The sequence below is a fragment of the Grammomys surdaster genome, unplaced genomic scaffold (genome assembly GCF_004785775.1).
Source record: "Grammomys surdaster isolate TR1022 unplaced genomic scaffold, NIH_TR_1.0 125752, whole genome shotgun sequence".
Taxonomy (NCBI): domain Eukaryota; kingdom Metazoa; phylum Chordata; class Mammalia; order Rodentia; family Muridae; genus Grammomys; species Grammomys surdaster.
The window spans coordinates 1271980-1335573 of record NW_021620584.1 but is presented as its reverse complement, the minus strand read 5'-3'; the positions used below and the strand labels follow the sequence as shown (position 1 = coordinate 1335573).

General features: G+C 44.2%; 2 protein-coding genes across 5 annotated transcripts in view; both read left to right on the top strand.

Moving 5' to 3' along the window:
- The first annotated feature begins 5341 nt into the window (after window positions 1-5341).
- Window positions 5342-45010, top strand: Hmgxb4 (HMG-box containing 4). Of its 4 annotated transcripts, XM_028788587.1 has the most exons (11): window positions 5342-5411; window positions 10227-10324; window positions 10946-11094; window positions 11199-11277; window positions 12036-12970; window positions 33246-33327; window positions 35206-35270; window positions 36691-36796; window positions 37470-37639; window positions 42582-42704; window positions 43082-45010. In XM_028788587.1, the coding sequence occupies exons 2-11, from the start codon at window positions 10294-10296 to the stop codon at window positions 43124-43126; spliced, it is 1785 nt and encodes a 594-aa protein (XP_028644420.1). In that variant the 5' UTR covers window positions 5342-5411; window positions 10227-10293; the 3' UTR covers window positions 43127-45010. The 4 variants fall into 4 exon arrangements, with proteins under 4 accessions (XP_028644420.1, XP_028644424.1, XP_028644421.1 ...); XM_028788591.1 differs by lacking the exon at window positions 10227-10324 and having other exon boundaries at window positions 5370-5411; XM_028788588.1 differs by lacking the exon at window positions 5342-5411 and having other exon boundaries at window positions 9986-10324.
- Window positions 45011-46680: 1670 nt separating this feature from the next.
- The window catches only part of Tom1 (target of myb1 membrane trafficking protein), a 35358-nt gene continuing 18444 nt past the window's right edge, over window positions 46681-63594 (top strand). The window contains exons 1-3 of the mRNA XM_028788585.1: window positions 46681-46822; window positions 60675-60759; window positions 62947-63025. Of these exons, the coding sequence (XP_028644418.1) occupies window positions 46771-46822; window positions 60675-60759; window positions 62947-63025 (216 nt within the window). The 5' untranslated portion in view covers window positions 46681-46770. The remainder of the gene's footprint in view (window positions 46823-60674; window positions 60760-62946; window positions 63026-63594) is intronic.

Here is a 63594-nt window from a genome sequence, read left to right as displayed (position 1 = left end):
CTAAAAAGGATTCTATATACCCAGTATCCATAATTTTTCCCTCTACAAGTCCACTAAATAATTTCATTTTGAAGATTTATTTTTATTATTTTTAATTACATGTATCTCTATCTGAGGAAGCAGGAGGCATTAGATCTCCATGGAGCTGAAGGCACAGGAAATTATAGGCCACCCACTGTGAACACAGGGATATGAACTCCCTGGAAGTACATGCTCTTAACCACTGAGCAATGGTCACAGCCAAGACTAACTACCTTTTTTGGAGGGGCAGGGAGAGTTCAAGACAGGGTTTCTCTGTATAGCCCTGGCTGTCCTGGATCTCACTCTGTAGACCAGGCTAGACTCGAACTCAGAAATCCTCCTGCCTCTGCCTCCCAAGTGCTGGGATTAAAGGCATTTGACATCACTGCCTGATTGACTAACTACCTTTGAATGTCACAGAATTTGCTACCACAGGCCAAAAGGAAAGCAGTAGGATGGTGTAGGACCTTGAAAGGCAGCCTGGTTTCTGGTCAAGCATAGGCTAGAAACCCCCAGAGACCCCAAGTGATCCTGAGGGGCCCCAGGTGGGACCACAGGTGACCCTAGGGATGGCAGGAGTTTCGCCACGCCCCCAGACACTAGGCTCCTGACACAAGGCTGTAGCCCTGCATAGATTTGTGTTCTTCAGTCACGTAGGACAACACCCCCTAGCCCCTTCACAGGTAGAGGGTGTGACTACAGGTTATAGAGCCTCAAGACAGATCTCCATATTAATGAGGTACCTAAAGGCCAGAAGGGCTTAGCCATTTAAGCTTTCCTTCCCAGACCCTCCTCCCTGCAAAAGGGATTTAACCCCAGGACTGCCCTGAGAAAAGGGGTACAATTTCTAATCTACATTTCACCATAACAATAAAAGCCTTAAAACCATGGACTGTTTCACTTTCATCGGGATCTGCTGAGGGAACAATGGAGAAGGTCTTCACCTACAGACCCACTGTCTAATCTCACGTAGAAGACCTGTCTGCATTCCCAGCCACAACGACCACCAACCCAAACAAGCTGCCCACTACCAAGTCATGCCAAGCCAAGCTGACTGCCACAACAAGCCAAGGACTCTCCCCGTGGGACACAGATGGAGTTTCTCTCCCCCTCTCCCCTTCAGCTGCAGGCCAATCCAACCCGTGGGCCCCCACTTCGTTCTCAGCTCTTCTGTGCCCAAGAGCCTGAGAACCAGACAGTCTTCGGCCTCCCTTCAAACCTGGGGAACCTCAAGCTAGCTCCAGCTCCACCCCCCGCCCCCAGGACCTCAGACTGCACTCTCCATGAGGTCCCACAGCGGCTTCTCACAGCCCGACACCCCAACACTGGTGTGGGGTGAGTACAGTCAAACTTCCTACACCTCTGCCTCCCTGATTAGCCCTAGTTCCGTGTTGGGACAGACGCTGGACTCCCCCTCCCCCCCATTTTACCCAAGAGGATGGCAGCCCTCTGCTGTCAAGACCCATAATGGAACAAAGCTAATAACTAGCAGGTGATCATCCTGAAAAGGTCTGCCTTGGATTATTATATAATCTGCGACAGGTGTATCCTTATTCAGCAAGGCTGTAAAAGACTCATTTTTAGGAAAGATTCTTGCTACTAATATGCTTTTCATATTATTATTAAACAGACATAACAATCACTAAGCAATAGCATACTTCTTTGGATCTCTGCAGATTTACAAAGATGTATTGTCGTGTAGTGATGCTATATGGACAAATAGATGACTTCTTAAGTCTTAATGATGATCCAATTAGAATTACTAAAATTATATCAGTGATCATTAAGCTCTTTTATAACGGAACTGCTAGTAGGTCCTTTTCTGATAGTCAAAACTTCAATGAGAACTCTGCCAGTCTCCCGAGTGTCACCAGTTAATTGCTCTTAGATAGTAACCAGACTTTCTCCTACTCAGAGCACATTCCAAGAGGTTGTAAAACAATTAACCAAAGGTCATTAAAAGGGAACTAACGATTTATTATAGGTGCTTGGACAGAGATAAAATATTGCCTGGGTTTATCTATACAAAACTTCACTAACAACTTATAGTTTTAAACCTTCAGTGAACCTGTGGAGCTAGACAGGTGATGGATGTTTAGCCAGATAATGACTCTTTTTTTTTTTTTTTTTTTTTTGGTTTTTCAAGACAGGGTTTCTCTGTATATATAGCCCGGGCTATCCTGGAACTCACTCTGTAGACCAGGCTGGCCTTGAACTCAGAAATCCGCCTGCTTCTGCCTCCCAAGTGCTGGGATTAAAGGCGTGCACCACCACCGCCCAGCCTAAATGTCTTTTTTTATATTCTACTTATTTCTATTTTATGTCAGTGTATGCTTTGCCTGCATATAGACTTTTGAACCACTTGAGTGCAGTGTCTTCAGAGGCCAGAAGAGAGCATTGGATCCTCCCCCTGGAACCAAAATTACAGCTATTGTGATATTGCTAGGAACTAAACTTAGGTCCTCTGGAAGAGCAGCCCACATTCTTTTTTTTTTTGTTTTGTTTGTTTGTTTTGTTTTGTTTTTTCGAGATAGGGTTTCTCTGTGTAGCCCTGGCTGTCCTGGAACTCACTCTGTAGACCAGGCTAGCCTCTCAAACTCAGAGATCCACCTGCCTCTGCCTCCCAAGTGCTGGGATTAAAGGCGTGCACCACCACTGCCTGGCTAGCAGCCCACATTCTTAACCACTATAGCTCTCTAATTTTAACAACAACAACAATAGTAATAAAATAAAAATAAAACAATAGTAATAAAATAAAATTTCATTCTCTCTCCTTTGTCAGCTTCTCAGATTGCTTTTACCTTAGGTTCAAAGTTATCCCATAGACACTGAAACCTCATTTGAGGGCTTTTTCTCTTTATATTTCATTTAGGTGATGTCTTTGCTGGGTCTTAAAGAAACCTCCTCTTTGGCATCTTATTGGCTGCTCGTTTTATCCAGATATCCCAGGCATTATGGCTTTCATTTCTAGAAATTGGATTTGTGTCTCTCTACAACTTTTCATTGATGAACAACTGAAATATTTCAAATTGTCATGTATTAAAGTATGAGATTTGGTAGCGTTTTGATTTATGTCAACCCCAGCCAACAACTACGATCAGTATAATGAATGTCTTCTTTATGTCCTGTGAGGTCAAAGGAGAACTCTATAGGATCAGTTCTTGTCTTCTACTTTCTGTCACCAAATTCAAGAGAGCCATGCTACGATGCTCACAGCAGAGGGAAACTCACCAAACAAAACTCTGAGGAGCATAAGCTTATTCAAAGTGCCTTGATCTCCAGGATTCTACCACTGATTCCCCTTCTGGCAAAGCAAGCGCCAGCCGGCACCTAGTCACAAGAAGTACCCCAAGTCATATTTTAGAGAACAGGCCTTTCCACCCTGACCTGCATCCAGTACTGCTCTTCCCCAACCAACACACTACCACCCACTACAACATGGCTTTATTATTTTCTGCTGCCCCACGTCCAGCCAAAGTAGAATATAAGCTGCTGAGGTTCAAGTACCCTTGACTTTGTTGTCTTCTTAGTGCCCAGTGCCTGATGCAGGCTGTGCTTTCCATAAGGACTGTTTCAGTGAATAAATGAACAAATGTCTGTTCCGTGATCTGAGACTAATAGTATTGTGGTCAGGGCTATGAGCTGAAGAGACAGCTGCAAGGCTAAGTGAATACTACTCTTCTAAAGGACCTGAGCTCCGTTCCCTGCATTCACACTGTACAGTTCACGACTGGCTATAATCCAGCTCCAGGAAATCTAGTATACTTCCATGAATATGTGTGTGCAAACACAGACACACACACACACACACACACACACGAATACAGTTAATGAAATAGAGGTCATTAATTTGAGAGAAATAAATGAAAAGGGTTGAAAGGAGGGAACATGATCTAATTATATTAAAAAAAAATAGTAGTACATGTTTTTAATCTCAGTGTTGAAGAGGCAGGAGGATTTCTGTGAGTTTCATGTGAGTTTCAGGCAAGCCTTGTCTATATAATGAGTTCCAGGACAGCCAGGGCTGTCCCTTCCTCCACCCACCCAACCCCCAAAATGCCTACCTCCTGTGACTTTGACAAAGCAAAAAAGGAAAGAACTTCCTCCCTAGAGCAGTGGTGTTAATAGTACAGATGAAGGCTGGGTCTTTCCAATAACGGGGCACCAGCTTCTGGTTGCCCTGTTGGAATGTGTGTGCACTGTTCACATGGAAGGCTACTATATATTTACACTATGCTACAAAAACAGGGTCTTTATATTAAACCAGGCTCTGGACATTGTAAATGCTTATTGGTCTAAGTTCTCCTCAACAAATCAAAAGAAACTGTGTTTCCTCCTGTTTCTTTGAGAAAGAGTAACTTTTACTTATTTCCATTTTGTATGTTTTTAGGGAACATTCCTGTGGCAGTCAAACTTGCAAGAATCAGTTCTCTCTTTCCACCAAATAGGTTCCTGGTATCAAACACATACTCTGAGGTTTGGTATAAAATAGTTTAACCTACAGAACCAATTCGCCAGTCCTCTTAACACTTGAACAAAAACTGGTGTGAGCTGTGGAAATGGAATGATTTAGTGAGAAAACAGCATATCTTACACGTGTATGGTCTTCCACTTCACCGGGGTTACTATCCAGATGTAGATACTGAATTACAAATAAATACTGCTATTAATCTTCATCATTCTGAGTCCAGCAAAGAACAGACTGTCTTGAAATAAACAGCATAATATTCTGCGTTAAATACAGAAGACTTGGGGGTAAAAAGAGATCAAGAAGATGACTGGGAAGGACGGAGAATGCAGAGAAGGACCCATGAGTTTGTAAAAGAGAATACAAAGTTAATTGTTTTTCTAATTTTAAGTGTGTCGTGGAGTTTTCGGGGTTTGTATGTGTACGTCGTAGATAAGTACATAAAAAATGTAACTGACCGTGAACGTGTAAAATCCAAAACGAAGCTCCACAGCTTTGGAACGGCTGTTCTAATTGCACAGAAGTTCACGGAGCTGAAAAGACTTTGGGTTGGGGCAGGTGTTTGGCTACATCAATCTAATTGCCTGATATTTTTTATTTGCAATTTCTTTGCAGAAAAATTATTTATTTTGTTTAAGAATAATCAGAAGACTTGGGAAACTATTTGTTTATATCGAGAAGAGATTTCTAGACAAAACCTGGTACGGAGTAGTGTATTCTCAAACGGCACCACGACCGCGCTCAGCAAGCAGGTTTTATTCGATGCGCTCGACGCTCTTTCTCCGGCGCGCTAGCTCCGCTTCAGTAGGAGTCTGCGATCTGGGCTCGACTGAGGCTCCCTGGTTGCTCGCGCTTTTCTCTCCTTCTCCAAGATGGCGGCGGTCGGCGGCACTGAGGCGGGATCCGAGCGAGCCGAGTGAAGGTAGCGGCGAGCGGAGCCCCCACCAGACCCGGCCGGACCCCCACCCCGGGGCGGCAACGGCCCCGCCCGGCCTCCGCCCACCGCTCCGGCCCCCCGACACCGTCCCGGAGGCGCTTCAGGCCCGCCGCGGCCTAGCTCAGAGGCCAAGCCGGGAACTGGAGTAGCGGCTGCAGCCGCCCCGGGGAAGGGGCTGGAGCGGGCCGCAGGAGGAAGGCGGCGGGAGCTGTTCAAACGGGGAAGGCGGGAAAGCTGCGGGGCCGGGAGGGGGCGTGCGGCCGCCCCAGGGACCCGCGGCCCGCGCCGCCCCTCCCCCTGCGCCGCTGTCTGGGCGCTCCGGGGCGCCGAGGCCGACGGGACGCGGGAACACGGGTCGGGCGGAGCGCGGCTGGGGACCCGGGGCGCGGGCTACCTGGGGCTGTCAGGAGGAGAGGTCCCGGGCCGGCGGGCGGGAGGGCTGGGCGCGCGGCGAGCGGGAAAGGATGCGCGGAGCTCCCTTCGCTGCGCAGAGCTTTGTTGAACTAGCGGTTGCAGCAGACCTGCCTAGGTTATCACCACAGCGGGGACCCCGGGAACGGTGGTCTTGGGGACTGTATGGATAAACAATCTTGTATTGTGTGTGTTCTTCGCGTGCGACTCGGTTGAACATGCCTTCTTAATTGGAGTCATCTCCATACAGGCCCATTTCCCCTCCGCAGCCACTACTTACAGATTCACTTTAGTTTATATCATATAGCAGACAAGATATGTATGTCTACTACCCACCCCACTCTTGTTTGTAGTACTGGTTGATTCTATTCCCTCATAGCAAAATAAATTTTTTAAAACTGCATTCAAAGTAAAGCCTATTGATTACGAATGGCTTGTCAAAATTTGGATCGCTGGACTCTTGGAGCCGTGTGTTATCAGCCAATCTGTGTAGTGGTCGTGGTTCCACTAACTAGCATTACAATGAGAAGATTCAGTGCGCATTTCTGGCTGTGGACGTCTCTTCAAGTTCCAAAGCTGGCAGGGGCTGGAGTGCTGCATAAGTAGGTCCTTGGAAAAGGGTGTGGCAAGAACTCTTAAGAGATCCAAGAAGGAAGGAAACCCACAGAAACAAGAATTCACCTGTGCTCCCCCAGAAGTAGCAACAAACTATCAGAATCTGCCAACAGCTGGATGTGTTTCTTCCTTTGACTGCATGGACTGGTAATCTGAGTTCCTAAAAACAGCCTTGGAGGAAACTCCCGTCTGGAGGAGACAGACCTTCCTTGCCCAGTTTACTGGGTGGATTTTCTTTCTTCTTTTTCAATTCTCCGATCTGTTCTGGGATGGTAATACTGTTAGCAATTGCTGGAACTGAGATTACCTCCAAAAAAATTAGTTTCTGAAACTTTTTTTATAGCTAACACTTTGAATTTACAAAATAACAAAATTCTACCTTTGAAGATTTTAACTTTTTTCATAATTATTTAGCTATCCCAAAAGCATGTGCAGAAGATCAACCTGCAGTTTTACTTTCAAGTGGAATTAACACCCTACTTCTCCTTTCTCATACCCTGAAGAAAAGCCTTGGAAGAGCCAAGCCAACAGTGTTCACGTTTTCTAAGCATTCGCGTTCTATAATGGCATAAACAGTATTAATAAAGGAACTTTCTATACTGTCATGTGTTTGCACATTAAGACAAACACTATCTGTAAGATTATCCTGCCCCAAGAAGTTGACAAGATAGAATTTGGAAACTCCAAAATTATGGAATTCAAGAGAATGGGTTTTGGCACCTGTTTTATGTTTGCCAACATTTGATGTAGTTGTTTTCTGATGTGAAAATCAAACTTAATTTTTCATCTTCATTAACCCTCCCAATTTACTTCCTACCCCTGAGCCTTCAATTTAATTTGAGACATGGGGTTCATCTAATTTTGTGTAAATGCTCCTGAACTCTGCTTTCTTTCACACTGCTGCTTGAGACCTTTTTACCTCTGGTACTGTCTTTTTTCTTATGAGTCAGCCACCACTGAACCCTGAGCCACCATTTAGGGCCCAGCAGTCTGCCTCACCTGGGAATAGTCCATAGTATTTCTCAATTTCAGGACTGCCCTACATATTGGATTTGTGTTCAGGGCTCACTCACCTTTCCTACAAGCATCTGGTCTTTGTTTTAAGAAAGTTCCGGTAGTAGCAGGCATAATCCTAATACAAAAGCCAGCACATCCATGTTTACCTGCCTTCAGGAGCATTCCCTGATTTTACGTTTCCAACCCTTTTAAAATCTAGTTTTTCATAGCAGTCAGGAAATAACTTCATACCTAGTAAAAAGTTCAGTCAGCTCCCACCCCAATAAGACATTGCTTAATTCTATTTTATATTAGTTTTAATGTTCTCAAGGGGGGAAACCTGCTTATGAGTCTCCGGGCCTACCTTTACTTATGTTTAAAAGCGTGTTGGTGTTTGACAGAGACTGAAGGCTGTATCATGAGACTGAATAAGGATGTTGTTGGGCTGGGGAGGAAGGAGGCATTATTTCTCAGGAATTCTATGCCAAAATTCATCTGGCATGAAAAACCTGAAACTTGAGTCTAAAGTTATTTTACTTAGTGTCAGCTGTGAAGGCCAAAGTGACCTAATGGCTTTCTAATAAACTCATCAATTTTGAACTAATGAGGATATTGACATTGTTTTTGTTTGTTCAAGAGATTCTCTCTAAATAGCCTTGGGATTCATTATGTAGATCAGGCTGGCCGTGAACTCACAAGATAGCCACTTGTCTCTGCCTTCTAAGTGCTGGAATTAAAGGTGCGTGCTACCTGTCAAAAATTGTTGTCTTTAAATGAATATCATTTTCAGTGGCCCACCTTCACTCCCTTTTAAGTTAACACCAACGGGTTGGAAGCGAGGAACAGTTTTCATTTAAGAAAGTTTAGTAATTAAACACTAGAACAAGAAAAACTGGCCATGCATATCTTGTCTGCTGACCCTGCGTTCTCTTCATTTCATGAGAAAGGCCCTGTGAGCAGCCAGCGTGCCAGCTGCTTAAAGTAATCCGCTTTGTGGGTCTTCCCTCACTGCGGCTTCCCTTACCTTGAGCAAACTCCTTCATTTCACAGTTTGTATTTCTTAGACTCAAAAACCATGGCAATGCTTTTCTTTGTATTGTCAACTTTGGCCTACCTGTGCATTGTATTTATGTGGCTTTTAAACAAATAGTTTTTGTTGTTTTGTTTTGAGACAGGGTCTCACTTTGGAGCCCTGGCTAGCCTGGAACTCATGTAGACCAGACTGGGCTGGAATTGAAAGAGAACCACATGTCCCCTGCTGCCTCCTAAGTGCTGGGATTAAGGATATTCACCACCAAGCCTCTCTAAATAAAAACTTACTGGTTAAATCATGAAACTTTCCTGTTAATCCAGCTCATGCTTTCTTCCCCACAAAACCTGTGCTTCTGTTTTCTCCACACCTATCTGAAGGGCTTAAGAATGTTACAGAACTGTCCTTTAGTAATCCTAAAGCCATTTATAATAATGAAGGTAAAATTAAATTAAATTACCAGTTAGACTAACTTCTAAGCACCTGCCTGAATGAGAATTTTTCAAAAATAGTTATTTCAAATATCTGCAAAGTAGTGAGTTCCAGGCCAACCAGAGCTGCTACATTACAGTACTACATAAAACTTTATCACCTTCAAAGTCAATATGGATATCTGAACTTGAATGCCACAAAAGCTTTAAATCAGTGGTTCTCAGCCTTCCTAATGCTATGACAACCTTTAATACAGTTCCTCCTGTTGCAGTGACCCCCAACTATAAAATTATTTTTGTTGCTTCTTTATAACTGTAATTTTTCTACTATTATGACTGAATATCTGTGTTTTCTAATGGTCTTAGGCAACCCCTGTAAAAGGGTAGTTTGATACCCCCCCTTCCAAAGGAATTGCCTGACCTACAGGTTGAGGGCCACTGCTTTACACAATAAAATATTTAGAACTATGTAAGGTGATGAACATTTTTTAATCCCAGTGTTCAGGAGGCAGATGTAGGTAGATCTCTGTAAATTCTAGACCACTCTGGTTTATATAGTGAGTTTTAGGCCAGCCAGGGTTATGTAAAGAGACCCTGTCTCAAAAAACAAAATCCAATACTTAGAACTTTTAAATTATAGTACTTATAAATTAATGAAAAAAATCTTAAAATCATAAATTTTATCACCAGTGGATAAATGACAATCTTCCATATTTCTTACAAGCCTTTAAAAAGGGCTTGTTAGTGTTGGAAATTTCCATATAGCCAATATATTTGAGAAGTATGCCCATATTCATGGTTAATTTGAACAAGTTTATAAAGCCCAACAGAGTGGAAGGCTTTAAGATTATTAATACCTGTATATGTGCTGTTTAATATGTAAGTCCATCAGTCTCATCAGTAGGACTTTGTGGTCTTCCGCTATTGGTGTACTCTGTCCTCCTCTGCATCTGGCTTTATCTGTACATCCTGTGACTATGATTGAACCCATGCCTCTGACTTAATGTCAGTTTCTACCCTGTTTCAGTGTCATTGGTCCTGTTGGCATTCCAGAAATTCTCATTAATTTTGGAAGTTTTTTTTTAATTAAGAAATATTTTATATTTCTTCAAATGTCAACTTTAAGACATGAATTAACTCCAGTTAAGCTTAGCATCCTCCCTGCAAGTTCAACTCCAGTATATGCCCAGAGGGCGGAGCTGACACGGCACTCCTGTGTTCCCGTCAGCCCTTGGATTACTTGGACTTTCCACCTGGAAGGTTGCTTCTGCACAGTGATTTCACATTACAGGAAGGTTTTCCTTGTTTGTTTCTCAGACCTGCCCTGTAGACGGGAGGAACCTGGACACAGTGACACAACATCCTCAAAGCCTGCAGGACCACCATGGCTTATGATGACTCCGTGAAGAAAGAAGGTATGACCCCTTACTCAGAAGCATTCCAAAGGGCATAACCTCTTCCGCCCTGCAGTTCATGGATGTAGAGACCAAGACTGGGCACCACAGCCTAGACCAAGTGATGCTCCAGAGGACTGTGTGAGACACAGCCTCCACATCATCCCCATTCTGGGCCCGTGGACATGAAAACCAGGACAGGGGTTCCTACACAAGAGTCTGAAATAAGAGTCTTAGTTTTTTGGGGTGATCCCCACAGCACTCATAGTCCTTGCCAGCTCCAGTGTACAGGAGTTTGGGACTAGGAATCTTACACTGGACTCCCACAGAGCAGCACAGCACATGAATCCTTACCCTTTTCAGCCTTCCCTCGCAAGTCTGTATCTACCTGCCAGATCACTACTAAAAAACCATGTCTGAGGACGCACACTGAGCATTTGGATAGCATGGAACCACTGTGTTTTCAGGTTTGAGTCTTGTGTTTGCAGCCAGGTCGTCAGAAGTCTTCTTGGCCCTCTGGGTTTAGCCCTGCATTTCAGTGGACGCACTGAGACGTAACTTTAACATGGAAACAGGACTATTGGCCTTTTGTTGTTATGTACTTTTGTCATTTCCATCCCTAAATGAACCTGTGCTTCTCAGATTGCTTTGATGGTGATCACAGCTTTGAGGACATAGGACTTGCAGCTGGCCGAAGCCAACGAGAAAAGAAGCGGTCTTACAAAGATTTCTTAAGGGAAGAGGAAGAAGTTGCTGCGCAGGTCAGGAGTTCTTCCAAGAAGAAGTTAAAGGTCAGTTCCAGATGTCTGTCAAAGCCGGGATCCCAGAAGAATGGCTCCAAACCATTCCCTCGCCATCTTATTACTCGCCAATTCTTCTCCCTCTTTAACCACAGGACAGTGATTTGTTCTTCTTGGGGACGGACACACACAAGAAGAAGAGGAAGCACTCCCCTGATGATTACTACTATGGAGGTAAGCATGGGGATGGGCTACAGATGGGATATGCACATCTCTGGTTCTTGGAGTCGGGGTAGGGGAAGGGGTCCCAGATATTGCTGACTCAGTGGCCTATTTAACAGGACAGTGGTTCTTGTTCTGAGTGCCGATAAACCAGTGTGAAGGAGGAGAGAGGTGGAGGGCTGGTATTTTGGAGGATTCAGCATAGAAGAACAGTCTTCATTTGTGATACACAAGGTACCAGGTTCCTTCTCCCCCCAATCATCCACTTATCTGTGCCGTTGCTACTTAGCATCCCTTTGCCAGATGCAGCCCTTGGGCCCTCTACATATCTGTGGGGCATTTCTCAGCCAGCATATAACTACTCATTAAACCCGTTTTCTTAGCTATGCTCCATGTGTAGCTGATGAGACTAACCTCACTAGAATGAGTTTGTCCTCAGCACAAGAACCAGTGACACTCGGTCTGCAATCTAATCTAGATTGGAACTACCCTTCATCCCACAACTCTATCCTAAATATGTTCTCTGTCTCTTGTGAAGACTCAAGGAAGAGAATCAGCTCTAGGGGCAAGAATGGTCTGCAGGGCCAAAGGCTGAGTCTGCCAAGCCAAGAAATACATGGGGGTTCTCTCTGAATGTTAGGAACCAAAGTGTCTTCCCCCAAAATCACTCCTGTTAGCCTTTTCCTCATGGCAGTTGGGTTTTGGTGAGAGGGGCACTTGCTACAAGTTACTTCCTGTCCTATTGATAGTATCTTCTCAATTATTTCTAGACATTTCGACTTTGGAATCATCACAGAAGAAAAAGAAGAAATCTAGCCCACAGTCTCCTGACACAGCAATGGACCTGTTGAAAGCAATTACCTCCCCACTGGCAGCCAGTGCCAAGTCCTCTAAGAAGGCAGGGGAGAAATCCTCCAGTTCCTCAAGCCATTCAGAGAGCAGAAAGGAGCACCACAAGAAGAAGGGCAACGGCAGCAGTGGAGAGCTCTCCCTGGATGACAGCAATGCCCACAAACCCAAAAAAATGAAGCCACTCTATGTGAACACAGAGACACTGACTCTTCGTGAGCCTGATGGCTTAAAGATGAAACTTATTCTCTCACCAAAGGAGAAGGGAGGCGGCTCAGCGGAAGAGGAGGCTTTTCAGTACCCTGCCCAGCAGGCTTCCCTGAAGAAGCCCTCTAAGAAACTAGCTCGGGACGAGCAAGGTGCTTTACTCCTAGGACATGAGCTACAGAGCCTCCTGAAAACGGCCCGGAAGAAGCACAAGTCATCCTCAGACTCACACTCCTCTCCTGGCCCAGAAGGCTGTGGGTCTGATGCCTCCCAGCTTCCAGAACCCCACAGTGTCAATCTCGATATCACAGGGCTTGACCCAATTCTAGTAGAGTCAGAATCGTCCTCAGCTGGGGAGCTAGAGGCCGGGGAGCTGGTGATAGATGACTCTTACAGGGAAATCAAGAAAAAGAAAAAGTCAAAAAAGAGCAAGAAGAAGAAGGACAAGGACAGACACAAGGAGAAGCGGCACTCTCGGACCAAGAGAAGCTCTGCCAGAGAGCATGGCACTACTAGGGAGCACGTGCTGGTACCCGGCCCTGCCTCCAGTGTCCCCACCCTGCCACTTCCTGCTCTACACACAGACGGACATGGGGAGAAGAAAAAGAAAAGAGAAGAGAAGGACAGAGAGAGAGAGAGGGTAGAAAAGGTAAGGAGAAGGGGTCTTGAAACAGGTTCTTCCTGAGGAGGAAGTAGCCTTGAGCCAAGGCAGTGACAGCCACCATTGAGCTGATGGCATAGCACAGGCATAAAGTATTACCAGTGGCCAGATTTGCCTAGGGAAAAGTGACGGCAATTTAATCATTCCTGGCTTCTCTTAATCAAACTGTTCTCCTAGCCTGTTGATCAAAGGCTTAAGAATACAATGATTGTTAGAAATTATAGGAAAGGTGCCCTTTGAGTCATCTTGGAGGAGATTTTCTAAACTAGTAGTAAATAACTGATCAAGTTAATAAAATGAGCTCACAACTTTGTCTTAACTAGTGTGGGTTAAGACATTCCGTCATCTTTTTGTGTTTAATTTATCCTATCACTGTTTGAGTGCTTACTGTGTGACGAGGTACAAAGATCAACAGGGGACAGTTCCTTTTTATTTATGTGTACTTTTATGTGCCTGAAGTTTGTGTCAGAAGGAAGCATCAGCCCTCTGGAACTGAAATTACCCATGGTTGTGAGTTGCCATGTGGGTACTGGGACCTGAGCCTATGTCCTCTGTAAGAGCAGCTTGGGTTCTTAATGGCTAAGTGTCACTCCAGCCCAAAGACACAGTTCTTGACCTCAAGGAGCTCCTTGTCTATTGGAGAGATGGTAGTAAGAGATCAGTTACCTCACCGCCTGGGAAGGGCTCCAACAGATGTATTTTAGGGTCAGATAAAGACCCTGTTACCAAATCGATACCTATTTTTATTGGAAATTTATAAACTCAGAGCCCGGGGGTGGTGGCCCATTCATGACACTCCCAACACTCAGGAGTCTGAAGCAGGAGGAGGAAAAGTTCAAAACCAGTGTAGGTAAGATTCCATCTTAAAAAAACAAAAAACAAAAAATGGCCGGGCAGTGGTGGCGCATGCCTTTAATCCCAGCACTTGGGAGGCAGAGGCAGGTAGATTTCTGAGTTCGAGGCCAGCCTGGTCTACAGAGTGAGTTCCAGGACAGCCAGGACTACACAGGAAACCCTGTCTCAAAAAACAAAACAAAAAAAAACAAACAAAAACAAACAAAAACAAAAAAGGAAAATAAATGTATAAACTCAGAAATAAAACAAGGAAGTCTTATGAATGTATTCCATGAATGAATTACTAGAGTCCTAAAGGAAAAATTTATGATTTTTTCTCTCAATAACAGAAAAATACAAATAATTTTGTTGCCTAAAACCAGCCATTCCATTCTCTTCCTTTGTTTATATTTCTACAAAGTAAAATATATAAAATCTGAAAGAAAAGCTCCTAAGAAAAAGGATAACCAACTATATATAGGATTTGGGTACCACGTGTACTATAAGCCTGAAACCTTAAACTCTAGGAAGCTGAGGCAGGGGAATTAGAATTCATGCCCAGAGTTGACTACATAGTAAGACTCTGTTTCAAAAAGAAAAAGATAAAAACAGAAAAGGCAGATGTGGTAGCAGGCACTTGGAAAACAGAATCAGGAGAATCAGGTTCAAGACTAGCAAGACTCGGTCTCAAAATTTAAAATAAAATGAAAATAATTTGGAAATAAAAATTTTATCTTGGTTTATAAAGGGCAAGTTGCAAGTTATTTTGTCCACCATACAGTGTGCCTTTAAGTGTATGGATGTGGGTGTAAAAGCTATACCTTGGATATGAGTCATTGTAAGTGCAGACATTTGGATATGGCAGGTTTTCATTTGTTCAATTGCAAACTGTTTCATGAAATCCAGGTGGATACTCTGTGTGTGAGTCTATTATTATCAGCCCTGCTTATGAGAGGAGTATGATAATACCATAAACAAATCCCAGGGCTGAGCATGGAAGGGCAGGGCAATCAGAAGTTTGAAGAAGAGGACTGAGGTTAACAGAAGACATGGATGCAGTGGTGTTTAAGTACCACAGGAAGTAACCACTGCCATTCTGCTCCTGGTATTTCTCCTGGATCCCAGGGTGCCTCAGATGTGTCTTTGTGTCACTAGTTCATCTTCCAAGATCCACACCTCTTCTGTTTCGCTCTGTATTCCCAGTCAGCCCAAATTCAAAAGTAAATACTTGTTTCTCAGTGTTTTAGGAAATTCACTGGGCAAGAATTAAAGGAATTTACAGTGAGCATCATATGCCCTTGTTTCAAAGTTCTCAGTTGACATTTTGCTTTTTTGTTTTTGGTTTGGTTTGGGATTTTGAAACAGAATCTGGCTGTGTATCTATAGCTGGCCTTGTACTTGAGATGACACTTCTAACTCTCCTTCAAGAGTGCTGGGATTATAGGTGTGCACCATCATGGTCAGCTTCAACTTGGGTGTTTATTAATTTGAGTTGAACATTCATTTTTAAGGCTTGCTTGTTCCTTCTCCCCTTTTCTTCTCTCTCTCTCTCTCTCTCTCTCTCTCTCTCTCTCACTCACTCATTCTCTCTCACTCTCTTTCTTTTGCTATAATAATTTATTGAAGTGCACTGCAAGAAGGTGCCTTAATGAGATTATCACCTATGGACTGGACTTTTTGTTTGTTTATTTTCAGATAAAATTTACATAGGGCAAAATGCTCATTTGGTAAATAAGCCATCTGATGATTTTTGACAAATGCACATACCTGTGTATCACACCTTTAAGCTAGACATTACCCTTATTCTACAGAGTTCCCTTATCCCACTGTCACCGTCTTAGCCGTAGGGTTGACTTTTGCATTTCCCTCTTCTCCATTTTAAGCCTGACAGCCCTTTTTGGTGACTGTCTTTTGTCAATATGTCAGACAAGTGGGTACGGAGATGAAATCGTGTTGGAAATGTCAAATAGGGTCAGATCGTAGAGATCCTCTTTAAGTGAAAAATAAGGCACTTCACCATGGCCTCTAAGGCGCAGTGTGGTGTGCTCCAGTGGCCATCTGAAAATGGAACGACTGAGCTGTACCGGGACTGGGAGAGTATAACAGACAAGCTGGCAGGTTAGGATTGGGGTAGTGCCGAGGACACGAACAGACCCTTCGAGAAAGGGAAGGATTCAGGAGACCAAAGAAAACAAGAATAAGATCCAACAAGTGAGAAGCTGGAAATAGCTCAAGATTAAAGGGTGAAATAGTCTTATTGTGAATCTAATCATTTATTTTTTTCAATTATTATTATTATTATTTTGGTTTTTGAAACAGAGTTTCTGTGTGTAGCCCTGGCTGTCCTGGAACTCACTCTGTAGACCAGGCTGGCCTCGAACTCAGAAATCCGCCTGCCTCTGCCTCCCAAGTGCTGGGATTAAAGGCGTGTGCCACCACTGCCCGGCTAATCTAATCACTTATTCAACAGATATTCATAGTGATATATAATGCTTCTTAACCTGACCTAGACATAAAATAATTCCTTATGAAGTACAAAATGTATCTTTTCCTGAGATTTTGTATAAAAAAATGACTATTGGGACAGAATGGCTCAAAGAGTCAAGAAGGGCACTTCCCACCAAGCCTAACAACCTGAGTTTGATATCTTGATCCCACACAGTAGGAGAGAACTGACGCATGCAAGTTGTCCTGTGACCTCTTCACTGTGACACTCTCATGCACGCACGCGCACACACACACATACACGCTTAATAAGTAAACACTTTTGGTTTTTATTAAATCAGGAAGGAGGCTGGAGAGATAGCTCAGCTGTTTACCTCACTTGGATCTCTTGCAGAGAACTTGAATTTGACTCCCAGCATTCACGTATGGCTCACAGCTGCCTTTAACTCCAGCACTGAATGATCTGACACCTTCTGGTGACTTTGTGTAACTGCATAGGCACATACACATTTAAAAAAAAAAAAAGTGAAGGGAAAAGTTCATCCAGAGATAGTAAGAGTGCTTGGAGAGTACTCCCTCAGTCTGAAATGAGTGGGTCCTGACTGCATGAGCACCTGGTAGGAGGGCTAAACCTTCAGTGGCCCACTTCACCTTAGATTTTGAGATGGAGTAGAGCAGAAGTAAAGATGAGAAGGGTAGCTGTTTTGGCAAACAGTAAATTTCATTGAGATTTCTGAGAAATAGGCATCACAATGTTTGTAAGTGGGCTGAGGTTATGGGCTCAGGAGCGAGCACCACTGAGTCTGAATCCTGGTACTTCCCCCGATTAGAAGTGGGATGGAGCCAGCGGTGGCTCAGCTGGGATGGGTGCTTATGAAGGAACCGGCCAGCCTGAGTTCCCCTGAGTTGCTGGGGTTCCCATGTAGTGGAAGGAGAGAACTGACACACAGATTGTCTTCTGACTTCCACTTGCACAGCAGGACATGCACTCTCTCCCCTAACAAATAAGTGTAATTTAAAATTTCTATTTAACAAAAGCTCTGTATGTTAGACAACTTCTATAACTTGCCTAGGGTAACATCCATATTCAGCCTAGGGCTGTTGAGGATTAAATATGTGTAAACTCACTTAGGGCCTGCCTCAGCCACTGCTGCGTGTTTTAGATGTTTTAAGGGGAAACAGCCACCCCTGACAACTGTTAGGTGCCTTAGGAACTACTCTCTCAAGGCCATTTTCAGTCTCAGCAGCTCCTGCATTCCTTTCAGTCCTGCTGGTGTCTGTAAACATACAGGTTTTCTGGGGTTGCTGTGATTAAAAATCAAAACAAGTAAGTGCCACATGTTTCATTCCCAAAACTTCAGGTTCAGTCCCTAGCACCCTGAAAGACTTACACTGAGAGCTAGGTACCTTTGGGAATTTTGTTTTTGCTTTAGCTTGCAATGAATGGTAGTTGTTAAAATCATCACCTAGTCGGGGATTCTGTATAACCCAGAATTTGGGAGACTAGTTGAAACTAGAGTAAAAACTACATGATATGTGTGCAGTGAGTAAAATGTATGAGTGGGAAAGAGGGGGTGCCGTGAGCTTGCTTAGTACTTGTGTGCTGGAAGGAAGAGGGGGAATTATGGCTGACTTTGAGGCCTGCTTTCTATGAAATAGACAAATTGTATAATATCTTGCTTTCCACCTAAAGTTAATCCCATTGGGATAGAAGTTTTCCTTTTAAAAACTTTTTATTGTAGTCATTATTTGTGTGTGTGTGTCTGTGTGTGTGTGTGTGTGTGTAGGTGTGTAGGGGGTTACAGCATGCTTAGGCATTGCTTGTTGATTTACTGAAAAAGTAAACTCTATGATACAGTTAGACCTAGGACAGTGCTGTGTAAGTTCTCCCTCTGGCTAAACCAAGGCTGAATAACAAGAATAAATGGTAGGAATTAGTATCTGTTGAGTTCTTGCCTGTGTCAGGCTTCCCAAGGCATTTTATGTATCAGTCATCAATCATAATTGACAAAAGTAGGAAACTGGGAAGCAGTATGGAGCCGGACTTCAACACAGACCCTTTAACTCTGTGCCTATAATCTTCCCACTTATACATGAAGCTTTTATACATGGCTACTGAGCACCGTGTTAGTTTAAGGATTGCTTTCTGTTGTTTTCTTGTGCTGAGGAACAAAACCCAAGGCCTTGTGCATATAGGACAAATGTACTACCACTGACATACATCCCCAGTCTTTGTTTTTTGTTTGGTTTGGTTTGGTTTGGTTTGGTGGTTGGGTTGGGTTGGGTTGGGTTGGGTTGGTTGGTTGGTTGGTTTTAATATGTAGCCCAAGCTGGCCTTGAACTTATGATCCTCCTGCTTCAACCTTCAAAGTGCTACAGGCAAGCACCACTATGTCTGTTCCATAGTTCATATTTGACAAAGCTAAAAGTATTTTTTAAATCCAAGAAAACAAAATATCAGAGCTAATCCTGGTGGCACATGTCTGTAATCCTGGTACTTAGTCTGAAGCATGAAGAACACAAGTTTGAAGCCACACTGAGCTATATGAGCAAACCTTCAGTGTTGGGAAAATGAGCATCCTGGTATTACATATGTTCTGTTGAGGAGTGGAATGGTTTTTAATTTAAGAATCAAAGTATAAAGAATTGCAAAAACTAAAATCTACATGAAAACAGCTTTTAAAACTTTAGACGCTTTACAGATTAAACACAGAGACTTCAAAGATCATGTGTAACACACATATATGTATGTAGGTGCATGTGTCATGGCACACATGTGGAGGTCAGAGTACAACTTTCATGAGCTGGTTCTTTCCTTCCACCATGGTATGGAACTCCAGGTGTCTGACCTGATGAGACATCTTGCTCCCAGGGGACTACTCTTATGTATTTAATACCTTGCTTTAGAGGGAACCAAGGTCTGCCATGGGTTGCTTGGGGGGTGGGGGGGAATGGAAAGGAACTAGGGTTGCTGAGAAGCAAAAAAGTAGGTGTTACAAGCATTTCCAGGAGATCACAGGAATTCATGAGAGAGTCCTAGTCAGCAGAAGGAATGAAAGGTCCTAGGACCCTCTCCTGTTCCTACATTATTAAAGTGGACCTGGCACCTGGTCTCTTCACTTACAGAAGACTGGTGAGACACACGTGGGATAGTGGTGCTCACAGCACTCTCTGGCCTCTTCCACATACCGCTGAGACTGCTGTTCATTGAATGTATTCAATTAATACGTTCAGATGTGTTTAGCAATATCTAGAGCCAGGTACTTGCCAGATGCCAAGGAGAGAGAGGTTTCAGGTCTAGAAAGAGTTGAAAGTACTGGAAGAGTTGGATCAGAGCCTTAGTCCTGTAGTCTTCCTTTCCCTTCAGTCAATTTGAAGTCTCAGTCAAGATCAGACAAGCATCAGATTCCTGTGTGGCCCCTGCTTTCCTGTGTTCACAGTCTACCCTGCTGGCCCCTAGTGTAGTATTCTGGCTCTCAGTCTCTTCCTTTCCACCATAAACTTTACCTCAGTTCAGCAAAGCTTAAATAGGTACAACTGTTTTAAATATTTTCTTTCTAGTCTGTTATATTAATTATTAATGCTATTTATGTCACTCCACCATTGGTGGTGCATGTTCACACATGGCGCGCGCGCACACACACACACACCCTTATATTTAGTATGCCTTAAACAGCACAGTGGCTGGGCCACTCAAACTTCCACATTGCTAACACTTCACCTCCAATACTCCTGAATTATTATTTACAAAAATCTATATTCCATCTGTGCTACTCTAGACCCAAAGTAGAGGGTGAGGGCCTTTGAGGCTGCTCTACCTGGGCTCTTACATGGTTGTACACACTCATTTCTCCAGCTCTCAGACCTGATCCTTCTGCTTCCTAGGCATGGCGGTTCTAAAACCTTCTTCCCTGGGTTCCCTTGCCCAAGGAGACAGCCTCCGTCTCCCTGCCCACCCATTGGCCGCCAGCAACTTTATTTACCAATTAGAGCCCACTAGGGGTAGGGAGCCTGCAGCATCTTACTTGCAGATGTGTGAATCCTGTGTAATTTGGGAATCCTCTTAACATAATATAAACAATAAACCAAATCCACAACAGTCAGTGTCAACAGCTTTGATCATAGAGACACTGTCTACATCTTTTACTTTAGGGAAACTGAAAGGATTTGACTCCTACCTTTCCTTCCTAACAGAAGAAAGCCAACTCTGTGTCCTGTCCTTGTGTGCATGTGTTTATGTATGTGTTATGTACATGTGCATGAGAGTGTGTGCTAGACGTTGAACCCTCGCATCTCGCTTGCCAAGTCCTCTACCACTGAGCTACTCTTCAAACCTCAAACTTTAAGATTTATACTACATCTTAAATTACCATCCTGAAGAGTGGTTTTCACTGTCTTTTCGGTTCTCTGATCCAAAAAAGTTGAACAAGATTGCTTAATAAGATCATCAACAAGTTGGTTTTTTAAACATCCTATTGTAATTTACTTCATCAAAAGTGATAACCACTTCTGCCTGTAACATTGTATCCAAGCACATTTAATGAATCTACTTGTTATAAGTACTTTGTTTCTGGTAATTTAGTATTCCAAGTTTTGACAATGTTACCATTTTATAGACCCAGTCTCTGTATCCAGCTCTAATTTGTTGGCCCCCTCTTAAAGCTTGCTTTGTTAGCAACCGCTGGGAGGATTGACTGCCTTTGTATTTGGATCTCATTGAAGTCTTTTTGTTTGAGTGAATATCACCCTCCTTTCCTGCATTTCTAATTGCCTGTGCTATAGAAAACTTTCAACCCTTCACTTTGAAATCTGAACTTTTAGATCCACAGATTGGATGTTCATCTTATACAGTGGCTAGGCTCTAAGGTCAACATGTTCCTGTCAAAACCCTTTGGAAAGTCTTCACTTTGAAGAGGAACGACCCCTCCCAGAGTAGCTCCTGGTTTTTCTCTCTAGTGCATACCATTGGCATAGGCTCAGGAAGCATAGTTTGAGTTTAATTACTGTATGTGTGTGGGTAGTTTCCTGCCATTCAATTGTACCACTTGGATTCCTCCTATCTACAGGGGCCAGCCTAAGGTATCAGATACCCTGGAACTGGAGTTACAGATGATTGTGAGCTTCCATAGAGGTGCTAGGATCCTAATCGGGGTCCTCTAGCAGAGCATCCAGTGTTTTTAATGCCTAGCTATCTCTCCAGCCTCACCTCCCATAACTGTTTTTAAAAAAGGATTATGTTGCATAATCTCTTTTTCTTTAAACAGAACATGAAAATACTACTTTGCTAGTGAAAGAGACATATAGGAACTATCTAGGAAAGGCAGAGTTATAAATTTAATCCCCCTGTCACACTTACTCAAATGTATAGATTCTTAAGGTAGATGAATGAGAGGTGAGGTGTCATGAGACTCTTCTCCCCAATCCTACGTATCATATCACGTGTGTAAGTGTACTGGCACAGCTTGGGGAGGTGTTGTTCTATCTTGGCCCCTATAAAAGCGTTTGAAAAGAAGGGTCTTAGGTAAGATACATTTAGGAATGAGGCTAGAGAAATGCTCAGCAGTTAAGAACATTTACTACTCTGCAGAGGACTTGAATTCAGCTCCCAGAAGTGCCTGTAACTCCAGCTACAGGCGAGCAGACACTTCTGTCCTCCACAAGGCTTCCCATACATGCATGCACTTGTAGGCATGCTTGCTTTGAATACACGCACGCGCGCGCACACACACACACACACACATAATTTAAAACAAAAATAAGTCTTTTCCTAATTCAGGGCCATAAACCTGTTGCAGAGTAAATAAAAAAGCCACAGCTCAGGCTGGTGAGATGGCTCAGCAGTTAAGAGCACTGACTGCTCTTCCGGACCAGAGGTCCTGAGTTCAAATCACAGCAACCACATGGTGACTCACAACCATCTGTAATGAGATCTGATGCCCTCTTACGGGGTGTCTGAAGACATCTTCAGTGTACTCACATACGAGCAGGCAGGCCCAGAGCAAGAGGGGGAAGGGAAAGGGGGGGAAAAAAAGAAGCCCCAGCTCCCAGAGCTCCTCTGTAACATCTCTAGACAACATTAGGTCCCTAGAAAGATGCTAGATATGGGACCTTTACTCTTTGCTTGTTACTTAGTATTTATGTTGGTGTACATGCTACTACATGTGTATCATGTAGTGCCACAAGCCCCTACATGGTTCTCTCTGGTTACAGCATGGGCACCAGGGATTGAACTAGGTCATCAGGTTTGACAGCCCAGACCTTTATTATTTATTTTTATTTTTGTTTGTTTATTTACTTTTTGTATGCTTGCTTGCTCCATTTTTCTTTTTATTGAAAATATTCTTTCGCCGGTCAGTGGTGGTGCATGCCTTTAATCCCAGCACTTGGGAGGCAGAGACGGGTGGATTTCTGAGTTCGAGGACAGCCTGGTCTACAGAATGAGTTCCAGGACAGGTAAAACTACACAGAGAAACCCTGTCTTGAAAAACAAAAAACAAGAAAAACAGAAAATATTCTTTCACATAATATATCTTAATATGTGTTCCCACTCCTCCCAGCTCCTCCCCTCCCCCCATCCAGATCCACTCCCTTCTTCTCATTAGGAAATGAGCGAGCTTCTAAGACTTGATGATAAGATACAACAAAGTCAAATACAATAAGGGAAAAATGCTACATTAGAGTTTTACAAGACAGAAGGAGAAGCCCAAGAGAAGGCACAAGAACCAGAGACATGCTCATTCACGTGCTCAGGAATCCCACAGAAACACTAACCTGGAAATCCTACTACACTGATCTGTGCAGGCCCTCTGCATGCTGCCTCAGTCTTTGAATTCATATGAGCTTTGATCATGTTGATTTAGAGGGCCTTATTTTCATGGTTCTCCATCCCCTCTGGCTCTTACACTCTTTATGGATCCTCTTTTGAGGGGTTCCCTGAGCCCCAAGGAGAGGGATTTGTTAGGGAGATCTCATTTAGGAATAAATGTTCCAAGACATCTTATTCTCTGTGTAGTGTCTGACTCTGGGTCTTTGTATTCTCATCTGCTACAGAAGGAAACTTCTCTGATGATGGTATAGCAGAATATCGTGAGTCACTGTGTCACTGTGGCTTTCTGAATTTTGTTTTGTTTTTCTTTTCTTTTTTCTTATTATTTAGTTTCACCATAGGCTCTGGGCTATCTAGTTTCTGGTTCTTGGTCTCCCAACCAGTGTCAGGTATGGGTTCAGTCTCATGGGATCAGATAATGGTTGGTTACTCTCACAAGCTTCATGCCACTGTTGCCCTAGCATATCTTAAAGGCAGGGCACCATTGTATATCAGAGGGTCTGTGGATGGATTGGTATTTACATTTCTTTTTTGTACCATACAGAATACCTTCCTGTACCAAAGACACTAGAATGTATGGGTGCAGGCTCCATGTAGGTATCAGCTCAACTTCTTTATGTTCAATGAGTTATGTATGTGTTGTATTCAGCAGTGGGGGCCTATCAGTTTGTGGAGAGCAACCTATATAGTCTTGGTAACAGCCTGGATTGTTTGGGAATCTCTTTTGACCCCTTTGGCCAACAGCTTCATTTGGTAACAAGTGATGGCAAGTTGAGACTCTGTTTTCCCCATTATTTGGCAGTTTCATTTAGATCAGAATTTTTTGTTTGTGTGCGTGTATATGTGTGTGTATGTGTGTTGGGAAGCTTCTACTATATTAGGTTTCCATAGTACTACTCAAATTGCCCTAAATTTTAGATTTCTCTCCCTGTATTCTTTCCCTTATCCCCCTCTTTTCTTCATCCTCCCCACCTGAGCCTCTCATTCCAGCCCCCACCATCTCTCCATCCATCCATCATCTATCCATCATCCATCCATCATCCATCCATCCATCCATCCATCCATAACTATTTATTCTATTTCCCCTTCCTAATGAGATCTATCTATACCTTAGATCCCTAACCTGTGGTTCTGTGGAAGTTTGGTTATCGTTGACTTAACAGTAATACCTACATGTAAGTGAATACATACCTTATTTGTCTTTGTGGGTCTGGATTACCTCTCTCAAGATAATTTGTTTTTTCTAGTTCCATCTCTTTACCTGTGAATTTCATGATGTCATTTTCTTTAAGGCTGATTAATACTCCACTGTACTACATTTTCTTTATCAGTTCTTTTGTCAAAGGACATCTAGATTGTTTCCCGTTTCTGGCTATTAGCAATGAACATGGTTGAGCAAGTGCCTCTGTGGTAGGATAAAATGTCCTTTGGGTTTATTGCTGAAACTTGAGGTAGATCTATTCCTATCTTCCTGAAGAAGCGCAGCACTTATTTCCATAGTGGCTGTACAAGTTTGCACTCCCACCAGCCATGTATAAGTATTCATTCCCCTTACTCCACATCCTCATCAGCATAAACTGTCACTTGTTTTATTGATCTTAGCCTTTCTGACAGGTGTAAGATGAAATCTAAAAGTAGTTCTGATTTGCATTTTTCTGATGGCTAAGGATATTGATTGAACATTTCTATTTTTTTCAGCCATTTGTGTTTCTTCTATTGAGAATTCTTGTTTAGATATGTATTCCATTTTTTAATTGAGTTATTTGTTTTCTTGATTTGTTTTTTAGTTCTTTATGTATTTTGGATATTCTCCTTCTATTGGGTGTGTAGTTGATAAAAATCTTTTCCCATTCTGAATGCTGCCTCTCTGTCAGAATGATGGTATCCTTTCCCATATACAAGCTTCTCAGTTTCATGACTTTCCACTTAATTGTTGACTTTAGTGTTTGTGCTTTCTGTTCAGAAGGTGTCTCTGTTTTCAGTACCAGTGCATACAAGGCTATTCCCCACTTTCTCTTCTATCAGATTCAGTCTACCTGGTTCTATGTTGAGGTCTTTGATGGATTTGGAGTTTTGTACCGAATGATAAGTATAGATCTGTTGGATTCTTCTACATGCAGCTGCCAGTTTGACCAACATTATTTGTTGAAGATGCTATCTTTTTTCCAGTTTGTATTTCTGGACTCTATCAGAAATCAGGTATCCAAGGATTAATGTGTGGGTCTTTCTTCAATTTGATTCCATTGTGCCAATACCATACTGTTTTTATCACTTACAGCTTTGTAGTACAACTTGAAATTGGGCATTATGATGCCTCCCAGTTCTTATATTATTCAGTATTGTTCTACTTATTCTGGTGTGTGTGTGTGTGTGTGTGTGTTTTCGTATGAAGCTGAAAATTGGCCTTTGAGATCTGTGAAGAATTGTGTTGGAATTTTGACAGGGATTGCATTGAATGTGTAGATTGCTTTTGGTAGGATGGCCATCTGTACAATATTAATTTTATCAACAAATGAGTATGGGAGATATTCTATCTTTTGATATCTTCATTTTCTTTCTTCAAAGACTTGAAGATTTATCATATAAGTCTTTCATGTGCACTGTTGGACTTCCCCAAGATATTTTATATTATTTGCTGCTATTGTGAAAGTTGTTTCTTTCCTGATTTCTTTCTCAGTCTATTTCCCATTTTTCTACTCTGTATTAGGAGGGATAGTTATTTTAGTTAATCTTGTATCCAGCTGCATTGCTGAAAATTTTTTAAAATCAGCTCTAGGGGATCCCCAGTGGGATTTTTAGGGTCACTTATGTATACTATCATATCATCTGCTAATAAAGATACTTTGACTTCTTCCTTTCCCATATGTTTCCCTTTGATCTTCTTAGGTTATCTTAGTGTTGTAGTTAAAATTTTAAGTACTATATTGAATAGATTTGGAGAAAGTGGACAGCCTTGTCATGTTCCTGATTTTAGTGGAATTGCTTTGAGTTTTTCTCCATTTCAGTTAATGTTGGTTATGGACTTGCAGTAATCTGCCTTTTTATATTGAGGCACCTCCCCTATATCCCTAATCTCTCCAGGATTTTTATCATGAACGGGGTATTAGGTTTTGTTAAAGACCTTTTCTGCATCTGTGATGTGATCATATGGTTTTTGTCTTTCCAATTTGTTTATATGAAATTTCCAATTTGTTTTATATTGGCTAAAACTATCTGGCCCTGGCTTTTTTTTTTTTTGGGGGGGGGGGGGAGAATTGTTTTGTTTTGTTTTGTTTTGTTTTGTTTTGTTTTGTTTTGTTTTGTTTTGTTTTGTTTTGTTTGAAACAGAGATTCTCTGTGGAACAGCCCAGGGTATCCTGGAACTTGCTTTGTAGACCAGACTGGTCATGAAGTCAAACAGGCCTACCTTTCCCTTCCAAGTGCTAGGATTAAAGATCACCACAAACAACAGTTGGGAGATTTTAGTGACTACTTCTATTTCACTAGGGGTTACATGTCTATTTAAATTGATTTTCTGATCTTGATTTAAATTTGTTAAATGGTATATATCAACAGAATTATTCATTTGTGTTAGAAGTTCCAATTTGGTGTGGAGTGCATGTTTTTTAAGTGTGTCCTTATGATTCTCTAGATTTTCTCAGTGTCTGCTGTTATGTCCCCCTGTTTATTTCTAATTTTGTTAATTTAGATAGTTCTGTTACTGTGTTTTATGCTGGCATCTGGGTTTGGGAAGATTGTAATTCTAGGTGCTGATACCTGGTCTGGTGGTGGTGGTGGTGGTGGCGGTGGTGGTGGTGGTGGTGGTGGTGTGTTCCTTAGTTTGTTTCCTCTCTGGTTCTTAAGAGAATATAGTGGCTGTGTGTTGCCTGGTAGGAAATTCTTCTAGGACCCTGATAGGTGTGGCCACTGGGTGTTCCATCTAAAAATTTTCTGTTTATTGGGAGCTGACAATTAGGAATGGGGAGGGGTGGGGTCGTCTATAGGAAGGAGGAAAGCAGCATGCTCTACCAGTGTCTGCAGAGAGTGAAGAGAGGGCAGAGAGTGAAGAGAGGCCACCGCAGTAGATCTGCTACATGGCTAAGGATGAACCTGTGGTGCTGGACTTGGAAGAATGGAAGAACTGGTGAAGATCTGCAGTTAGACTACTTGTTTCCCTGGTCAGAGTGGCTTAGGGATTCCCAGGGAGGACCTGCTGGAGTGGGAAGAGGCAGGTGAGGAGATCATCTGTGGGATCCACTAGCACTGGGGGGGGGGAGGGGCAGGGGCTGCAACGGTGGTTTCCCAGAGAGCTGAGAATGAGACTGGGGACTGGATGTGAAGAACCTGAGGGGTGGGAAGATGTATACTTATCTTACCTGTTTCCCTAGTCAGAGGGCATTCCCAGGGAGTGTTTATATATGTACTTTTGAGACAGTCTTGGTTGGCCTGAAACTCTGTACTAGATCAGGCTGAACTACACTCACTGAATTAAAGCTTTTTTCTCCCAAATGCTGAGGACTGTCACATCTCCCAAGGGACCTTTACTATTTAAATGAAACTTTCTAAATCTGGGGCTTCCCTGTTTTGCCCCTCAGTCCTCCCTCACCAGTTCCTATGTTTAGTACAGTTTATATTAGCTGCCTGATGCCACAGCTTTTATTTTTAAATGTACAGGGGAATGAAGAGAACTGTTCAATTACTTCTGCATCGTACCTTAGTGGGGTAAAACAGCAGCCATGAGTTGGCACCCAGTTCTGTACAGTGCAAGCCTGAGTAGCTCCTCCTGGTCCTGTCCATCAGACCTCTCAAGACTCATGCTGAATGCTCAGCTGATGGCATTCTCACTGAGGCTTATTCCAGTAGTTGGTATTCAGTTTTCTGTAGCTGTAGAATCCATAGGACGCCTGTTTTCTCTCCGGCATTCCATTTTAATGTTATTCTTTACATTTGATATTTGCCATGGTTTTGTGGGGTTTTTTTTGTTTTGTTTTTGTTTTACTCTTAGTTTCTTTGAGATAGTTTTCCTATGTAGCTTAGACCAGCCTTGAACTAGCAATACTTCTAAGTGAGCAGTCACCACACCTGGGAAGAAACTTTTCAACTATTTTTGTAGAGCAAAATTTTTAAAGTTTCAATCAAAGCATGGTGGTGCACCAGCCCTCTGGAGGCAGAGGCAGGTGGATTACATTACTTCAAGTTCCAGACTGCCAAAACCTTTTTTTTTTTTTTTTTTTTTGAGTCAACAGCAAGATTGACAAGAAAATGCAGGCATTTACCATGTATTCCCTGATTACCTGTCTGTCTTACACATGCATGGCCTCCTCTACTGTCAACACCCCACTAATGTGCCTGTTAACAGCTGATGAACCCAAACGCAGACTGACATCTTCATCTCTGCAAGTCTGTAATATACATAGGTTTGCACTCAGTATTGTCCATTCAGTGATTGTGGAAAATGCTCTCTCTCTTACTATAGTATCACAAGGTACTTCACCCTTTTTTTTTCCTCCATATTTTGCCTTTTTAAGAATGCCACATAATTAGAATCATTTGTAGGTGACCTTTTCCAGTCAAAATGTTCATTTGTTTCTTGTGGTTGTCTCTGCTCTAAATAGTGCTCTGTTATCTGTTTGAACCACATTTGTTCATTTGCTCACCACCTGCAGGCTGCCTGGGTTGTTTTCAGGCTTGTGCAATTGAGAATCAAGCTTCTATAGATATCCATGTGTTGATTTTATGTAGAGAGACATTCTTAGCTCCAGTGAGTAAACACCAAGAGGCTGAAGGACTGTACATGAAGTATACATGAAGGACTGTATAATGAAGTATTTAGTTTAGGAGAACTTTACCACATCCCCCGCGTGCACGGATGCCTCCTTGAGAGGAGGTCGGCCACACCTTAAATCCATTCAGTACTCTTCCTAATCAGCTAAAGTCCTAGCTAGCAGCTGCCACCAGGCAGGGCAGGCAATAGAATACCCTGTCTGGTAACTTTACTATTATGCTAAACAGACCCCTCCCTCTGATTAGAGTCCTCCTCCCCCTCAAGTCTGTAAAGGCATCTTCTTTGTTCTTGGCTCTTTTGTCCCAGCTTCCTCCTTTGTAGGTGGCCAGTGTTACTAAAAGACTGCTCACCTGAAATTGCCTCGGAACTTCTACAGAACCTGAAAAGATTATTTCATACTTCCACCAGCTGAGAGCTACTGTCCTTCCACATCCTCGGAGCTGCCTGTGTGGCCAGTTGTCTGAATGGTATCTCAGGATTTAATATGTGCTTCTCTGATAATGTGGATTTTTTCATCTGTGTTCGTTTACTGTCAGTTTATCTTTCTTGGCAAGATTTCTTTTAGCTTTTAGCCTAGTGTATGATTTTCTTGTTGATTTTTAGGGATTCTTTGTGTACTTTGTATAACAGTACCTGATCAGGTAGGTCTTATGCAAGTGCTTTTCCTAATCTGTGAACTCACTCTTCTAACAAAAGCTGAAGCTGGCCTTGAACTCCTGATCTTTCTGCCTTTGCTGCACAAGTTTGAATTCAGCCATGTACCATATGTATCCAGATTAATTTTTATTTTAAGGAAGTCCCACTTACAAGTTCTTTCTGCTGAGGTTTAAGCCTTTGGTATCTTACCTAAAATACCCAGGTCATGGAGATTTTCTGCTGTATTATCTTTCAGTTCTATGGGTTTTTTTTTTTTTTTTGTATGTGGGGGGGTACGCGTTGCATTTGTTTGTGGGTTGTGTATGTGTGAGACAACTTGCAGGAATTGGTTCTCCACCCCACCCCACCCCAATGTGTGCCTCAAGATAAAACTTAGGTCCTAAGGTTTGGCAACAAGTATCTTAACCCCCACCCCTAGCCGTCTTGCTGGCCCTTTAGTTTTTTATGTACACCTATTTTGAGATAATTATCTTCAAGGGTATAAAGTCTGTGTCAAGGTCTTTTTGTTGTAGTGATGACTTTTTTCTCCCACCTTGTGACTATCTAGTTGTTCCATTTAAATAGGGTCTCTTCTCTGTTGTGTTCCCTGTGTTCCTTTGTCAAAGATCATTTGAACTTTGATTCAGTTTGTCATAGCTACTAAATAATTTGGTAGGTTTGTCTTCTTTTGGTTTTGTTTTGTGTTTTTCTTTTCTTTTTTTTTTTTTTTTCGGGATAGGGTTTCTCTGTGTAGCCCTGGCTGTCCTGGAACTTACTCTGTAGACCAGGCTGGCCTCGAACTCAGAAATCCGCCTGCCTCTGCCTCCCAAGCGCTGGGATTAAAGGCGTGCACCACCACTGCCTGGCTTGTTTTGTGGTTTTTAAGACCAAGTCTCACTATATAGCTCTCTTGCCTCTGCGTCCAGAGTGTTTTAAGGGCTCACCTGAGAAAGCAGGCCTTATTCAGGAAAACCTTCCTTTTGGTTGACTTAGATTCAGCTCTAATTATGTATGCAAAAATCTCCTCTGTCCTGTAATATAGTATACAGGAACCAGTATCCTTCTTATTTAGCACCTGTTCACAAAAGGACAGATACAAAACATTCTCACCAGGAAGCAGAGTCTTAGAAGACATCTTGGAATTCTTGCTACCACAAAAACATCACTGAGCACTTGCTGAGGTGTGGAACATTTGACTAACCCCACCTTTGAGTATCGCATAGTACAAGATATCTTTTTATGCTAGGCTAGTGTTCTTCCATTGGGCTAGCACCTCAAACATTTACATTTTATTTAAAGAAATTAAAACTCAGGAACATGAAGTCAATTGTGTACCTGGTGTTTGGTTTGTTTAGATCCTGTTAGTCTCCAAATTCTGCCGGTTATTGTTTTGGTGTTTCAAGACAGTGGTTTTCTGTGTGGCTGTCACTCTGTAGACCTCAATTTGGAGACCCATCAGCTTCTGCCTCCTCAGTGCTGGAATTAAAGGTGTACACTACCATAGACCTTCAAATTCAGCATTATTGTGTCAAATATATATCTTATTGATAGGTTATTTCTGTGCTAATAAAATGAGCCAGTTCAAGCCAGATTAGACTGATAGGTTATTTCTCTGTCATTGGTGAAATGAACCAATTTGAACCAGAATTGATTATATTAAAGGCATGAGTTTTGGGAACCTGCTCTCAGGCAGGCAAGTTCCCTGGCCCCAGGGACCAAAGCCAAGGGAGTCACCTTGGGGAAAGAAAGGTGGGGTGGGAGGGAGAGAGAAAGAGGCGGGTGTACAGAGGAGATGAGGGGAGAAAGACCAAAATGTCTGGTTTATATAGGGAGGAGCCTCTGGGGAAGGGTAGCCCAGTCCCTGGGCTGGAAAGTTCAGGATTGGGGGCAGGGTATGCAAGGTAAGAAATGAGGGATGCTGGGAGAATCCAGAGGCCAGGTCTGCTTTGGTGTGTAAAATATGCACCTCAGTCTCTTCTCCCTGAGTCAAGAAACCAAATACGTAGGCAGGTTTTATTAGGAAGCTGCTTTTAGGTGAGTTCACTGGCCCCAAGGTGGAGGGAGAAAGGGTACATATGCAGAGGGAGGGAGGGAGAGCCCAAAAGGTCTGGATTATCTAGGGAAGGGGGGGGCAGCTAGCCCCTGGGCTGAAAAATTTGGGGTTGGGGGTAGGGTATGCCAGGTCGGGACTGAGGAATCCCCGGAGAACCTTTGATTTGTAAAATGTTCACCTCAATCCTGGAGAACTCAGCAATCCTGCCCTCAGTCTGCTGAGTCCTGAGATTATAAGTGTGAATCACCCCACCCTGGTTTAAATACTTTTATTGCAACATGTAAGAAAAGCTGTCAATTTTTCGTGTGCTTACTAAAGATCAACTATGTAGCATAGCTGGGTAAGATGAAGGCAAAGTTCCACGTGTTCCCCACAGTTGATGTTCTTCCTGAAAGGTCTGAGATTCAAGCTCATTCTACTACACTGGGGTAATGACCCAGTATAATTATTTGGTAAATATCGGTTTGTTTGCTATTTATAATGAATAAAGTCCACTGTAACAGGGGAATTCAGTATGTGGCTTTGGACATTGACCAACAATTATGATTAATTTTATGAAGGTACTTCATGTTAAGCTCTCAGTGGCTTTGAGGCAAGGGAGAAAGGATTGCATTGTATTTAGACATCGTTGTTACAACCCTATTGTATGGCCAGATGAGGTGGAAAGTTTTCATACACATATTCTTCCTAATAACTCAGTATTTAGCAATGAGATAGATTATGCAGGAGGGAAAGATGGGGAAGTGTACAGACTTGTACAGATTATTTGGGTGGGGGAGGGGTTAGGCATACAGATAGGTTAGCATGCAGATAGGTGAAGATAGACTCATGCAAACACTATTTTAAGTTCAGGTAAGTGTTGATGAGCAAGGCAGTAAAGAAAGCGTTCCTTACTCAAACCACCAGCTCTGTGAAGTGACACAAGGGGTATGGTCTTACTTGGGTTTTAGTCACAAATCTGACCCTCAAGGCAAAGCCCATAGCTTTGAAAGCATGAACTGTTGGTTTGTGTCACTCATCACACTAACTATAAAAGGGGCTCATCATATTTTGAAGCTTCTACATGAAGTAGAGCGGGGTTTGGTTGGGTGGTTGGTTGGTTGGTTTTCCCTGTTGTTCTTTCATTTGGTTTTGAGCTTCTCTCAGGTTTCCATTGGTGTTTTGTTGAGAAAAGCCAGATTGAAAACACTGGGTAGTAGTGGCACACACTTAATCCCAGCACTGCAGGGGAAGAGGCAGGTGGAGCCCTCTGAAATTGAAGCCAGCCTGGTCTACACTGAGTTCCAGGACAGCCAAGAATACACAGAGAAACCCTGTCTGGAAAAGCCTAAAAAGAAAAGAAAAGGAACTAAAGAAAAGAAGTCCTGTGATTCTGATTCTCCAGCATGAGAGAATTAAGTCTCCTCCCGAGAGGATGGAGATCTTATTGTGTTAGTACTTGATGCTTAAAGAAATAGGCAACATGGGATTTTTATATAAGAATGAAGGTATTCATAGATGTTTATATGTGACTTTTACCTCTAAAGTTAGATCTGATATTAACCTCTGAGTAATAAGTAACATGGATCAAAAATTAAGTTATCCTTCCTCTTCAGGGAAGCTGGTTCATAGATGGGGGAACTCTTCTGTGACTGGAGAATGTTAAAAATGTACTCCTTGGGTCTTAATCAATTTTTGCTCTGTTCTATTTTCTTTGTGGTACTAGCCGAAAAAGAAGAACATGTCTGCCTACCAGGTATTCTGTAAGGAGTACCGGGTAACCATTGTGGCTGACCATCCAGGTATAGGTAAGAACCTTTCTGAGCTTCAAGTTTTGTTTTTCTTTCTTTCTTTTTTTTTTTTTTGTTTGTTTGTTTGTTCGTTATTTTGGTTTGTTTTTACTTTCTACTCTCTGAAGCAGTGCATTTGATTAATTTGATCACTGGACAGCTTCCCCCTATAGCATTAGAATACACACTGAAACCAGCTATAGTAGTCCATAATCCCAGGAAGGCTATGGAAACAACCACCAGTGTAGGTTATAGTGTATGACCCATCTCAAACAAACCACAAATGTATTTCCTCAGTTCTGCAAATCCTTTAGTTTACCCTGCATATTAAAGATGTGCATGTACCAGAGATTGGTGATATTAGATACCCCCATCAATTGCTCTCTGCCTCATTTTTATTTATTATTAGTATTTTGTTTGTTTTTGCTTTGTATTATGTAGCTCTAGCCATTCTAGGAATAACTCCCTATGTAGATCAGGCTGTTCTTGAACTCACAGAGCCACCTGCCTGGGATTAAAGGTGCACCACTATGTCCAGCTCTACCTTATTTTTTATTGAACTTCATATATTATTTTGTATACGTATGGGCATGCATGTCAGTGGAGATCAGAGGATAACTTGTAGGAATCAGTTCTCCAAAGATTAAACTTAAGTTCATCGAGCTTAGTGGTGAGTGTCTTTCAGAGCCATTTCGCCTGCCTCATCTTACTTTTTGAGGCAGGGTCTCTCACTTAGCCTAGGCTTATTCTGCTAGGCTAGAGGGCTAGTAAACTCCAGGTTTCTTGTATTTCTGCAGTGCTAAGATTCTAGACATGCACTACCACAAATGACTTTTAAATTCTTATAAAATTTTACATTTTACATTGGAGGATCTGAATTCAGGTTGTCAGGGTTATATGACATGTATTACACCCATACAGCCATCTTCTTAGTATGCATTTCTTAACCAATAAAAGAAGAAAGTATAAAACAGATATAAGAACTAGGCCCATCCCTATAACCTCTGGGTTAGGGAGACTAACGTAAAAAGATCACAGGTTTCAGACCAACCTGGCCAGTATAGCAAGATCTTGTCTCAAAAGAAACAAATAAAAGGGCCGGGTGGTGGCGGCGCACGCCTTTAATCCCAGCGCTTGGGAGGCAGAGGCAGGCGGATTTCTGAGTTTGAGAGTTCGAGGCTAGCCTGGTCTACAGAGTGAGTTCCAGGACAGCCAGGGCTACTCAGAGAAACCCTGTCTCGAAAAACAAACAAACAAAAAAAAAAAAAACAAAAGAATACATGTATCACTGCACATAAATATGCAAAATACGCATTTTATTTCCAAGAACATAGGCTTTTCCTTGATTTTTTTTTTTTTTTTTTTGCTTTGTTTGTTTTTCAAGACAGGGTTTCTCTGTGTAGCCCTAGCTATACCTGGAACTCATTCTGTAGACTAGGCTGGCCTCAAACTTAGAAATCCGTCTGCCTCCCAAGTGCTGGGATTAAAGGTGTGCGCCACCACTGCTTGGCTAGACTTTTCCTTGAATTCCCTTGCACATGTATTGTAGTATTGGTTCTTGTCTGTGCCAGCACTTAGATGAGCAGACAGCAGCCTGACCTTACACAGTTCACTGATGTCACAGTCTCCTTGAGTTTCTGTACAAAATGGCATTCCACTCTACAGGGTGCTATGTCAGGCATGGTGGGACACACCTTTAATCCCAGCATTTAGAAGGCAGAGGCAGATGGAGCTCTTGAGTTTGAGACCAGCCATACAGAGAACCCCAGTCTCAGTAGGAATAAAAAGAAGAAATCTGCTCCACCAGTCCCTTTTCTAGTGTCTGCTTCCCCAGACTTCTGTTTTCTTACAGTTCTGTTTTTTTGTTTCTTTGTTCTTTTAACTCTTTTATATCAGATTTTGGGGAACTTAGTAAAAAACTGGCTGAAGTATGGAAGCAGTTGCCAGAAAAAGACAAACTGGTAAGTGTATTTTATTACATGGTTTTCATTGTGTTTTACCTGCCAGCCACACAACCCTGAAACAGAAAGAAACAGTAGCACTGGTTAGCAGAGGACATGGCCACTGTTGTTGTCAGGCTGTTCTTGCTATAAGGAGACTGACTTTTTCTACTGGTGTCTACTTTTTATCCCCAAGCCAGACTTAAAATAAAAGACCCCAGTTGATTAAAATATTTCTAAAAGAAAATCTAAAGTTACAGTGCCCTACTGCAGGTGCCAGTCAGTCACAGTCTTAGGGACTGAGGACATTACCTTCTAGATAAGAAAAGCATCAGATTCCTTTAGCCAGACTCTGGGTTACCATTCTCATCTACCATTTGCAAATATTCTATGAAGAACTAGTAAGACTTCTGGATATGGGCAGCTCATGGTTGTAATTCCAGTGCTTAGTAGATGGAGACATAAAGGTTGAAGATAGGCCAGCTTGGGAGGGAGGGAGGGAGGGAGGGAGGGAGGGAGGGAGGGAGGGAGGGAGATAGATAGATAGATAGATAGATAGATAGATAGATAGATAGATAGATAGATAACAAGTCTGTCTTAAATAACAAGAAGAAAAGTAGCAGAGCCGGTGATAGTCGGTGAAGACAATTAACAGTTACTTCTGATTCGTGTAGTCACATCCCAGTCAGATTAAGTGGTAGTTATCGTGTCTTAGGGTTCCATTGCTGTGAAGAAACACTATGACCAAGACAACTCTGATAAAGGCAAACATTTAATTGGGGCTGGCTTACAGTTTTGGAGGTTTAGTCCATTATCAACGTGTCAGAAAGCATGGCAGCTGGCAGACATGGTGCTAGAGGAACCAAGGGTCCTGCATCCTGATCTGAAAGCAGCCAGGAGGAGACTATCTTCCACATTAGGTGGGGCATAAGCACTGGAAGACTTGGAAGCCTGCCTACACAGTGACACATTTCCTCCAACAAGGCCAAACCTCACAGTAGTGCTATTTCCCATGGGCCAAACATATTCAGGCCTCAACATATGGGAACAAGAATTATCATTCTTACTTTGAAGAATGGCTTTTTTAGATAAAATAACTCTTTTCCACCCAGATGAGTGTTGACAGCTTGCTGTTTTCCATTGCCAGGCAAGTCAGAGGAAGTGGTTAGCCACAGGACATTATTATAATGAGCCAGGTTCCCGCTGAATGACCTACATTTACCCTTAAAAGAATTTTAACAGTACTGAGACTTGACCCTTGGCACTGAAGAGTGGATGCTTGTAGTCCCACATTTAAGATATCAGCTCATCAGCCTTGAAGCCACTTTAATGACCTAAGATCCAAAGTTACTATTTGCCCCCTCTCCAACTTCCCCAGCTCCTTGTTCCCTTTCTGTTTCCTCTTTTGCCTTTTTAAATTCTGTGTGGTGATGTGTTGCAGATCTGGAAGCAGAAGGCTCAATATCTGCAGCACAAACAGAACAAAGCTGAAGCCACAACTGTGAAAAGAAAAGCATCCAGTGCAGAAGGCTCCATGAAAGTCAGAGGTAGCAGACACTCCTCTCCTCTGCTTTGCTAGGAGCTTGGGCGAGCAAACAGCTTCTAATAGAAGGAGGCCTTGATATCTAAGAATTACCGAATATAACAGGCTGCATAAAAGTAGTTCAAACTTAGAAACTGTAAGAAGTCACAGACGTTGCTGTAAAGATCCAGAAAGTAAGCCAGGGATTGGGCCTTCTGCCTCTATGTAATGCAGCAAGCAGGAGAATGGCAAGTTCAAGCTAGCCTGAGCAACATAGCAAATTGTAGTAGACAAGTGTGGACTACACTGAGACCTTATCTTTAAAAAATAAAAAGGATCCAGAATGTGAATGTTACAGTGTGTTACGTGCATTCCCAATCACACATGCATGTGGGGTTTTTTTGTTTTTCTTACAACCTTATAATGTATACAGCTAGGAGCTGGAGAAATGGCCCCTATGGTTGAGAGCACTAGCTGTTCTTGCAAAGGACTAGGGTTCAAATCCCAGCTTCTAACTTGCTCACAGCAGGCTTATAACTCCAGTTCTTGGGCTACAATGCCCTCTTCTGGCTTCTGTAGGCACTGCACACATGTGGATAGGTTAGCTAATAATGCCTGGTACATAGGTTTCAAGAGGGAAAACAGTCATTATTGTGACATTGAAGGCCATAGTCAAATTTTCATCCTCCTCTTCTCAGCTTCTTCTGTGGGAATATTGTCACCCCAAAAGAAGTCCCTACCCACCGCAATGCTTTTGCCAGCCTCACCAGCCAAAGCCCCTGAAACAGAGCCCATTGATGTTGCTGCTCATCTCCAGTTGTTGGGAGAGTCCCTCAGCCTCATTGGACACCGCCTGCAGGAGACAGAGGTAAGCACCACACTCATCAGCAGGGTTCCTGTTCCTTATATTTAGATCCATGTTTATTTAATGAGCAACTACTTTATGCAAAATTATGCCATGGAACCCACAGTGTGGTGAAAAATTTCTGAAGATTTGGGAGTCTGCCATCCACTTTATAGTTATACTGTCCTGTAGAAATAGTGTTGCTAAAAGAAGTCAAGATGCCTGTAGCTAGGGTTTAGTCTTTAAAGTTCAGTAGAAGTGCTAGAGAGATGGCTTTGTTGTTAAAAGCACTGGTTGCTCTTCTGGAAGACCAGGATTCACTTATCAGCACCTACAAGGAAGCTCACAACCAACTGATCTGGTGTCTTCTTCAGGCCTATTTAGGTACTATGTACATGTGGTACACAGACAGACATGCAGGCAAAGCACCCATACATATAAACTTGTTTGTTTTTCAAGATAGTTTCTCTTTGTAGCTGCTTTGGCTGTCCTGGACAGACTGGTCTTGAAATCAGAGATCCACCTGCCCTGGCTCCCTGAGTGCTGAGATGAAAGGCAAGCACCTCCACCATGATTTTTTTTTTTTTTTTTTTTTTTTTTTTTTTTTTTTGGTTTTTTGAGACAGGGTTTCTCTGTGTAGCCCTGGCTGACCTGGAACTCACTCTGTAGACCAGGCTGGCCTGGAACTCAGAAATCCACCTGCCTCTGCCTCCCAAGTGCTGGGATTAAAGGCGTGCGCCACCACCGCCCGGCCACCATAATTTTAAGAATTATATAAAATAATTCTTAAAAGAAAAAAATTAAGTGGGGGGGCTGGAGAGATGGCTCAGTGGTTAAGAGAAATGACTGCTCTTCCAGAGGTCCTGCGTTCAATTCCCAGCAACCACACGGTGACTCACAACCATTTTTTTTGGGGGGGGGGGTTCGAGATAGGGTTTCTCTGTATAGCCCTGGCTGTCCTGGAATTCACTCTGTAGACCAGGCTGGCCTCGAACTCAGAAATCCACCTGCCTCTGCCTCCCAAGTGCTGGAATTAAAGGCGTGTACCACAACCATTTATAATGGTATTTGATATCCCCTTCTAGTGAGTCTGAAGAGAGCAATAGTGTACTCACATACATAAAATAAATAAATCTTTTTTTTTTTAAGACCTACAAATTAATGTTAAAAAATTAAGTAGAAGCTAGTCATGGCAGCTCAGGCCCCTAATCCCAGAACATGGGAGGCTGAAGCACAATTCCTGCAACTTCAAGATCAGCATGGACTACAGACTGAAAAGCTGTCTCAAATAAATAAAATAAATAAGCCCAAGTAAATTAAAATGCCATGAAAAGCCTGTGGACACCCTGGTACTTTTCTAAGAGCAGAATTGATTAGTACACTTTCTGTAGTTTAAATGATCAGACAAGATTATATATGGAAAAGATTCCCAACTTTCTCTGAAAATCACATCATTCAGAAGCCAGAGGCAGGAGGATGATCTCAAGTCCGAGGTCAACTGGGTCTATATAGTGCGACCCTACCTTTAAAGAAAGGTGCTAGGGAAAATCTCACAGGGCTCAACCCTACACAGAACTAAGAACCCTACTACAGGCAACTAAGGACTGCTGAGAGTAAAAGAAAGTTTTCCCCGGGGATATCCAATACCAAAGGATCAGCCCTGAAAACAGACCGGTAACATACAGACTTAGCAGGTTGTATTTATGTGTTTAGGGAAAAAAATGCACACATGCACCCCCATATGCATAACAACAGTTAATGACTTTTCAAAAAGCCATGAATTTGAGAGCAGGGAGGGGAGCATGCGAGGATTTGGTGGGAGGAAAGGAGAGGGGAAAGGATGTAACTACAGCCTCAAACGATGGAGAATGTACGTTCACCTTAAGTCCCAGCACTCGGGAGGCAGAGGCAGGCAGATCTCTTGAGTTTGAGGCCAGCCTCCATAATTAATTCTACGGTAGCCAGGCTACATAGAGTTTCAAAAAAACTGAAAAAGAAAAGGAAAGTGGACTAGAATAAAGGCAGAGCTGCTCTCGAGCAGACACAGATTTAATTCCCAACACCCATGTAGCGGCTGATAAATGTCTATAATGCCAGTTCCAGGGGATCCAAACACCCTCTTTAACCAAGCACAAACATGGTACACATTCATAAAAGTCTTTTGGTGTTGTTTAATTAAAATTAAAGGAAAAAAAGAATGTAGACAGTAAATGGAGCTGTACTGTGCATTTATTTAGGTTGTACACTACTGTGTACCTATACTTCTATACTTCTGAGATTTAATCTCAAAGTGTTCGTTTCTAACTCAGTAGTGTGGCAGTTCACTTCTCAACTTGGAGACATTTCAGCAAAGAAATTACTATATGCTGCTGACATTTTTAAGTTAGATAGTCAGTGTAGAAATATAAAAGCTAATAACTTATTTTTATGCAAAAGCTAAATTATCGTTCAACAGACAAAAATGGCAAAAGCCACAGATGTTGAATCTATATCTGAGTTCTTTGTCTACTTTCTAAAAAATCAGCAGGTGTTAAAAAAAATGTGTGCATTCTTATATATACTCAAATACCTGGACAGGTAAAAGTATTTCTGGAATAAAATATCCTGTGTTCTTATTGTATTTTCACATTAAAAGTTGAATATTAAGTTGTTTTACGTATCCTTCATTGTCCAGATTTTCCAAATAGTTCTATTTTATTTGGCAAAAAGTTTTGAATTCTTAGGAGATTATTCCAAGAACTTATAGAGTAGGAAAATCTAAGTGTCTGTTCGCTGTCTTAGGATGCTTACAGTCTAATTGGAAAGACAATTTTATGTGATTAACAGCTTTTCATATAAGAGCTGCTTTGAGGGTTTTCATATATACCATAGTCTCCAGACACTCAGCTACATGCCTAAAACCACAGGCATCACGTATACCTATTCAGGAATAGTGATGTCATGATGGTTGGCCTGGTACCAGAGATAGCTACTAGAACTATAAGCAGATAGCCCATGCAGCATGGACAGAAATGATATCATGCTACTCCAACAGCATATATGCAGTTTACAATTGGGAATTGAGGCTGAGTGGTGAGCACATCTGTAACCCCAGAAATTAAGAGGGGAAAGCAGGAGGATCACAAATTTGAAAACAACAGCAATACATAAGAACAGAGAGTAGCAAACCCCTTCCTGCCCCAAAATCCTGAGTAACTACAACCATGGAAAGGGAAACTGCATTTAAGGGATGGTTACCCTAACCAGATATGGAAAGAGTTCACATTCTGTTAGCACTTATCTTCATAAGATGTTTCATGTGCCAAAAATTCACCCTTTTGGGCTGGAGAGATGGCTCAGTGGTTAAGAGCACTGACTGCACTTCCAGAGGTCCTGAGTTCAAATCCCAGCAACCACATGGTGGCTCACAACCATCTGTAATGAGATCTGATGCCCTCTTCTGCTGTGTCTGAAGACAGCTACAGTGTATTCATATATAATAAATAAATAAATCTTTAAAAAAAAAATTCACCCTTTTACCACAATGCAGGATTGGTGGATCTTAACACTCTTCACAATTTTGGACCCATAACTATCTCTAAAACATTTTCACTACTCTAGAAAGTACCTTCAAGCCCAGGAAAGTCATTTCTCAGTGCGTGTGTGCGTGCATGCGTGCATGTGTGTGCGCGTGTGTGTGTGTGTGTGTGTGCGCACGTGCCTGAACAGTACTTGTAGTACATAGCCCACACATGAGTAGTACAACAATGCAGTGTCCGTGGAGGCCAAGGGAGGGCGTCAGTTCCCTGAAGCTGGAGTCACGGGTGGTTAAGAGCTACCGGGTGGGTGGTGAGAAGTCTTCTCAAAGTGCAGCCTGTGCTTAATTCCTGAACCATCTCTCTAGTCCCATGACTTTTATCTAATACACAGCCTAGTGGATATGTAACTATTAAAATAATTGAAGTTCATATATATGTCATCTAAAATGCATGCCACACTTTCAGGAATACTGATTTACATAGTTCATGAGTATAGACATTAAATATCTGAGCCTCACTATCACAAATTTACACAATTCTCAGTACCAAAAATAGAGCTTAAAGAACAGTGTCATCTAGATCTAGGCATTGGTGATGCATAGCGCCATAATTCTACTGCTAGGAGCATGACGCAAGAAGATTGTTGTGAGTTTCAAAAAAATGACTTCTAGGCCAGCGTGAGTTAAAAAGGGAGAGAGAGAAAAAGCCGTATGCCAGGGTAGGGAAGCAAAGGCCTTGTAGAAGGGGTTGGGGTAGATAACTGGAGAGAGAAAGTGAGAACAGAAGACAGCACATGCCTGTTACCCCTGAGGTCTTTTGCAACAGGTCTTTTTTTTGGGGGGGGTGGGGGGGGTCAAGACAGAGTTTCTCTGTATAGCCCAGGCTGTCCTGGAACTCACTCTGTAGACCAGGCTGGCCTCGAACTCAGAAATCCGCCTGCCTCTGCCTCCCAAGTGCTGGGATCAAAGGTGTGTGCCACCACTGACCGACAGCAACAGGTCTTAAGAAGAGTCTTCCTGCTTAACTGTTAAGGCACAGGTATACAGAATATAAGGTAAGGAGAGAAGGCAAGCATCAAAACCAATGTCTTGGTGGACACTGAGGTATTTGTAATTCCTGTTCTGGAACTACAGGGGAGTTTTTAAGTAGGGCACGTGTATTTAGAGTTCCTATTGCTCTTCTGAGAACATCTATTTTGGATAGAAAGAGACCAGCACTGGGAAGAAGATACAGCAGCAATGTAGTGTTCAAGTGACAGAGACTCACAAATGGTTATTGAGATCTTGCTTGATTACATGGGAGTGAATTCCTGTGGCTCCAGCCTCCCACAGATCCTCTGCTGTCTCCTCACACTGCCGTCTGTTACTATGCTTTTTGAAAGGACATAAAAGAGAGCTGAACAGAAAGAGCAGCTGAGAGTGTGAATCAGTTGTCTGCTTTTCTTGCAGGGCATGGTAGCAGTGTCTGGAAGCCTGTCCGTGCTCCTGGATTCCATTATCTGTGCTCTTGGCCCTTTGGCATGCCTGACCACACAACTACCTGAACTGAATGGCTGTCCTAAACAGGTCTTGGTGAGTTTTTTTGTTGTGATGGTGGTAGTAGTTTTCCTTAACTTTTGAAGGCTGGAGCCTTTGGGAGCCAGAAAGCCCTACCTTAATGAGCACTGCCAAGCACTACTCGTGAGGGGCATGGCACTCCTGTTACATACTGTCCACAGAACATGACACTGTATTATCAACCGCATGCTATGGTTTGAGTGAAACTAGAAAACATGCCATTTTCCACAACAGTACTTTGGAAAGAGCAGTCCAGCTTAGCCCTTGAGTAGCAGCAGCTGACAGCAGCATGCTGGTACGTCCACTTCTTTCCTATCTCTCCCCTGAACATGAGGCATCTCAGGAACTGCAGTGAGGTGTGCCATAATTGAGCCCTTTCTCCTTATTTGCAGTCAAACACGCTGGACAACATTGCATACATCATGCCTGGACTGTGACCTCCAAGAAGCCTAGGACAGAAGACTGTCTACACCTTTACTAGTTTATGTATATATGACTGTTCCAGATCCTCCACTGACCTCTGGGTGTAGGTTTTAAATTTTTATATCTATATATGCATATATAATGTACAGTATATACATAGGATTATAACTACTTTGCTTTTAATAATTTTATGAAATGGCAAAGGTTTAGCTAAAAGGAAACTTTGGCATGAATGGGGCTTGGAGTTATTTTTTTTGTGGAAAAAAATCTGCCTTAAAAATCAGTGTAATTTGGGGACTAGGGGCTTATTCTGGGTGCCATGTGTATCTCCTTATAGACTGCTAAAATGTGATTTTTTTTTTTCCAAGCTTGGGTTTACCTCCAGATCCATCACTGACCATTTGCCTTACCTGTCTTATAATCAGAAATGTAGTAAAGATCATGGGAGGAGCCCAGCTGACTACAAACTTTACTACGTGGAATAACCTGGGGGAGGTGGAGCTTAGGTGGACTGAGTAGGGGACTCATTCCAATTCCTACTAAAGAGGTATCTGTGTCTCCAGTTTTATTGTAACCACGGTACGACAGAGTCATCAGTACCATCTATAGCCTCAGTTGTGTGATTCTTGGCAGAGAAATAAATACCTTGGAGAAACCAAAGCTGTTGGTGCCACCTGTTGAACCTGCTTGTCTGGCCAGCAAGGCTTGGTGTATAAAAACCAAAGCTGCCATCTTTCACTAGCAGCACTGGTTGCCCACCAAATCCTGAGAGATTCTGCTGCTTAGCTGCTTGGTGGTCCTTGGTCCAGCTCTGGTTCCCCTGGTGGGTATTGTGCTCTGCGTTCCACACAGAGCTGGATCACAGACAAGTCCTTGGTTCTCGGTAGAGTTATCTGTATGTACGTGTGGGTGTATATTTTAATTATGTGTATTTAACATTTTAGAATTTCTTAGATTTTAATTTATCCTGTAAATTTCTGTATATATAATTTAATAACAAGCCTCCACCAGCAGGAGCATGTGGAGCATACAGATTTGTCATTTCTTAATGTGTGTCTAAAATCTCCAAGTCATCCATATGTTAAGGTGTTATGACTCAGAAAGGAACTTCATGGCCCTCAATGTTAGGAACCAGACCTGCTTCCCCATTAGAGAGAAGAAAGCTGAGCACTCCAGGGTTGTTTGGAAATTTGATGAGAGATTCCCTTCCTTGCCAAAACCAAGCTGAGTTAACCATGCTTTCTTCCTCTGGCCTGGATGGAACAGGGCAGCATCACAGTACCTTTGGGGACCATGTAGCCAGCTGGTATACTAGGTAACTCCTTCCTGAAGCCTGACTGCTGTCACAGCTGAGCCTCTCACAAGCGTTCTGGAGGTTATATCTCTATCTCAGCTCAGAGCAGTTGTGAGATTTAATCTGAGAAATGGGGAAAGGAACAGGAATATATGGGAACTGAAATCAAGCAGAGCAGAAATTTAAATTTGTGTTAACATGTCAGAACCTCATTTGAACGTGCAGAAGTTTCCTGTGAGAAACAGGGTATCAAGGAGAGGCCAGGGAAGACAATATATCATACAGGAAGCAGCCAGTCCTCCATTGCCCTTGCTACAGACAGTAGTGAGCTCCTGAGGAGAACCAGCTTTTTCATGTTTGCTTTCCTCTGAAGCCTAGCCCTGTTGTATTTGTATTAAAGATTTGTACACATTTGTATAATAATTGTACCTTGTGGTATTTGGTACTATTAGAGGAAAAACTTTGGATTCAGCCCTTCTTGCTGTTTTTATATCATTGTTTTATTTTGTTTTTTTAAATAAATCCTAGTGGTTTGATCCAAATCCTATTACAGTTGTATAAAGAAACAAAATTTTGTACTTATATTAAAGATTTCATTTTTATAGTCCAGTCTTAGCTGTCTTTTCCCTAATTTGGCTAATCATAGTTGCTATAAAATTATAAAACCTATTATCCACTCTACCCTAACATTTCTCTAAAAGGGAGTGGGGGCTGAAGAAGTGGTTCACTGGTTAAGAATATTTCCTGCTCTTGAAAAGGACCCAAGTTAGATCCCAACACTCATTCAACTGAATGTAACTCCAGTTCCAGAGGATCAGTCACCCTCTGTAGCTTCCTTAGGCACCAGCACACAAGTGCATATACCCACACTGAGGTACACATACACAAACATAATTAAAACTTCAAAAATTTAAAACCAAAACCTGAAATAAAGTTTCCTGTCTTGGACCATGCAGCCCTTGGGTCTTAGGTTGCACACACTTTATGTGTAACGGCTCTGAAATATCATTTGCACATATAATAAAAAAAGAGAATCTGATAGTTGTGGCTCTGATGCTTAGCAAATGAAGTCGTATATAATATATTATTGGCCTAAATCAAGAAGTATCCATCAGCCTTATGTCAGGGATGCATGAAAATCCTATGCCAAAAAAAAAAAAAAAAAAGGGATGTCACCTCCTTGTCTCTGAGTCTACAGCCATATGGCCTGAAGTGAATGTGTGCTAATACTGTGAACATTGAAATATGGAGATTTGACCTTTCATGGTTAAGGAAAAAATTAATGGAAATACAAGATGTTCAAAATCATAAGTAGCAAAAAAAAAAAAAAAAAAAAAGGCTGCATGTTATGATGTGCCTTTTAATTCCAACACCCCAGAGATCTGAGTTTGAGACCAGCCGAGGGAGACTGTGTCTAAAACATGGGCTGCAGAGCACTGGCTTTTAGTGTGACAAGGTACTAGCTATGAGCCTCAGCCCTGCCAAAAATGGAGGAGGAAGTGAGATGGGCTACGGTACTTGTTTAATCTCAGAGATTAAACATGGTGAGAATCGATTCCTCCAAGTTTTGGTCTGACCTCTCAGTATGCACCGTGGCACACACACTTATGGAATTTAAAAAAAAAGTAATTACAAGTTTAAAACAATGTCTTAAAAAGATACCGCAAGGAAGAAACCACGGAATGCCTGTTGAGTGATTTTCATGTCATCTCAATACTCTGCAAGCATTACATTATGGATATTTACAGCTGAGAGGAACAGATAAAGAAAAAGCACTTTTCCGGTTTGACAAGTAAGAGCCAAGGCTGATGAGGTGGCTTACCCCTGGTAAGCCTTTACCTTAAAGGCATTTGCCACAGTACAGGCAGTTCATTCTCTGTCTCAAGGGAGCACAAACCCAGGTCTTTGCCTCCTCTGCCTTGTCCCTCTGGCTCTTGGGATAGGGAGACATCAAATAGAAATTTCGAGTCCGACTTGGGCAAGGAGGCTGTCATCCTCAGGGCTTGGTTCCCAGGGCTAAAGGCTAAGACACTAATACCTGTCTGATTAGGCGTAACCTGACCCAGGTCTTTCCTTGGCCAGAGACCCAGTTTCCGGATATGAAGACTTCTAGGCTCCGCAGCGGCAAGCACTGAAGCTTCAGGGGCGTGGCTTAGAAGCCAGCCCTTCCAGGCCCCGCCCTGGTGTGGCGTCAGCCTCCGCCGAGGGGCAGCCCGGTAGGGGGCGGAGCCTCGTGGCTGCGCTCCAGAGCCCCGCCTGCTGGCACCACCCCGCGGGCCGGCCAGCGGGTCACGTGACGGGTCGGCGGCGCCGGCGGTTGCTGTCACCTGATTCTGGGAGCTGGTGGCAGCGGCAGCCGCGGCAATGGACTTTCTCCTGGGAAATCCGTTCAGCTCTCCGGTGGGACAGCGGATCGGTGAGTCCTGGGAGCCGCGCGCAGCCCCGCCCCTGTGTGCTGGTCTAGCTTCGGCCCTGGGACCTGTCGGAGTCCACAGTCAGGGCAGGGAGGAGGGAGCTTAGGCGGCGAGGCTGGCGGGGCGCTCTGGGCTCCGCCCACCTGCCTGATTGACAAGAGCACAGGCCAATCGCAAGTCTCATATGAGGATTGATGCTTGATGGAACCAATAGGCAGGGAAAGGAGGCGGTCCTGGGCGGGTGTGGCTCAGCCAATGTGTGCGTGCTGGGGTCCAGAGTAGAGGGAGAAAGTTTGGGTTAAAGGGACTGCTGTGGTGAGAAGGCGTTGGGCCGCGCCACTGCCAGGCGCGCGCAGGCTAAGAGCCCCTCCCGGGCTGGCGGCGCCTGGGTCATTCGCCGCGTCACCGGCCCCTCACATTCCGAGACGCCAGAGTGTCTAGGTTCGGCCGCGCCTCTGTCCCCATGGTCGGGAGACTCGGGTTTCTGTGACGTCGCCCCCTTGATGATCTCGCCCGTAGTTAAAAAACCGTGGGCCGACCTTTCTGGATTTGTTTGATCATTAAATTCATTAATAAGCGCGAGGCACTGAGGATGTTTCCTGGCACATGGCTAACGCTTGTCATTGTCAACGCGATGCCACCTACTGGGGCTGGAGTTCATGGGAAGGTGCGGGCTCCCAGCACCTTCTCTCGGGCGAGGACCAGGCAGCATTTCCCCAGGAATGGGTGGTCTGGGCGTGACACACATCCCTCTTACCTGAAGGGTTCCGACGGCATTATGAAATTATTTTTAATGGCTTTTCGCCTTTGGTCCAGCCTAGGGAGGCTGGATCTGAAAGCCAAGGCTTCTCCGAAGTCACGCCCAGCTCTGTGTTGTAACCACCACTGTAGCTGTTTGTGGCTCTTTTGAGGTTCTCTCATTAGTTCTCTACAAGGGAGCTCTGGTGCCTGAAGCCCAGGTGCTTCACAAAAGCCCCCCCCCCCCATAAATGGTTGGTTGAGACCTGGAAAGAGAAGGCAGTCCTCTTCACAGATTTCCTATGTAAAAAAGGCAAATTAGTTTGGCCTTCGAAGCCAGCCTCAGAATTCTGGGACTTTCTGGATAAGCTCATTTGGGTTCAGGATGCCTATCAGTTCAAAGCTCAGCATCTCTTCCTGCCCTGAAAGTTTCCCTGCCTTGGGCAGGAAATCCTTCTGAGTAAGAGTGCTCCTGAGTAATGACTAAATCTCCCTGCTGGACCTTGGATGTCTGTGTAAGAATAGGTTGGACCTAACCAAGGCTCAGATGGGCAGGTGTAGGGTTCCCAGTACTGCTCTTAGCAATTGGCTGGGAGGTCACATGTTTTGAAACCTCCCACCAGAAGCAGTGGCTCACATCTGTGATCCTACACTTAAGAGACTAAGAGAGGAGGATTGCCACAGAGTCCCAGGCTAGCTGGACTCTGAAATTAGTTGCAGGGCAGCATAAGCTGCAGAGTATGACCCTGTTTCAAACAAAAATACCAGTCTGTTCAGTCCCATGGCCCTTCCCTTTACTGAGAAGAAGGGGTTGAGTTCTACAGAGGGAAGGTGGTGAAGACTGAGGAGCACCCAAACTCAGTGAATTGAGATGAGATAGCAAAGCTGTAAACGAGCCATGTGTGGTGGAGTATGTTCAGCCCTCAGGAAGCTGAAGCAGGAAGATTTAGAGTTCAAGTCCAGCCCGGGCTACCTAGAGAGACTCTGCCTTGCACAACAGTATCAGCCTTCCATACTCTTCCATGTGTAGATAGAAGCACTGGAGATTAAGCCTTCGTTTGTTTTTGAGTCAGGGTCTCTCAGTGTTGACCAGGTCGGTCGGGAACTTCAGGACTCAAGCAGTCCTCCCATCAGCTTCCAAGTAGAAAAGACCTGACTGGCTGTGATGATTGGTGGCCAGGTTTTAGCTGCTTGTGTTCTTATAATCCAGGCCCCTCTTTGCTGCAGGAATTAAGTGGTGTCTTCTCAAATCTGCTAACCTCCTGCCCTAAGAGTGGAGTCTTACAGGGTTGGCATCCTAGAGCATAGCACTCATTCAGTGGTGCTAATCAGGGCCCAGTGTCACTGGCCTCACAGTTCCTACACCTTGTTACTTGCTGCTCTCACTGCCTGAGTGTCTGCCACTGTGTGGAGCTGGGCTCATTCCTGGAAGCACTGGGTACCATCACCTCCTCCTTCAGGCCGTTTCCCAACTCCTGAGCCAGTCTCTGCTCTTTCGTTCTGTCCTCAATCTGCTTCCTGTAGGCACAAAACAGCTCTCACCTCAAGGGAAATTAGAGATAGTTCATCCTATCCCCAGATCAAATATGAATTGCTGTGAACACAGATTCACATCGCCTCAAATAACATGGACCAACGTGGAAATAGTTTCGTGTTTTTGTAGCCGCAGAGAACAAAAAGCAAGCCATAAACCAGACACTCAGGTTACAGCAAAGCATGAAAATCTATGCTACATGTCTCAGGTGCCAGCTGATGACATTCCTATCCCTTGGGTTGGTGGACACTAGTTTTCTATTAACTTATTTCAAAAGGCATTACCTGATAGTCACAGAAATGTTAGGTCAGACACAGACATGAACATTTAAGTGGTTACTAAAGGGTCCAAAGCAATGTAATTTGTCTCAAGATCTGCAGCATTCCAACTCTCCACAATCACAAAGTTGTCATCAACCTTCTAACATCTTTTACACAGGTGTAGTTTTCCTGGGAACTCGAGTTTGTTAACTTGAGCTCTCTTGCTTGAGAGAGGTTATAAGAAAGGCAGTCCCTCAGCGAGTGCCTGTGCAGTGAGAGGGTATGGGAAGCAGCTCCTGCCATCTTGTGTTCTTTTCCCACCTCCATCACACTGATGTAACACTGTCCCTGCAAGGCTGTCCTCAGCCTGGCTTGAGTTGAGATCAGGAGCTATCCCTTCCTTTCCTGATGCCTCAGCACCTAGAAGGAGGTGAACTGAAAAAAAAAAAAAGAAAGAAAAAGAGTAAGGTTGTGGCCATTCTTAGGTATGGTAGAGGAGAAAGGTTATTGTAGATAACAAGGAGAGCATAGCCAGAGGCAAAGGCCTCTGGGAGAGTTCAGAGTGACTATGACTAGACTGAGCTGGGCCTTGTGCAGAGCCGGGAAGGAGCAGAGCCAGACCAAGACGCCTGGAAGGTAAACGGTAGATAAAAAAAAGAAAGACCAGACGGCCAAAATTATTAGATTATACAGGGAAGGGCAGCTGTGGGGAGAGAAATCTAGGCTAATACCTGGACTGGAGAAGTTTAGGGCAGGAGTTGGGGTGTGCCAGACAGGAGGACCCTGCAACAGGTAGGGACTGAGGGATGCTGGGAGAAGCTGGCTGCCAGGTCGGCTTTGATATCTTGAATAGGCACCTTAGGCCTATTTATTTGTCCCAGGTTTGAGACAAACAGGAGGGAGAGAAGCCTAGCTACTCAGGGTTATACTTAAGACCCAGTGTTCTCTCTTGCCCCTGAACACACCAGTCTACTCGGGTCCTAGTTTGAATTTATATTAGCAGAACCCTGCAAAATTAATCTGTGTTATTAATCTACCACAGATTAGAGCACCCACCTCCAAGTCACTCAGCCTGACTCTAGGAGAGCTCCACAAGGGCAGCAGCAGGCTATGGCCCCAAGGATCCAGTGGCTTATACCAGGTGGTAGCACAAATGTGTTACAAGGTGTGTCCAAGAACAGATCTTACTGTGGCAGAGATTCCCATTTTCCATTTCTGGCTGTCAGCTGATGCTTAGAAGCCACCTGCAGATGTCCCATGGAATATGGGCAGTTCCTGGGTACCAGTCCCAGGGAGTTAAGACACTGGAGCTTAGGGCCTGAGGCCAGGTCTGGGAGAGGAGGGCAAGATAAAGAGCCTGGCTTATTAGCATACACCTGTAATCCCAATACTCAGGACACTGGGACAAATCAATTCCCATGAGTTTGAGGCCAGCCTGGGCTACAGAGAAAACTTGTGTTTTCAAAGTGCACACACACACACTCACATACACCCACATTTGCACATAAGGTAAAGCTGTCCTTGGATTCCCAAAACCTACTCAGGCCCATAGACAAGAATCAGAAGTGAGTGACCAGCATCAAGGTCCTGAGGTTCCTTTGGGACAGAGGCTAGAAACCCGCAGACTAGGCTGTGTTGTAGCTGTTGGGCTTTCTCGGTCCCTGTCTGCTCCTGACTATTGCAGCCCTATCTCCCATCCTATAATGGAACACAGAGGCACCCACACTGCCTCTCCTTCCCAAAGGACTGGTGAATAGCAGCTGAAAGGTAGTGGAAATGGAGAAGTGTTAGTGCTATATGGCAGAGAGGCAGTGTATTATTCCAAGAGGAAGTCAGTGCCAGGCTAGGCAGCCAACCTGGACCTGTCAGAGTCTGGCTAGGTAGGGATCAAAGGAGAGAACTTCAGAGGACTTTCACATGGCTGTCAGGGTGGACTAGACCAGGCTTATTCTCCAGTGGGCCACACAGTAAATCCTCAAGGCTTTAGAGGCCGTCTGGTCTCTGTTGAAATACTCAACAAGGTCATTGTTGCAGAGCAACCAAAGACAATAGGTAAAAGAATGGGTGTGGCCATGCTCCAATAAAACTATATAGGCCATATATTTGAGTTCATGTCATTGCAGTGTGTCATTAAAAGTTATTCTTCTTAGGTGTGGTGCTGCACATCTCTAATCCCTGTACTGGGGAGACAGAGGCAGAGGCAGGGTGATCAGGCCAGCCTGGTCTGCATAGTGAGACCCTATCTCAAAACAGTGTCTATATAGGGCTTTGCCTTGACTGGACAAATACTAGTAAAGCCCAAGGTGACCTTGAGTCAGAACACTAGCTTTGTTACTTGGAGTAGGTTATTAACCTCTCTATCTCTGGTTCCTCAGCTGGAAAAGGAGGCTAACAATAGCATCTGTCAGGTGGGTTGCTGTAGAGACAGTGTGTGGCATTTGAAGCACTTGCCTTGTGCTTGCCAGACCAGAGGCATCCACAGCTGTCAGTCCTGGGGATTCTTGTAGGTGGTATCACTGTTCCTAGGGCACACTTAGTGGCAGAGCTAAGGTAACAATACAGGACTCAGACTGCAGTACAGCTTTTGTTTTCGTCTTTGTGTCTTTGAGATATGAGCAGTCACTGGCTGGGTGGCTGCACATTCACAGGCAGGTCAGGTTTCAGACAGTGGGGTGGAGCCAGTTCTCCTGGGGATTGAAGGCTCAGCCTGACTGTGGATTGAGCTAGTGAATAGGTTTTGTTCCCACATGGAACATTGAGAAATAAGAGTAAAGTCCTGAATTCTGGTCTCATGGGTAGTGTTCAGGCAGCTAAACTAAAACCCTCAGTGTGTAGCTAACTTGGGGCTGCCACTCTATAAGGACCCTGGAATTCAGGACACTAACTTTAGCCCTCTGATGAGGTTCTGATCTAGGCCAGTGCTCTCAAACTACCACATTCCTCGGCCACCTTCTGACCTTCTGTATCTGTGTGCCTCCTTTATTGTTTCCATGGTGCTTTCCTTTAATTGGCTCGTTCACACTCCTTTAGCCCCATCCTTCATAATTATGCCCATGACGTCATGGCAGCAAGCATCCTTACCCACTGAGCCATCCAGCAGCCTGGTGAAGGTAAATTCTAGATGAGGTTAATAATGAAGTAGTCGACTCTGACGAGAGCAGATCACCCTCCATAGTGTGGATGATGCTTACTCAGTCAGCTGAAGGCTGTTCCTGGAAAGATTAACATCCCTGAGCAAGGAAAACTCTGCTACTCTTCTCTCTTGGCTTGAGATTTTGGACTTCCAAGCCTCTGCAGTCATGTAAGTGCACGCCTTAAAGTTAAAATCAATGAGCCCACTGGTATTTGCATGATTGTTTATTCATTCTCTCTCTCTCTCTCTCTCTCTCTCTCATATTCTTTCAGTCTTCATTTCTCTCTTATTTTTATTGTGTATATTATTATACACAATATTATATTATTCTCTTTTATTTTTATTGTGTATATTATTTTTATTGTGTTACATGGTATATGAATGCCCATGTGTGTGTACAGTTTCATGTGTATTTGTATGCATGTGTGTGTGGAAGTCAGAGGTCAGTGTTGAATGTCTTCCTCAATTGCTCTTCACTTTTTTTGACAGTGGCTGTCTCATTGAGCCTGGAGCACTCCAGTTTTGCAGACTGCCTGTCCAGTAGTAGCTCCTGGTGTACTGTCTCTGCCTCTGCAGTGCTGTGGTTATATGTACACACCGAGACACCCAGCTTCTTATGTAGTGCTGGGGGTGGGAAACCATGTCTTTATATTCACACAGCAGGCACTTGCCCTCCAAACTGTTTACCAGTTTCTCCATTTCTCTGAACCCTAACTACTCACAGAGCCCTCTCCACCTCCCCTACCCTAGCTGTCCTCACATCTTGCTCAATCGTGGGTGGGGTTGAGAATGTCACCAACAGTCAGCCCATGCATGGTTTTGGTCCCTCCTGCCTGAACAGTTTAGGAAAGACTCCTTTGTCTAAACAGAAATTTCTTCAGCAAGGACTTATAGTTAGTTACATCAACTTGAAAACTGCAGACTGAGGAAACAATACCCTCCTTAGGTATTTTAAGGTTTCTCTTGTGGCCTGTGATTTAAAAAAAATGACAGGAGAAAGACAGCCAGAGTTTTAAGAAAGGACATTTCAGCAACTTAGGAAACTGATAGAACTTTCCAAACTGGGTCTGGAAAGAATTGTTCATTTGGAAAGTAGGCTTCATGACAACTTGCTGACTAGAAAGAAAAAAAAAAGTTGGCTACTCTATATGACTTTAGAGTATTTTCTATGGGAAGACTTGAAATTTTGGACTGGTTTGTGGCTGATGTTTTTGTGGTGAGTAACATTTATTTTGGTGCTGATGCTGCAGTCAGTGGGCACAGCGTGCTTAACCTGCACACTTTCCTCTCCTTCACACAACCCTTGGAAAGTGGGTACTTTAGGTATCCTGTTCTGCAGATGAGGCTCACAGGAGCTAAGGCAGTCACTCTGGGTCACATAGCCACTGGCTGCTACAGTCAGGGCCTACACTGAAAAGTGTCTATTCACATCCCATAGCTCCAGTTTCCCTCAGGACTGAAAGGGACTGACTCACTGGCCTTCTCTGTGAGTCACAGGGTATTCGTCTAGAGTGATGTGTGCCCTAGTGGCTCCTGTATTCCTTCCTCTTCCAGACCAATGTCCTCCTCAGGGCAGGGAGCTCTGCTGAGGGCACCAGTAGCATGGATCTCTTTACCAGGAGAACAGAGTCTACAGGTACACCCCCCCCCCCCCCCCCCCCGCCAGGGACTCCCGCTTGTGTTCAAGTAGCTAGGAATGAGTGGAGAGAGACTAGGAAAACAAAACAATTCAAGCCAGGGGAGGGAGTCGGCCACAGTAGCAGGTCAGCATGGCGTTCATGAATGTCATAGAGCAGGTGTCCACAGAACCTTAGTGTCTATTCTGGGCAGATGAGTTGAAGCCATTTGTAGATTCCCACACTACACTTCCAGCTGCACAGCTAGTCTGCATTCCAGGGGGGTCAGTCACTCAGAATGCTGCTGTCTGGGAAGGATCATGTCCAGAATTGACTCACATCAGGAACAAGGATGTTAGATTAGAGGGCAGATTAAGGAACCTGGACCAGGTGTGGTGGTGACACATGCCTTTAATCCCAGCGCTTGGGAGGCAGAGGGAGGTGGATCTTTGTAAGTTTGAGGCCAGCCTGGTCTACAGAGTGAGCTCCAGGACAGCCAGGGTTGTTACACAGAGAAGCTATTTTGAAAAAGAAAGAGAGAAAGGAGAAAAGGAAGGAAGAAAGAGAGAGGGAAAGAAAGGAAGAAGGAAAGAAAGAACAAACTTAGAATTTTTTGGCAGATTGGAATTTTATCCAGTAGCTACTAGAGATCAAGGAATGCCAGGTGGAAGTGCTTCTAACCCCAGTGCTGTACAGGTGACCATGCTGAAAATACAGCAGCAGCATCACCCAGTGACTTAGCAAATAGGTCCTGCAGGCTTCATCCAGCACAGAGAACTGGGAGACTCAGAAGCTGGTGCCCTCAGATCTGCTCTCACCCTAATGGAAGGGACAGACAGACAAAAAAACCCAACACTGTGCCATGTTCCGAGGAGTCTACTAGACAGAGCTGAGAGCTGCATTCTATTCAGAATGCTGGTTCAGGAGCAAGCAGGGGGAACTCAGGGTATCAGACAGTGATCTGACCTTACTGCTGGCCTAGGAACTGAGTTAAGAGACAAGGGCACAGTCCCAGAACAATTGAGCATGTTCAGAAGTGCAGAGACCTGAGTGTGGCCATTAGGCCACTGCACTGCAGGTAGGAAGCTGAGCTATGTGAGGTTCAGAAGCATCACAGTACTTGGGTTCTGACTGCCAAACTCCAGGAAGCCTAGGACACTCATACTTCAGGTACCACAGCACAGCCACCCTGTAGGAAAGCCAGCTAGCGGGGCCTGATAGTGGAATCCTAAACAGCTTGCCCTGCTTTGAGCCACTAGCAACAGGAACCTGACCAATAAAGGCTGAGCCTTGTACACATGTTTACCTATCAAGAAATTTGGAAAGACGCAGCTTTCCACAGGCTGCCAGCTCACTAATGTTCTTCCCAGGTCTTCCTTGTCATGAGCATGGAGGCAGAGGAGTGTAACAAACAGTACTGGGGAGATGGACAAGGTCCAGGCCATAGAGCTGAACTGCACACCTGGCAGCCTGCACACTCAGTGCACTATCGCACAAATACACAAGGGCCCTCTCCTCTCTGCCACCCAGAGTGTGGACCTGGGAGGGTTATGAGCTGGACAAGGAGAGGTGGCCTTCAGCAGGCAGAGCAAAGTGGCCAGCACTCCGGGGTAAACACTTTAGCGTTGGCTAACAGAGCATCTGGGGTGATGGGAGAGGAGGGCCATGGAGCTCTGTGAGCACTGGTCATCTGATCCTTGTTTTCTGGTGGTCTCATGGTCCTAGAGGAGGCTGGTGAGGTGATGGTTAAGGATGGGTGTGGGTGAGATAAGGGTGGAGTATGGATCAACAGACTAATTTCCTCGTCTGCATCCTAGCCCTACAGCTCTTGTGCTGACTCAGCCTCCCTTTTTGCATTATCCACCATAGCCTCCATTGGGCTGCACACTGGCTGTTGGTAGGGCCTTATTAACTTTGCTCCCCATTGTCTCCTCAGAGTCTGGACATGTTTCAAGGCATTTGGGAGGCATGAAACCATGGCTACATGTCCGTTTGAGCCTATAATCCAGGTGGGAAGCAAAGGCATGAAGATCAATACAAGTCCCAGGCTAGCCTTGTCTACAGAGTAAGTCCCAGGCTAGCCCTGCCTGCAGAGTTAGCTCCAAGCCAGCCTGTCTACACAATAAGTTCCAGGCCAGCCTTACCTTTAAGGTAATTTCAAGGCCAGCTTTGTCTACATAGTAAGTCCCAAACTAGTCCTGTCTACAACAGTAAGTCTCAAGCCAGTTCTTTACATATTAAGTCCTGGGATAGCTGTATCTACAGAGTAAACTCTAGGCCAGCCTTGTCTACAGAAGAAGTCCCAGGTCAGGGGAGTAGTAATAAAGCAAGATCCTTTCTTTAAAACAAACAAACAAACAAACAAAACATAAATAAAAAATGATAAGAAGGCTTGAGAAGCAGACTTTTTGGAGAGTGAATCTCTGCTTTGCAGCTTACCAGCCATGTAGTTGTGGACAAGTTCGAGCCCTCTGTTCCCCTCAGTTGTAGCCTGTTTTGAGGAGAGTGTCACTGTTTATAGGACATTCTCAGTCCTATGTTCAGTTCATACTGTGCCCAGTGAGCATGTATGTGAACTGGGCATCTGGCTGCATGAAGGATGACCTTCCAGGCAGCACCCAGAGATGTGAAAGAAAAAGGGTTCAGGGGGGTACTTGGTATTGACTGTTCCTCTCACTCTGAAGAATTTGGGTCATGCCCCTTGGTAGCAGGGATAACTTCTCAACAGAAAAGAACACTAGTGAGAATTGCATTGAAGAGAAGGACATGGGGAAACGGTTCAGGCATGGGCAGGTGATGGCACTGGTCCAGAGTTAGCACTGTCACAAGAGACCTAGCAGCTTCTGGCCTGTGTAGGTGAGGAGACAGCTGATATGGCAACAGGAAGGCAGTTACACACAGCTGTAATGCTGTCTGTACTCCACTGAGCACCCACAGAATGATTCCAATGATTCCAAGAGAACAAGATTCCTCTGAGACCACGAGGGCAAATGTCCTGCTAGGGATTCTGGGTCACCACTGAAGATGAACAGGTTGGAGGCAGAGGCAAGCATCCAGCAACTACCCAAAAGCATGACCAATGGCCAAGGCTCATTCCTTTCTGTTGTCCCAAGATGTTCCTCACAGCCTTCACATGACTTCAGACAGTTGACTGTTGAGAAGCCACACTGCTATGAAGAAGGCAGGCTCAACCTGATCTGACACACAGGGACATGACCCATGAGTGAACATGCTTGATTGGCCAGCAGGCTGGAGCCACTGCCCAGATCAAGTCACTAAGTTGCCTCTGGGCAAAACACACCTGCATCAAGCCCAACACAGCTGCTGATCCCAGGACTGCTATCCTTGAGCATTAGCAAGCTTGTCATTACAACAACAGAGACCTGCAGGAGCTAGGAGACAAGAGCCACTGCCCAGCAGCCCTTGAAAGTCACTGCCAGCAGCTAGAGGTGGAGGAGTCAGTTATGCTCTGGGAAGCTTGGAAGGGTTTTTATTCCCTTCTTAAAATAGCAAGTTACTTTCGTGTTTAAAAACAAAACATGGCAATCCTGTTCTCAAATTCCACACTTACATGACACATCTCAGGGCAAGCCAGAAGAGAGTCTGGGATTCTTTAGCTGCCCAAATGATCTTCTTACCTTTGTCACCATCTCCTCTTTTTCTTCCTTTTCCTATTTAGGTCACAGTCCTGTCTGCTGGTCACCCACATCTCCATCTCTGTTGGCATTCTTGCAAGACTAATTAGACTACTTCTGCACCTGCCTCATCCCACAGCCTTCCTCCCCAGTCACTGGCCTTCCCACATGACTGTAGCCCCTTCCGAAATGTCAGCTCTCTTCCCAGGAGAAGAAGGTGCTCAGTTACCAGGGTTTGCTGATGGCCATCAGCAGCGCCAATGAGAGGGCTGAGAGGCCCTTGGGTGCCTGGGATTGGGGAGGGCAGAGCACACAACCTGAGGAAGATCAGGAGGATGCTTCAGAATGCCTTGACCCCAGTGAGAGCAAGGTAGCAAGGCAGGCATGAGAAGTTTGTTGCAAAGGACCAGCTACCCCTCACCATAGGATGCTGGTGTTTTGTTTTGTTATGAATTTTGGTTGGTTGGTTGGTAGGTTGGTAGGTTGGTTGGTTGGTTAGTTGGTTGGTTGGTTGGTTGGTTGGTTGGTTTTTTGGTTCGGTTTGGTTTGAGATAGGATCCAACCATGTAGGTCTGGATGGACTTGTTATGGTGACTAGGCTCACCTCTAACTCACAAAGATCAGCCTGCCTCTGCCTCCCAAGTGCTAAGATTAAAGGTGTGCATCCCTGTTGCCAGCCATTTTAAGGTACTGACCTCTCTATCTGGGTTTCCTCATTAGTGAGATGTAAATGGTAGTATACACACCTCTTGAGGTGACAATTAAATCTCCTGTTTATTGTAACTAGCTAATTGCACTGGTGGTTATATAATGTATAGCTTAAGAGGTTAAAATATTACAGATGGGTGTGTCGGCCAGGCAAAGACTAGGGAACCCTGGAAGGCTGTGAGGCTCAGGAAGAAAATGGCCATTCTCAGCAACATGAAGAATGGGAGGGGTGGACACTAGGAGAGAGAAAAGAGAATGAACACAGTGCTGACTTGCAAAGTGGGATTGTCAGGACACTGGTACTATTAGACACAGGTTTGAGCTCAAGGATGACTCAACACTGGCCATCTGGCTAAGGGCAGCCTTCAGAGGAGCAGGCTTTCATGGTTAAGCAGTCCCTACCCCCAGATACTCTGTGTCAAGTCATAACCTGCTCAAGGGGACTCTTGGCCTCAATGTGAGGAGTGGTGACCAAAGCCACACTCAGTAGATATTTGTGGAAAGAACATGCCTTGTCTTCCAGCTCTTCTAAAGGGATACCTTCTTGGCCTCCTCCCCTGGCCATAAGCCAATGGCATGGCAACCACCCTTCTATCTCAGCCTCCTGCCATGTGTTTGGGACACACTGGAACCTGTCTGGCTGCAGGAGGCATGCTAGTTAGAGAGCCAGCTGCCTGACCAGCCCAGCAGGGGCATTGCAGCAGGGGCATTGCAGCAGGTTGGAAGAGTCAGAGCCCCACCCAGTCACATGGAGACCACCCTCATCCTCTCCTAGTCCTGCTAAAAGTGTGCTGTATTGTGAGGTGTGCTCTGAGCACCATGGAGCAAGAGCTGTATCTGTCCACCAGGCATCTCAGCGCTTGCTTGGGCCTGGCTTACAAAGAGTTGTGTAATGGTCAGCCATCAACACCACCCAGCTATAAAGACTGTCTTCCTTGTGTGACAAGTGACACTAGCAGCCAAACTGGTGTATATGTACATGACATCTTCAGCCAGAGTCAGAAAGCCAGAGGAGGACACCAAGGATCTCACTCTGTACATATGAAATGTTATCCTGTCACACTGCTTACATGTGGTAAAAATACATGTTTGTCATGCCAGCCAGGACATGACAAGAGGTGGAACAAAGTTGAGTGTTATGTGTGAACAGTAGACATGGCAGTACGTGTGTATAGGAGGGTTGGTGAAGGGCTCACATTTTCTGAACCTAGATTCATCCTTCACATAACACCCATCGATGCCCTTGGAGATGGGGTCTTATTATGTAAGATTGGATTTGGATTTGGTGTATAGCACCAGGGTGGCTTTGAACTCTCAGTGCCCCCACCCCTGCCCCTGCCCTCTAAGTACTGGGATTATGTATATGTGCCACCATGCTTGCTTCCCCATTACAAGTCTTGAGGATTTTGTAGCTGGTTCCTAGCTCAGATATCTTACCCTAAGCATCACCCAGCATGAAAGTGGTTCCATGAAAGCATTATGACTGGACCGGGTGATGACACAGTCGAAGATGGTACTTTATGTTTATGACTTCTGTTCATATAAAGGGAAGAACTGGGCTAGGAAGGTAGCTCAGTGGGAGAGCACTTACCTGCCATGCACGACACCCTGCCTCCAAGCCCCAGTACCAGAAAAGGAAAACAGTAATCCCAGCATTCACTGCACAGCCATTCTGAGAGAGTGCCACTTGTATGCTGGCTACCCTCAAGGCTGACCCTTCATTGACACAACCTACGGAGAGAAGCAGAGCCTCAGGAGGGCATGGAAGGCTAAGTCCCATGAAGAAGAAACCAATTACAGTGGAGCCTGTAAGAAATGAGAGCCTGGGACAGGGAAAGAGGTTGTTGCTCCCCATTGAATACTTAGAACTTTTATGTTTTGAACCATGTGACTACTTCCAACCCACAGGATACTAGGAAGTAAACAGGAGCATAACCTACACAGATAAAGCTACCCTGTCATAAACAAGCTCTCTAAGGCCAGGCCTGACTCAGTTCTTAGCCTCATTTATCCACTTAGCCAGTTTCCTTATCTATGAAAGGGCAAGGGCAAGGACACTTCTGGCCTCATATGGCTGGCAGGATCTAGTGACAAGTGGGGCAGCATAGAAGCCTGGGTTCCCAGAAAGCATTTGTGACCTTCTGCTTTATCTGTTTCCTTCCTCACTCCACTGTCTGAGTATCACCATCCAGGACTCCCCATACCTTTGTAACTCACAGTTTCTTCACAGAGAAAGCTACAGATGCCTCCCTGCAGAGTGAGGACTGGGCCCTCAACATGGAGATCTGTGACATCATCAATGAGACCGAGGAAGGGTAAGGGCCCCTGGGTTGAGGGGTGGGGATGCAGGCTGTGACAGCCAACTATAACAGTACGCACCGGCACGATTCCTATCCATGTTCCACCAGATAATCCTCCATAACCTCCCACTATGGTAGCTACAAAGTCTAACCCTGCTGTACAATAGTGTCTTAACTCCATCTTAGACAGCAGCATGGCACTTTAAACATCTTTGGACCATGATCCAGTATAGTGTCTTCATTGAGTGGATGAAAAGCTCAGAGATATAACACTTAAAGACACTGTGAGACAGTTGATGGTGGTGCATGCCTTTAATCCCAGTACCCAGGAAGCAGGGGCAGGAGGATCTCTGAATCCAAGGCCTACCTGATCTACATCAAGAGTTCTAGGACAACCAGGGCTACACAGAGAGACCCTGTCCCTAAAAAAGACACAATGTGTGTGCAGCTGGCCACTAGGGTCACTAGCTGTGACCCACACAGTGTCTCTGAACAGCAGGCCAGATGTCATACAGATCCAGAGCTCTACCCTTGGTGCATCACCTCCCTGGGACAAAACCAGCTAGAGACTCATGGTGCCCTTCTGGATGCTGAAAGCAGGAATCTTAGGGCAGCTTTTCTCTGAGAGCAAGAACACACTTTCAGTTCCTTAAGCTTAGAAACCAGCAGGGCCATCAAGGAGTTCCCAGAGGGCAGCCGTGAATCAGAGCAGAGCTGTGGGTCAGAGTGGATGCCTGCAGGTGACCAGGTATAGAGCCCTAGTGTTTGCTTAGAAAGCTGATTCCAGCCGAAGCACATGGTATGGGAGAAGTGTTGGAGTCCTGCCTTCCTCTGTGGGATGGGACCATGGACAAGTCACATTACCTCTCAGGGATTTTTTTCCTCAAAAGAGCTCTGTTAAATCCTGCCAAAACTCTAGCCTAAGTCCTTGAGTGGGTCAGAAAGTAGGGTGAGGTGGATGTGGGTGGCCATGACAAGCAGAGAGGGCAGCTGGATGAGACCTCTGCTCTGGTTAATCAGAACATCCTCCCGGTTAAGTGCGGATTGACACAGAGGGACAGGAGGCAGGGAATGCAGCCTGAACTTCGGGGAGACTGTAGGTATCTTTGGCTAGGAGAGGATGGTAACTCCAGGCCCCAACCAAGTTCCCCTCAGCTCTGCTGTGTGACTCATTCTACACATCTTCATCTGGACTCATAGTGAGAGCAAGGTGCAAGTGGACAGATGGCAGAACCACAAGGAAAAATCCTACTGAGCCTCTGCTAGGGCCAGTAAGTCACTGCAGTAGCTTTGGAGACTGTTCTGTCTCCATGGTGATCTTGGGAAGGACAGAGTTCATTTGAGCACTTTAAATGTTCCAGACACTGCTCACAGCATGGAGGAGCCAGCAGCCATAGGTAATGACAGGCATGACCCTCAGCCTCAGCAGTCTCACCTAAATCTCTATGTCTTTGGCAGAATCATACCATTGCCATACACTTTGTCTGTGTCTGTGCAGTACATAGTCTACTGCCAGTGCTGTCCCCTTTTCTCCAGGCCACCTCCGTCCCTTTCAAACACTAAAGGGGTCCACAGGCCAGTCAGCGTTTCATAACTAACAATCCCCTTGAGATGATTTGCTTATAAAGAGAAATTTTTTTATCTCAGATTTGATTTGGTTTTGGTTTTGGTTTTGGTTTTGGTTTTGGTTTTGGTTTTGGTTTATGGAGCTGAAGCAGAAGTTTTTATTGTCTTAGTCTTATGTTGCACACCATGGGGAGTGTGATGAGCTCACTCACCACATGGCCAGGGAACAAAAGACTGACAGGGACCAGGGTTCCATGGTGCCCTTCAAAGTCACATCTCTAATGATGAAAAGACCACCCAGCAGCCAGCTCTTCTGACCCCATCCCAATCCAGGGTTGCACATGTTAGACAAGCAGTGCCATTGAACTATAGCCTCAACCTAAGCCCCTCCTCAAAGTGTCTCAACGGTGCCACTGTAGTGGTGAAAATATTTTTTTAAATACATGGGTCTTTAGGGGACATAACACTACTGACACCAAGAACTGAAGCCAGCTGCCACTGGAATAAGCCAGGGAAAGACAGGGAGCTGTCCAAGGTGCTCTGAGTACACTCTCCTGATCCTGGGCCCTAGGCCTTCTGTGCTGGGGAAGAAGTTTCTATGCCTAAGTCCATCCTTCTTTTTGTCTTTTTTGCCAGCCCCAAAGATGCCTTCCGAGCAGTGAAGAAGCGAATTGTGGGAAATAAGAATTTCCATGAGGTCATGCTGGCCCTTACGGTGAATATTCTGCTACCTGTCTCATCTATCTATCTATCTATCTATCCCTTCATGATCTCGTCCATAGCTGGACCACGGTCTGCTGAAAGCCACTTCTCCTTAGTTAGGTCCAGCAGGACTCCCGTCCATACTTGGGTTTCTCATCTGAAGACTCAGAAGAGAAGGATCACGAGTAAATTGTTTTCCCATCCACACTGTTGGTGAAGGTGGATGCAAGGGAACAGGAAAGGAATTTCCATCTTTAAAATGGGGACCACTTTCCTCAAAAACTGCACCCTAAAAAATGAACATCAAACAAATGCCTGTGTCTAAGAACAGTATAGACATCAGCACTAAGCCAGGCCAGCGTGGGCCAAGCATCAGACATCCTGTCTTCAGGACAGCCTGGCTGGAAAGTGGGCAGGAGAACACCTTGTCCTAGCCTCTACATGGTAAGGCTTAGATCTAGATAGTCCTACTACCCTGAAAAGCACAAGCAGCTTCTGCTAGGCCATGGGAAGAGGAGGTCAGTGCTTGGTCCTTGGGTCATGATGTTTCCTACCTAGGTTGTATCTGGCCTCCTTACCTCT

What these genes read in the sequence shown, in the direction of transcription:
- Hmgxb4 (XM_028788587.1), top strand. Translation starts at nt 10,294, where the DNA reads ATGGCTTATGATGACTCCGTGAAGAAAGAAG. An exon ending in TGATGATTACTACTATGGAG is followed by an intron (nt 11,278 to 12,035) that starts GTAAGCATGGGG and finishes AATTATTTCTAG; the next exon opens with ACATTTCGACTTTGGAATCA. An exon ending in AGAGAGAGAGGGTAGAAAAG is followed by an intron (nt 12,971 to 33,245) that starts GTAAGGAGAAGG and finishes TTGTGGTACTAG; the next exon opens with CCGAAAAAGAAGAACATGTC.